Genomic DNA, 71027 nt, shown 5'->3' on the forward strand with positions numbered 1-71027 from the left:
TTTTTTTTATTTCAAAATATTATACCAATTAATTTAACAAAAAAATTTAATAATGTTACCAATTTGACTTAAATTTTGAAATGTAAAAATTACATTGATTATATTCTAAATTTGTGAGAGTACAACAAATTAAGATTTCGTGACTAACTATTTATTTATTTAAATTTTTTTACGATAAATAAATTAATTTGGATATTATCTTCTGTCTGCCCATTAAATTCCCAATGCTAACTATGATTATGAACCATATCATAAGAATGGTGGGTTTATAATAATTTTGGCACTGCAACAAACTCTTGAAATAATCAACGAATAGCCTCATAATGCCACTAATTCCCGTAAATCACGTAAAGACAAATGCAAAATGATGATATTCTGTCAGAAAAAGAAAATAAAAACTCAGAAAGCGCCCATTGTTAAAATTCCTTCCTTGATTTTTGTTCCCCCTGTTTCTCTTAGGTTGTTTTCAGAAAAAAATATTTTTATAGGTGTATTCGGATTCGGGATTAGAGTATAATGTATTTTAACATATTTAAATTTATATTTTTTTATACTGATAATAATATCAATGTTAATGGAATTAAGGTTCGATAGTAAATCATAATGAAATTTAAACCTTAAACACCATACATGATACACAGTTAACTTCATCATTATAATTTACATATTTTTTTTAATCTGTAGTATATAAAAATCTGTCTCTAGAATTAAGGGGGTATATTTGTTTGAAACCAATGAAAGTTCCCCACCCCTGGTTTTGTTGAATGCAAGAAACTGGCGATTGGGCAGTTTACATTTCCAACAAATTGAAATATAATAATAAAATAATTATTCTGAGTCAGTGAGTATCTTAGAAACCCAATCAGGAAAAACTCTTTTCTTTTTCCCTATTTGTTTCTTAAGAAAATGAAAGAAAATCATGATTCCCTTCACAAACACAGCAATATTGCATGTATTGATTGTAATTTAATTAAATTTACACTGACTCCCATGTTGTTTAATGAATTGAACTTGGACTTGATTAATCTTTCGCTTTTCAATCAACCCAAAATAGTATTTCTCGACTTAATTTCGGATTTGGATGATCTTAAATTGGGTAAGTTATATTAATATTTATTTAATTATGATTTTTTTCATATAAAAAAATTATAAAATAGTTATTTAATTATTTAGTTACTCAATTATCTTGAATTTTTTGGTATTTTTATTGTTATGCGAGCTAGCAAGTGATAAAAAAAAGAAAATTAAATAGTTGAATGGCTAAAATAAGTGATTTTTCTCATTATAAATTCGGATTTTAAAGCTATAATTTATTATTATAACGGGTTTTAATTTTGTGTTTGAATTCAATTTCAAAAAATTAAATATTTAAGTTGGAGTCAAAATTAACTAGTCTATCTAATGTCATTTTTACCTAGAATTAGTGGAAAAAAATTGAAAATTCTTTTAGAAAGGGAAAAAGAGTTGAAGATTATATAATCTAGGTCCACACAATCAATGTATTGATGGCCTATAAATAGTGTTCCGAGTTCACCATTTTTATTGCAATTGGGATTAGATATGGCAATTCCAGTGATAGATCTTGCTGAGCTCCATGGTGACAAAAGGAGCAAAACAATGACTTCTCTTCATGAAGCTTGTGAGAAATGGGGCTTCTTTCAGGTTAACAAATTATCTTTTTTTTTTCACTTTTTATACATTGTTAGTGAATCAGAAAGTAATTATATAACTTCATTTTCGATGATGGATTATCATCATCTTATTCACCGACAAGGTATTAAATATGAATTTCTATTTCTGATATTAAAACGGATTCGTTTTTTTCAGGTTGATAGCCATGGAGTTGATAAGAAGTTAATGGAGAAAGTGAAGGAGATGGTGAATGGTTACTATGATGAGAATTTGAAGGAAAAGTTTTATGAATCAGAGATGACTAAAAGTTTGAACAAGAATGAGAAAATCTCCGACATGGATTGGGAAAGTACTTTCTTCATTTGGCACCGTCCAAATTCTAACATCAATCAAATCCCAAACATAACTAAGCAACTATGGTGAGTCAATTCAATCCTTTAAGTATTTGTGTTTAAAACTTGTTTTTGAGATGGTAAAAATTTTAATTGAAAGTCAGGATAATGTTATAAATTTTTTAAGTTAAAAATAAAGTTTTATCAACAATATACTTAAAATAATGTCGTAACTGAATTTAAGTAATTTAATGTAAGTGTTGAATATTGTTTTAAACACATACTCGCATTTGACACTTACTTTAAATTTAAATAACTAAATTTAAGTAATGATAGCGTAGTTGGAATTAGTTTGAATTCAAAATATAACGAAGGAAATTTAAGTGTTGTGGTAATGAAAACATAATTTTGAAATATTAAATTGAGAGAAACGACCACAAAGCTTGAATTTAGACACTAAAACGAGCATAAAAAATAATAAAAAATAAATAACATGCACATTCTATAATATTTTAATCAATTTGGGTTGAAGTTGAATTATTGACCAAACTAAATTAAAGTTAGGGTTCGAATTGTTCTGATCGAGTTTTTGGGTTTTACAGTGAAACAATGGAGGAATACATAGCACAATTGATTAAACTAGCTGAAACCCTATCGGAGCTGATATGCGAAAATCTAGGACTAGACCACAACCACATAAAGCAAACATTCTGCGGCACCAAAGGCCCCTCCATCGGCACCAAAGTGGCTATATACCCACAATGTCCTAACCCAGACCTCGTCCGAGGTCTCCGAGAGCACACCGACGCCGGTGGCATAATCTTACTTCTCCAAGACGACCAAGTCCCGGGCGTCGAATTCCTCAAAGACGGTCAATGGTTTAGAATCCCACCGTCGAAAAACAACACCATATTCGTCAACACCGGCGACCAAATCGAAGTGATTAGCAATGGGAAGTACAAGAGTGTGTTGCATCGTGTAATGGCTGAGAAACAAGGGAATAGGCTTTCCATTGCTACGTTTTATAACCCTGGTAATGATGCTGTGATTTCGCCGGCACCGGAATTGTTGTACCCGGGCAATTACCAGTTTGGGGATTACTTGAAACTATATTCGACTACAAAGTTTTTGGAGAAAGGACCAAGGTTTGAATCGATGAAGACGACGATGGTTAATGGTCACCATGGTTGAAAAAAGCAGTGATTTGCATGGCCTCAAAGTGGGTTTTTTTTTTTAAATACAGTTTTATATATGTTTTTATGAGTTATGTTGCTTTGTTTCCTATCTAAAAATATTTGTATTTGTATTCTCTTTTTTTTTTAATGAAAACAGCTTTTTTTTAATATCTTAAAATTTTTGGATTCGAGAAATCCCTTTCAATAGAAAAAATATACACTTAAAATTAAGATAACATAAATTTTAATTTAATGCAATCATACATGTTAAATTTTAATTTTAATTCTAACGTTTATTCTATATTGATAATTATATTAATAATTTATAAAAATTAAATTAAATTGAATAAATAATTCCCACATAAAATTACACAAAAATATAAACATCGGGCTCTTAATAACACCCACTTAATTTTTTAATATTAATAAGTATGATATGTCAGCTAATGAAAACGTCCGCTAGTCATAATATAAGCAGAAAACCTTACCTTAGAAATGTGATTATTAACATATATTTTTAAAACAAATTTAGAAAATGATAGACGGTATAAATTAGATATTTACAAATATAAAAAATACATAAAATTTATATTTATATTGTCAATTGAGTCTTAGCTCGATTGGCATGAGTATGTTACCAATGTAGGACGATGTGAGTTTAAGTGCGCTAAAATACATTATCCTTCTATTTATAAGTTGGGGAGGGGCTATAGATAATTCTAAATATCGTGCAAAATAACCTATAATGAGCTCATATTTTCAAAAGAGATTCAACCTGGACAACTATATCATATATGATGTTAGTAGAATTTGAGTCTGGATTCTAACTATAAAAACCTCAAGTTGGCAGAATGCATGTGATGTATTTATCCGACATGAAACATGGGTGTTGGGCTCCGAGTTTGAACTTTTTTGCTTAATGCTAAGACAAGAGATTTGAAGTGTAAAGTTGAAGGATGGTCACAAACATTGGTTCATGCATATGCCCCAATTCTCTATTGCCATGCATAACTTGATATGATTAGTAAAGTTCAAGGATGTAATTAAGATTCAAAAAGTAAGGCATCAACTTTCTTAAAATAATAAAAAGAAAAAGAAATATTTTTTTATTAACTTAAAAGTTCTACCATTTTTGAAAGAGTAAATTATAAATTTTTTTTTTATTTTTTAGGAACTGATATTGAATTATATATTTTTTGAGATAATTAAAGTGTAATTTTATGAACTTATTTTTTAAAAAGAATGGTAAATATAAATTTTATATTAAGGGGAACGGTTGAAGGCCCTGCAGACTCCTAACTCGCCCTTGATCTGGGAAAATTAGCAGGAATCAGAAAAAAAAAATTGTCAATTGGACAAGTTGATTAGCTTTGAGTTAAGTCAAATTAGTTAGGGCCAATTCAAGTTTACAAGTTCAAGCCATTTCTAGGTTCATATGATTTAGGGTTCGGGTCATTTAAGGTTTTTTTTTATTCATGTTTAACATTTAAGTTTAAGTCATTTCAAGATTCCGTTTAGTTCAAGTTTGTATCATTCTAAATTGGGATAAATATCAAAAGTACACATGAACTTTGATTTTGTACAATTTTATACATGAAATTTTAATTTGATTTAACTTTCACAAACCAATAACAACATTATTGAATTAACACCATTTTATATTGACATATTACATACACAAATAATTATATCAATCCAATATGAAAATAAATATATGTATCCATTTATCTAAACGTATACAATTGAATCAAAATTAAAGTTTTACGTATACGTATGAACCACAATTCAAGTACCAAATCAAAGGTTATGTATTGAACTGCACATTAGACCAAATCTCATATATAACTTTGATATTTATTCCTTTTAAAGTCAGATATTTTTTTAATACAGTTTGGTGTATTCATATTATTGACTTTTTATGATCATTTAGATTTAAGGAGTAAAGTTAAAGGATTCACAAGATTATTCATGCATAACTTGATTTGAATAGTAAAGTTCAAGGACCAACTTTAATATTTTAAAATCTAAGCATCAACTTTCTAAATCATTTAATTTAGCATTAATTTTCATATAAATCACAAATTTTTAATTTCATCAAACTACATCACTAAACTTTTATTATTAATAAATTAGGTAACTTACACCAACTCCATTAAGTAATTCTATTGAAAAAGTTTTTATCCATGACTTGACATATCTCAAAGTTTCTTTATATTTTTTAAAACGCTTAATTGAATGATAAGCCTTCAAACTATACTCTTTTTTTGAGTTAAACTTTTTTTTTTGGTTGAATCAAGTACCTAAATTATAATTCTGTCATAACTATTATCTTCGTTATTTGATTGGATGAAGTGTTTTTTTTTTTTCAACGGAGATAACGGTTGGAACCCATAATAGTTACGGAATTATTATTTAGGTACTTAGTTCAACCAAAAAAAAAACTATTGAAATACTTAAAAAAAAGGTATAGTTTGAAGACTTATCATTCAATTAAGCCTTTTTAAAAAATAAGTCACATATGCATGACGAAGCAATTTTTACATTAAAATTATTCAATGAAATTAACATAAGAGACTTAACATGTGTTTTTTTTATACAAAGAGATTTAATTTGTCAATAATAAACTTCAATGATATAATTTGATCACATTAAATATCCGTGACTCGTATGAAAATTGATGCTAAGTTTGGTGACTTAAAATGTAAATTACCCCAACTTTCTTAAAAAATCGATTTAATCAGGAAAATAATTTATGCTTAATTTTCATTTAATACTATTTTTTTGTTTGATTTTTGTACAACCCATACCCATATAACAAAAAAAAAATCGTTCTTAGAGGAAAAATTTTGTATGAATAGAATCAAAATTGTTAAGACTTGCTAAAAATTTGCATCCAATGGGTCAAACTTCATTTGTAAAGGAAGTACAACAGGCCCATTAGAAACTGGAATTAGGGGGAATTCAAAAAAATTCTCTAGACCTGTTCACGGGTTAGGTGATTTATCTGATCCATGAAACTTGAATTGCGTTTGGATTTTTTTTTTAATTTTAGATTGTCCTAGCCTAGTTTGAATCAAATTTAAATTAAATAATTTTAAAATATATTTTTTAATAATTTTAAATAGTAATATAAGTTATTTTAGTTGTTCAGGCTGGGCTTGATCTCATCCTTAATTTTCTTTAAAAAGATTTAGTTACGATCCATTTTGACTTGATCCATGGATAAGTTTAAATATAATTATTTAAATAAAGTGAATTAATCTTTACATAGTACTGTAGCCTATATTAATTGAACAAGTACGATTAATTTTTCGGATCGAATCCATTTAAATTAGTTGAATTCAAATTTAAGAATTTTGGGTATTTTAGATTCAAATTTGTTTGTTGGGTTTCTTTTTATCACATCATTTTAGGTGTTGATTAGTATCATCTTTTTTAATTAAATTAACTTGAGTTTGAATTGAAATTAAAAAGAAGAGATTTTGAAGTTTGTGTGAGTCAATAGGGACAGAAGACACTGTTGTCTTTACCAAAACAGAATGGCCTGGCCTAGTCTGGTCTGAACCTCAAATTTAACTTCACTGAGCTGCTGGGAACATGATTCAATTTTGACATTTACCACCTTTTTACTGTTTTAAGAAACAGAAAAATCAAAGCAAACTGCAAAAGATGAAACATAACATAATTGCCGGCAAAAGATCATGTTGGTACCGTACTAACATCATACTTTGCTTCTTTTGTTCTTTCTTTTTGGGTGTTATCACATTATATTAATGTTAGTAATGATCAAGATTAAGCTCTTTTGATACAAGTGGCCCGACCCAATTCAAAGTTCATGAGGGAAATGGACTTAGTTTAGAATTTAGACTTAATCATGAGATTTTATCACAAAGAAATTTCGATAGGAAGAGTTGAAGTTTTAAGACGATAAATTTTAGAGTTTAATACGAAGTGAGGATGAATTAGAAGGGACTAATTTTGTTATTGGACTTAAAATCTCAATTCATGAAGATAAACCCATATCGAAAATATTAACAAGTTTAGGCGTTACACTTCAAGAACTCCAATTAAATCCATACATATAGCCATATTATAATCAGTCGGCATTCAAGTATTTTTGGATCAATATGTCTTCATACTTTGCTTCTTTTGTTCTTTCTTTTCGGGTATTATCATAATATTTTAATGTTAGTAGAGATCAAAGATTAAGCCCTTTGTATTACTTTTTCACATCCTTTATTTCTTCTTTCTAATAAAAAAAAAAAAGAGAGTGTGTGAGTACTGGGGTATCTTGAAATCAATTTTGTCAAACTTTTCCCATTTTTCTAATTATTCATGATAATATTTTCATATTAATTTTAAGATTTTGGACTTATAATAAAATGAGTTTTGGATATTAATCAATAAAGTTTCATATTATTTTTATAAATGTTATAAAAAAAAATTAAGTAAATAAAACTTAATCGATACTCTTATATAACAATCCTTTTTAAAAATAAATTTTATATAGATTTTTAAAATTATTTTAATTATTTATGTTTTACATCATAAAAAAATAACATTAATTATAAATAAAATAGAATTTAGTTCAATTTCAGTAATCTTTACTTTTTTAACTTGTATTTTATAAATAGTACAAATATTTCAATTTGGATTTTTTTACTCAACCCTAATGACGACATATTACCACTCTAATATAAGGTTAAAAATAGTACTTACGAATCATTCGTTAAGTAGATATGTTTGTCAATGTTAACAAATACTCAATCACCTGAACACTTCAACATCCTTTGAATGAGGGGTGAACCTACTTGGTTAATGGTACAAATTGTACTTTTAACCCTCTTAAACCTTAATAAAAACAGCATAAAAACCCAATCTTCAAACACCATTTCCATCGTATTCATCTCTTTCCTTTAACCACGAAAAAACACCATGGGAGTTTCCAATAACATAACAGCAGTTCTCAACATAGTTGCTCTCCTCTGTTCCATCCCCATCATCGCCGCCGGCATATGGTTAGACCAAAAGCCCGACAACGCCTGTGTCCACCTCATCCGGTGGCCGGTCATCCTCCTCGGCTTCCTCATCCTCCTTGTCTCCCTCGCCGGCTTCGTCGGCGCTTACCGTTACAAAGAAACCCTCCTTGCTTTCTACCTTTGTTGCATGGCCATCCTCATTGCCCTCCTCCTAATTTTGCTTGTCTTCGCTTTCGTCGTCACCAGGCCGGACGGCAGCTATGACGTGCCCGGAAAAGGTTATAAAGAGTACAGGCTTGATGGGTACTCCGCTTGGCTTCGAGACCATGTGGTTGATAACAAGAGTTGGAGAAAAATCAAGGCTTGTTTGGCTGATACCGGTGTTTGTCCTAAGCTGACTCAAAAATTTATTACCGCCGATCAGTTCTTTGCTGCTCATATCTCTCCTCTTCAGGCAAGTTCATGCTCTGTTTTCTTACATACATACACCTTTAATTTAACTTCATATTAAGATTTCATATTAAAATAAAAATTTTTATTGAAATGATGAACACTTATGTATTTCGGGTTAAAAGCTTATCTCTATATATCATAATAATTTAGTTATTTTATTAATTATATTAATTTTTAAAATAAAAATAGATAATTTTTTTATTAGAAAAGACTAATTTCTTTATTATTTTTAAATAAAGAAATAAAATAAAATATGATTGTTAACATATTTCCCGAATATATAATGAAATACTAGTAGCTTTGAGAGATATTAATGGGATATGGTATAGAAAAGACATTATCATGTTCATTTTCTATATTTGTCTGACAACTAGAGGAACTTTTTATTTTTGTTTTCAGACAAAGTAGCAAACCGGTCTTTTAGATGTTTACATTAATCAGTGTTAGAAAATTGGATTAAAAAGAATATGGCATTTTCTTACTGGTTTAGTTCTAAGAAACATCTGGATAAATATCCAATTTATTTGTCCCACTATAGATTGAAAATGATATCATGTTTCAACATTAAACATCCAACATCTTTCGTTAAAATTCAGAAATTTTAAGAATTTATATTTAATGCATTCTACCATCTTTTTACGTGATTCAATGATCCATTAATTTTTCATAAGAGATTTGTGTTTTCTTTTTCCCCTTCTTTTACTTGTGTTTTTTTTTTAAAAAAGAAAAATATAATGAATTATTTTGTCCTTTAATTTTTTACTTCATTTTTCATTTTTTAAACATTTATATTATTTATCAAATCATCTTAAAATAAATAAAAAAGGTAACTTTTATTATCTTTACTGATCTACGTGTATGTTACGTTAACAATTAATTAATTTTAAAAAAATTTAAAACATTTTTTATAACTTTTTAATGTCGATAAAGTTAATAAATATTATTTTTTCTTATGTTTTTTGGTGATTTGATAAACGATACAATTTTAGTAGTTAAAAATGATGAAAAATTAAATGAAGTGTTAAAAATTTTTTTTTTATAAAATTGAAGGACGAAATAGATAATATGTATTTTTATATTGATGGGTTATATTAGATGATAATTGAATATTAATTTTAAGGGGAAGTTGCTAGTATTATAAGGATATATTAGGACAAGACTTTGATGCCTTAAAGTTGGGCCAAATTTCACATTAAATAATATAAACTTTAGGACCCACAATTATGGTGTTTTGATGTTTAATTTAGGGTAGATAACAATACCACGATTCATTGGGACCCCATGGATTGATCAAATTGATCCACTCAAGATTTGTTAGCACTAACTTTTTTGCATATCTATTTTCCAAAGAGAGGGAATTGTCTACATTTAAACTCTAAATTTGAGGTTAGTCATTTATTAGCAATGAAGTGAAAAAATTATTTTAGAGAAGGGTCAATCAAAAATTTTTTTAGAGTTAAAATATAATTTTACTATTTAGAGATTAAGATTATTGTCTATTCATTTACCTCCACCCTTGTATGTAATACCTATTATTCGAACTTAAGACGTAAATTTTGAAGTACTCAAGTAAACACTCATGGCCAATACATCAAATACTAACTAATTGACAACTTTTTGTTATGTTAATCATAGCTTAAATCATGGCCCTTTTTTTTCATAATGCATCTAGAAAGGATTAGGATTAAAGAAGAAAACATGGTGTGTGGTGTGTGGGGTGTGGGGCTTCAAATTCCAATTTGTGGGTTGGAAAAGTTAGGGCCAATGGAAGTAGTACCTAAGGGATGAATTATTAGCCTGAAATCATGGAATTTTTGACTTAATAAAAAGGTGTCCATTTTTAAATAAGGTAATCCACTTTGTCTGCTAATAACTTTTGTCTCTTTAATCAACAAAATTTTAGATTTAAATTCATTTTTAACGACGTATCATGCTGTGTAAAATTAATATCCTCAGTTCATCAAATATTAATTTTCTTTTTTTACTGTTTGACAGTCAGGATGTTGTAAGCCACCAACGATCTGTGGCTATACTTTTGTGAACCCAATACAGTGGACGAACCCAACGAACCCAACCGGCGACCCTGACTGTTACCTATGGAGTAATGACCAGACCCAGCTCTGCTACAACTGTAACTCATGCAGGGCTGGTTTGTTAGGGAACCTAAGGACCGAATGGAGGAAAGCCAACATTATTCTAATTGTGGCGGTGGTGCTGTTGATTTTGGTCTATGTTATTGCTTGCAGTGCCTTTAGAAATGTCCAATCGGAGGAACTCTTTAGCCGCCGGAAACATTGACAATGGTTTCTTCATCGGAAGTTATCTCTTTTTCTGCTAGCTTTTGAGGTTTCTTTTATGTGTTTTTTGTTGGATGCGTTTGTGTTGGGGTTGTAGATGTAATGAACATTATCGTAATTATTAGTACGTGGATTTGTTATTTTCTGTTTGGATTTCAATATTTTACGTCATTAATTCGGATTTGAATTTGGACAAGTGGAATTTTTCTGACTTGACTTCAAAAATAATTCGAATAAGTAATTAAAAAAAAAGACCTAAACTCGATGGTCAAACCCAAATAGCAAAATTTGAAGTAGTTCAAACTTGAAATCAGTGACGGATCTTGATATTAAGATTTGAGATGACCTAATAATTTTTTTTAAATTAAGAGTTTAATGAGAATTTTAAAAAAAAATAAGACTGCTTAAAATTTTCTAAAAACTTCGAAGGAAAAATGAAATATTTCAAAATTTTTGGGGACTTAAAAAAATTCTAAAAAGTTTCAAGGGAGAAATCAAAACTTCTCAAAATTTTAGGTCACTATAATTGTCTGATTCTACCTGAAATGATCGACTTGAAACCTTGATTGGAAAAATTAAATTGACTTGAACTAAAATGACTTGAACCTTAAATTATCAATACTTCTCGTAGTTTTTAAAACCTAAATTAAATCGTGACCCACAATCAACTTGCACTGAGAATAACCCGAACAATTAATTACACAAACTCAAAATGATTGAACTTAGAATGACTTGAACAAGTAATCTACAATAACTCTAACTCAAGTTTAAATCCTAAATGACTTAAACATGAAATGATTGTAACTAAAGATAACATAAAAAATAACTCAAACTTAAAAGAATCTCACTCAATTAACTAAATAAAATTATCTAAAAACACAAATAATTTAAACTCGAAGTCGAAATCAAGAAAATGTTAAAATCCAAATTCATCAGTCCCAAATAAACTCCAACAGGACAGATCTGTGTTTTTTTGTTTTGTTTTTGTTTTTTATCTAGAAAAATGAATGAAAGGGCCACCTTGTGTAATGAAAACGAGAATAGAATCTTGAGCTTTATTTTATTTTCATTCACGAGTACAAGATTCTCTCTTTATTATAAAAACAAAAAAAAACCCATAAAATAAAGGTTCTTTATATCCGAAAAGTGTGTAGAAATAAACAAAAGGGGTCGTTGAAATGTTTGACTATGTTTTGGGAGAATGGAGCAACCCTACTAGCATTGGCATGCACAACCTCCCACTCACGTAATGCTTTTATTAATTTACTTAATAAAGTAAATATTTAAAAATTGCACCGACTAAGAGAATAAATGCCTTAAACTCCGTTAACACATCAATTTTATGCATTATCGATAAAGAATAACACAATTTAAAAAATAAAATTTAGAGATTATGATCTAAGATTTAAGATTAATATGGAATTTTAGGTTTAGTATTTATATTTAGGGTTTCATTTTTAAATTTTATATTGAATTTTAAGTTTTCGGATTTTTATTTAAATAAAGATTAATTAATATTATCTATAAGTTTTTCGCTATTTTTTTAATTTCACAGATGATTAAGTATTATATTGTTATATTAATAAGTGATTGGAAAAAGTGAAAGTGAACTTCCTATTTCACAAATATTTGAATCAAGTTTGAATTCTGAAGTTGATATTGTTAAGATGGTTTTACTAAATACTACCACTAGCCTCGAATAGGACAAAGCTCTTATCGTCAAAATGGATGAGTACACCTGTTGTTTTACAAAAATAAAAATTGTATTGTTATTCACTAAGAGTGCTCACAACCTTGATATGCACATTAAGCTTTTAATTACATATGTGTATGTATATTAGAATATTCGTTGTTAGTGAATCTCATTGAATTGAATGTAATTAAAGTGCCTGAAACATTCTCCTATCAAGGGCGAAGGTAAGGGTAAATAAGGGCTATGGCCCCTAAAATGAAAATTTTTAACTCTAGCTTTTCTAAATTTATAAAATTTAAGGTTAGTAAATGATAAAATTATGGTTTGATCCCCCAAATGATAATTTTTTTATTTAATCCTAAAACTATAAAGATATATACCAGCACAAATTTTATTTTAATTCTCATAAAAATATATAAATTAATCTTAACCCCCTAGAAAAAAATTATGACTTTGCCCTTGTCCAATTCATGTTGTTCTAATAAATTTTGACTTATTAAATAATTACATTAAATAGTATTTATTATAAATTATTCATACTAATTAACAAAGGGCTAAATTTATTATTGTCTTCATAAAATTATTGTTCCTTTATCACAGTGAGGGGATCTATAGGTGAATTGGTAGATAAATTCAATTGTCTACATTCACACAAATGCTTTAAGGTTCCAAATTTGAGTACCTTCGTAACAAATAACACATTGACATCACCATGCAAAAATAATAATTTAAGGAAAAAAAAAACCTCCATATTCCATGCATGAATTCCTATGAGCTTTGCATTAGCTGTTGATTCATTTGTTACCAGCAAGGAGCCAAAAAGACACTATTCTTTTCAAGAGCCATTGGAGGGGAGAGTGCTCTGTATATTTGAAGGCATTAAGATGTTGAAACCATCCGCGGCAGTTGACACAATCATTCCAGGAATCTGAGCATGCCAATGAAGTTCTTTCAAGTCCTTTTGTCCCTGTTTATGGTGGGAATTGTGTTAAAAAGGAATCCTGAAAACGTATTCAATTTTCAATACTCTGATTTTTAAGTACCTGATGAACAAAAAGAAGTTGCGGAGGTAAATCTTGCGGGGCATTTACAAGCTCCTTTGTTTGAGCTTTGAATTCCGCTTCTTCTTCCTCGTCTTTTTCGAGAGAAAGATCCCATATTCTAGAAACCGAAGCAAAACAAAAGTAAGTGAATATGTACAAATGTCCAAGATCCTAATCTGGGAATCATGTACGTTAACTTTGTTAGCCTTGATATTAGGGATGATATTGGTTCGATTCGGTTCTCAGTTTTTCTTGCTCATCCCTATTTTGATATTCTAGTGCTTTACATATACTTACGTTAACTGATTATCGGATGATGAAACTGCCAATGTGGAGGCTTCGTGTGGACTCCACTCGATGGATGTTACTGGGTATTTATGGTACTTAAAATGAGCTACCACTGTATTTCCATCCTGCAAACACAAATTATAAATCAGTACCATTCTGGCCTCAACATAGAATGGAATCGGATGCCAAATGCCAATGAATGTGGAATCCGAAACAAGATGTATCACATTTAAGATGAACATAAATTAAGTCAACGACTGGATTTCCTATTTCAAGGATTTAAGTATCATCGTGTCATAGGTAATAATAGGCATACCTTGAGCAACCTAAAGTCATGGATTGAAAACGTGCCATCATCACTTCCCGATGCTAACATACAACTAGCTTGCCTAAATAAAGATCCAAGTATGCAAAGATGTCAGAAATTTGTCGATAGAAGGGTAAAAGTATAACAGAGGCCCCTGTATTATGAGTCAAATTACATTTTGCCCCCTCTACTAAAAAATTGAGAAAATTAATCCTTGTACGTTCAATCAAAGATCAAATTGGTCCTTTTGATAAAAAAACCCATTTGTATGGTTAAAAACTGGTGTGACTGACAGAATAACCAGACAATGCTACATGGTGTACCACGTATATCTTACGCTAACTTACATAGACCAATTTTTAATAGTAGAAATTGATGAAAATTTTAACAAAAAGACCAAATTGCTCTTTGGTCAAATGTACAGAGACTAATTTGTCCCATTTTTTGAGTCAAAGGGGCGAAATGTAATCCAACTCTCAATACAAGAGCCTCCATGGTACTTTTATCTAGAAAGAAGACTGTTGAAATATCATGACCAAAGAGGATTGACTCATGCACAAACATCAAAAGTTTGAACATCAAAGAGATGTGTTGAAATAAAGAGCAAGTATATATATTAAGACTGAAATACCTATTCCATGAGATGACATTCACGTCTGCGTCATGTGCCTTAAAAGAAGCTGCCGGTGACTTCCCTATACGGATATCCCAAATTGCGATAGTCCCATCCACGGAACACGACACAAACGCATGAGGTTCCGTTGGACTCCACTGCAAAAGTAACATAAAAATGGTGTTATTAAATTATGTTTTAACGATAAAGTATAGATTTAATTACATCACAACATGATTACTTACTTGGAGATCTTCGACACTAGCAGAATGTCCAATAAACGGAGTAGGATCAACATTCCAAGTTGAATCAGATGTAGGCTCCCACAAATGAATACAATTCTTGCAGTCCCCTGAAAATATGAAAAACAGCACCTTCACAATGAAAGCTTGATAATACCGAAAAGTAAAAAAGAGATTTTTCACAATTATTTCTCGATAATTACCGGTTGCAAGCCTTCCAACAACAACAGGACTCCAATCGATTGCGTAGCCTTCATCTTTATGGCCACGGAAGTTAACTAACGGAGCCTGGTTAAAAACCGAACTTCCCTGGATGCCTTCAGTTTCCGATTCCGCTAAAGCATTCAGATGAGAAGTGAAGTCCCATACCTGCAACAAGAAGTATCGAAACGTATTCCCAATCATTAAAGTGCAAACAAGGAACAATATGATATATTGTTGGATTATAAGTCCGACCTGAACATGACCACTATCAGCCCATGATGCACATATGTGAGGATTTTGTCCCATGGCACGTATACGGTTAACACATCCATGATGAGCAACCTTTCGCAACTGTTCCAAGGAAAAAAAGGGCACAATGTATAATAAGTCTAATAATAAACCCCGGAGATGATATATAACTAGAAATCAAAAGAAACTAGAATTTGCCTGCAAAACCGGTGCACCAGAACCACCTTCTTCTTCATCCTCACTATCATCACTATCACTACTTTCACCATCCATATCAGGATCATCCTCGGAAGATTTCTTAGGAACCAGCTCACGCCTTTTTCCCGAAATGTTGCTTACTTTAAACACTCCAATAGAGTTCCAAGAAGCCTTCTCTGCCTGTGAAATCAAACAATTACATCAATATACACAAAAGAAGTCAAAAAGATTGACCATCTCTTCCTAATGGTTCAAATAAGACAAATGTTGTTCCTTATTGGTCCCATCTATTAGTTAGCACTTAGTAAGTAATGAAGCAAACCTGAGTCCCTGCAACAAAATACACCGTATGTGGAAAATCTTTCCGGTCTGAACCCAACGAATCACGTACGATATCAAAGCTGTCAAAAATGACCCAATTTCTAAATTAAAACAAATAGAAATACAAAGTAAACATTTTTTTCAAATACCCTTTGTACATTAAACATTATTTTTCAAATACCCTTTGTACATTTTTTTATAAACCTTATTAATTTTTTCAACTTTACCCAGTACTTTCTCAGGAAACAAACACCAAGTAATGGTGGGTAATTAAAGAGTACCTCAAAGATGCCAAAAAATGACCCAATTTCTAAATTAAAACACATAGAAAATACAAAGCAAGCACTTCTTCAAATACCGTTTGCAGAATATTTTACAAACCTTACTAATTTGTACAACTTCCCCTCTACTTTCTCAGCAAACAAACACCAGGTAATGGTGGGTAATTAAAGAGTACCACAAAACTGCCAAAAAAACGACCCAATTTCTAATTTAAAACACATAAAAAATGCAAACTAAACATTTTTTTCAAATACCTTTGTATAATTTTTATTAAACCTTATTAATTTCAACAAATTCTCCGACTACTTTCTCAGCAAACAAACACCAAGTAATGGTGAGTAATTAAAAAGTACCTCAAAGCTGCCAACAAAATGACCCAATTTCTAAATTCAAACACATAGAAAATACTTTTTCAAATACCCTTTGCTCATTTTTTTTATAAACCTTATTAAATTGTTAACTTTTCCCACTACTTTCTCAGCAAACAAACACCAAGTAATGATGGGTAACTAAAGAGTACCTCAAACAAGGCCATCCAATATGAAAAGCGTGAAGTGAATTATAAGCTGAAGGATCACATTGAAGCTCTTCTCCTTCCTCCAATTCATCAACTCCTGGTTGCCAAACCCTTGGCTGAATTGTCGGCACTGAAGAAGACGTTGATGCTCCATCGCCTTTTTTTGAGCCCTATTTAAGAAACCAATTACATAGCAATTTTAGTGAAAAAAGGAACAAACTTTAAAGATAAAAAAAAGAAGAAGAAAAGATTAAGAGTGAGTTTTTTTGCAATTGAACCTTATTCTTTCTCTTAGCTTTTTTAGGGTTTTTGATAGTGCGAGCCATTCTTTTGGAGGATAAATCAGAGTAGAAGAACAGATGCTCTATGAGAAAACAAAGAGGGTTTTTAGGTTGCCGCTAGGGTTTAAGATTTTATATGCTTCAAATGGTTAGAATTTTTTTTGGGTTATTTTCTAAATATTTTTTAAGGTTAACAAGTTTTGTTAGTCCCTGTAATTCGACAAAATTAGAGATTTACTCCATCTACTTTAAAAAGTTAAAAATTCAATCCTCTTACTTTTTTAATTGAGAATAATATTTTTTTCTCTAGAACTTAGCAATTAGATTCATTTTAATCCTTAAATTTGGAAATTTTAAAAGTTTGATGATGTGGCACTATATCATCACTTGAAAATTAAAAAAATTATATTAATTTTCAACTGATAATGTGATACAATCTTAAAATGTCATTTACAGTGTTCTAATAATTGGACCGGTGATTGAACCAATCAGATCAATGGTTCCTGATTTATCTATTTGATCGGTTTAATTGTTAGACCAACAATAATTAATTAAAAATTTATAATAAAAAATTATTAGATCGATTCAACATTTTTGTTTGGACCAATACATCAATCGATTCTCAATCCAACTGGTCCAGTCGACCAATCCAGTCATGTTCCAATAACAGTAGCCACATCATCAAATTTGGACCGAATCCAAATTCAGGCACAAAAATGGATTTGATTGCCAAATTTAAGCACCAAAGTTGACCTAGTTACTAAGGTCTCTAAATTATTTAATCCCTTTTTAATTTAAAAATCCTAGTTCAATCATTATCATGAAATATTTAATTTTTTTAGGTAATTTTTTTAGGTCTCTAAAAGCATTTTAAACACTAGAAATATTTAATTTTTAGGTAATTTTTTTTTATATTTTTTTATCATAATCACATGAAATTTTATATGTAAATTAAATATTTAATGTAATGACAAATGGCTTTCATAGAAATAAAGTTTTGATTTAATTTTAAGTTTTCTAATTCCATTTCTATATAAATTTGAATAAAATTTACACATATTTAGATGAAGAAATAATTAATACTAGGAGTTGGATCGTTAAAACATTAATCGTATAAAAATAAACGAAAATGTGTAAAATTACTTTAGTTTTATACTGGTGTAAGTGATTCCCTCCCTTAAATAATAATGTTGTTTACATAAATGTATTTGATCTAATTGCAAAAATGTGGACACATTTGTGAGTATGAACACAGATGTAAATTTGCACAAATTTCAGCATTTACAATAAAATTGCAAAGGTTAAAATATGCTTTGAGACTATTTACTTTCGTATATTTGAAATTTAATCTTTCTATTCTTTTTCAATAAATTTAATCACTTTACTTTTTGAATTTAAAAATACAAGTTCAATTATTAACACCATTAATTTTTTTTTGTCAAATTCAAGTTTATTACAAGGCTATTTTTATTACATAACTACGAAGTAAGTATTCTTTTTATGTCAAAATGGCACACTAACAAATTTAGCAGAAAAATTTAGCCAGAGTTAACAATTAGACCTAAATTTTGAAATTTGACAAGTAGAGGGACTAAATTCCGACTCGGAACATATTTTAACAAAGTGCAAATTACATATGAGCTCCTGAAGAATTGAATATTAACAGAAAATTTTACATGAATCTTTATACAGATATTTTGAGTATAAAACCCACTTTGATTTGCTAGTAGAGGAGTAAATCAACTAAAAGAAGAAGCAAAGAGTCTGCATAAAAGGATCCAAATGATTCTAAATTGTAGCATAATAACATACATTTCTCAGCAGCTAACTTTATCTGCAAGATCATAAAACAGACAAATACATGTTAGCTGATAAATGCATAACAGATATCTTTTTCATGTTTGTTTAGGATTTATAGGTTTTGCAATTCCCCCCTCAAAGAAATGCATGTAAATGAAGTATTCGATAATTTACACGATATTTCGATAAAAAAAAAAACTGCAGAGATTGTAGAGTTTAGGGTAAATAGTATGAGATTCAACAACAAATACATGTATATATATTGGTACCTGTAAGTCCTTTTTCTTGTTAGGAGAACTAGTGTTGCAAAGCCTACCATGATTATGACTTTAATTACCTGATGTAAAGAAAAAGAAATTAGCAGAAATAATATCATTCGCTTGTTCTTATTGACAAGGTATTGAGAACAAAGAGATTACAGTAGGAGGATGTACATATATAAACATTCAGGATTCAAGTTTCAATGGGATTCTAGATACTAAGTGGATTTAGAATTGTTGAGGGGGGTCGGCTCCTTCAGGAGAAGTTTTCAAAGTGTCATTTGCCAGGCAGCCAACCTGATCCCCCAACAACCGAAGGTATTGTCCCCCGGGGGAGGGTTTTGTTTCCCATGCTCTGCCGAGAGCCAGTATGCTCTGAGATGCTGCCCCGAGGGCCTAGTTCACATAGCCAAGAATGCCTCGACCGTACATGGACGTACAGCCACCCACCAAGGGCAAGCAGTGCTCACGGCATACTGGTTCTCAGCAGAGCACAGGAGACAACCCTCCTCGAGGGACAATACCTTTGGTTGTTAGGGGATCGGATCGGCTGCCTGACAGACAACACTTCGAAGACTTCTCCCAAAGAAGCCGATCCCCCTTATCTTTCATTTCAGTTGATATCAATGGTGCAATGAAAACATAGTCATTTGAGCATGATTCACTTGCAAGGTTCCGGTTTCAATTCATATTAAACTCAAGGGGAAAATAAAATGGTTTTGCATTATGACAACTTTAATAAGATTTCAAGGAATATATAACACCTTCTAGCAAAGGGTAAATGCTTGATACTTAATAGTAAAGGAAAAAGTATAACCTGTCCAAAAGGTCCTATAGAGTCTTGAGGATCCTCTGAATTCTCAGACCGTGGTCTTAACTTTTCAGACTTGTTGCCATCTTCATTTATCTCAGTAGCAGTGGCAGCATCAACATCAACCTGTACGTAACAGGCAAATAAAACAGTTTGGTTAGGATATTACAATCATCTACAGAAAAAGATCCAGTGTTACCAAATTTGAACATATTTACATATGAATACATGTACTTTCCGCCTTTGCATTATGTCCACTAAAGACAGATGACAATCTACAATATATATATAGGGGGTATCTTGCATTATGTCCACTCAAGAGAGATGACAATCTACAACAATATGTATACATGGGGTATCTAGCAAACCTACCCTGTAACTATATGATCACAAGAGCTCAGCTTCTTTGTTTCATCCCAGCACACTCCCATTAGGTCCACTATTTCTTTGGCCCCTGTTGTTATGCTTAGGCAAGATTTAGCTTCACCTAGAAATATCCAGAGACCAGAGCTACCAATGGAACAGTGGCCATCACTTTAAATAGCCACTGATTTCAGTTTATCATTTGAAGTAGAAAAAATTCTTCTGCACCATCCTCTTTTTACTAATTTTCGGCTTGAATGTTGCTTTTTTATTTTATAAAATAGGGTTCCAAGATTGGTTGCCTTTTGAATGCTTGTCAAGCATTCTCCATAGCTGATGCTCTCTTGACATCTTTGGAATAATTCTTCTCCTCATTCACATCACTTTCTTTCTGTTTAACTTCAATCTGTTGAGGGGGGTCGACTCCTTCGGGAAAAGTCTTCGAAGTATGTCTGCTGGGCACCCGATCGGACCCCCAACAACTGAAAGTATTGCCTCTCGGGGAGGGTTTTGTCTCCCCAACAAGTGACCTATATGCCATAGGTCAGGGGTTCGAACCCCACCAAAGGCAAGATGCTCACGTTGCTTTGGTGCGTGGCCGTACATCCACATACAATAGAGGCACTCCCAACTCTGTGAACCAAGCCCTCAGGGCAGCCGCTCATGGCACGCTGGCTCTTGACAGAGCACAGGAGACAAAACCCTCCCTGAGGGACAATACATTCAATTGTTGGGGGTCCAGTCGGCTACCCAACGGATGACACATCGAAGACTTCGACCTCCTCAACAGAATTTATTCTTCATATCTAAAATTTTGCTTCTATTTCTCAATACGCGGTGTAGTTGACTCCATCAACTGCTCAGTTTCTTTAGATGATGCAGACCGATATAGAGGTTTGAAAGAACCAATATAGTCTTTGACTTTTTCCTTAATACATTTTTTGTTTGTTCATATTCATTGTAGTGACCATTCCTAAAGTTACCTTTGGTGGTACCATTTTTTCTGTCTCAACATCATTAAGATGTGAATTTGCTATTCCAATCTTCCTTGTCCGAGATATTGTTGGCGGTGGTTTAGCAGAAGGTTTCACATCCTGCCACAGATCAAGTTCAAGAAATTTTAATCATATGCTAAGTTACAATAACAAATGGATAAATTTAAGAAACATGCTTAATATACCTGGTTTAGACTACCCTCAAATGCACTTATCATTTTCTTTATATTGCTATGGGCTTTCACAGCTGGTCCCTGCTTCTTGGAGGTATTAACATTCTCTAGTTCTAGAGGAACTGTATCCTGGTAACATAATTCAGTTAGATGGACATTAAATGATTCGTCACATGGACTTGGCCGAAATATTTCCTTTGTTTTCGCCTCTGTTATTCTAAATATGCATACAAAATGAACATTAAGAAAACACAAGATTTGTTAGCCGAGAGAAAAAGAGTTTTACTGCAGTGATAAACAATCCTTAACTGTGTTCTTTTGCTTCTGAATAGGATAACTTCTGTCGAATTTGGTATCTTCATCGGCTAGCAATCCACTTCGGGATAAACTTTCTAGTGGACCTTGAGAAAATGGAGTACTCAATATGTTAAGTAAAAGCTTTTGTACATGCAAGTTTCATGCACTGCTTGATTTATATTCTTTTCAATGTTCCCTTGCTTTTCTGGTAAATGGAAAATGAAAGTTGACTGCGAAAAAATCGAACCTGAAACTTCACTGTAACCGATGGAAGCACGTTCGGGACTTCCATGACCACTTTTGCAAAGCTCTTCGTGTTTCTTCTTTAGTGCAGCTTCTCTCTGAAAATGAAATTAAACATAATTAAGTTGTGCTAGTGAAAGGAATACGTTTACCAGGGTTCCAACATTCAAAGGGGATACCAAGGGCTTGCATTTATCATACATCATAATGCGGTTCATTGTTTGGGGTATAACCACATCTTATTGAAGTAATGGGAGAGTACTTAAATGGCTCCATTAATTTATTGATAAAAGAAAGCCAACTGATTGGCTTTGATAAATAAGAGATGACTCCACTGAAATTGTTGGGGCCATATGATTATGAAGGTCCACAGATATACTTGTTTGAACGAAGGTGTAAGAAAATGTGTATAGGCCAATATTGAGAACCATGTTCTTATTTGAGAGTGATAGGTGAGCTATAGGATCGAACTCACAAGAGTGTTAGATTAAATCTGATACCATATTTAAGTAATGGGAGGCTACTAAAAAAACTCCATCGATCTATTGATGAAAACCTCTATTTATAGAGGTAAAGGTAGATGGTTACAGTTAAAATAGAAATTCAAACAGTTAATTTAAAATAAGATATAATAATTTAAAATTATGATAAGGATAATAATAAATTTATTTGAATGCAAATAAAGTATAAGTAACCATCCATTGCATCAAAAGAAGAACGGCTAAAATAAAGGAACAATACCATTACTCGGATTCTCTGGTGCTCTTCTTCACTGAGGACAAACTGCAACTTCATATGTACGTGCCAACCTCCTTCGAGAGAAAATATGTTGTCCCAAACACCTTTCTCAACCACCAATTTGGTCTCAACTACTGCTCCATACCATCAATATTTCAATAAGCCTTACCGCTAAATTGAAATCCAATTTTCCAACGCATTTTAAAACGAATAGGGACTAACCTGCATGTGTAATCTCATTCCCGTCGGCACCTTGAAGTGTTATAATCAAATTGTCATGAAGGGTTGTCAAGGGACTGTGCCACAGCAAGCATGTTGGATTTTAAGAAAAAATCAGAAGTTAAAGAACATAGCTAAATCAAAACCGGAATTACAGAAGTCAAAACAGTGTTCAGAATCTCTACAACAAGAATTCTCCCTTGTCGCAAGTCTGGTACTCTGTTTTTCCCATGGAAACTGCATTATAAAGGATGAATTAACACAATTTTTTTCTTCTCACATTGTGTATATTTATAGTCATTCAAGATAAGAAAGTAGTACAACAGGTAATGGTTGACTACCTTTTACTGATTGTGAAGATGGTGATGTTGATTGGAGACCCTTGAAATCCAGAACTGACATGAATCAAATGAGGAAGTCTCAAAAGAAAAGCATAAGAACTTTAACTGCCATTTTACGAATTAAAGTTAGCATAGCATTTGGTACCTGAAACTTGGATGGTTCCCGGCATTTGCAAGAAAGCTATGCAGTACGACTAGAAAAGTAGAGATGATGATAAGAGATTAACTAGCGACTAAAAGTCTAAAACTAAACAATATCATTTCAATATGATAATTTGGATGTAAAACTTCTAAGAACAGCTCAGTTGCATTTCCACCTGGTAGCGTTTATAAGCATGATAGATGAAAAAACGTGTGGCTAGTCTTGTAGGAAAAGGTTATATAATGGACCCCACTAAGGCTGGGGATTGAGGGAACCAATCTCTTATCTTTTTGTCTCACCTAAGAGCCAATAGGTACAATTGCCTATGGGCCCAAACCTCTGTTTACTTTTGTTGCCTTCCGTTATTGATAGGTGTGTGAATTTGTTACTAATCAAAGCAAAAACACACATTTCACTGCCAAATACATTGAGCATACTCAATTCTTTAGCTGTCAAGCCAATCAAGAAGACTCAATTAGTTCCGATGAATCAGATGTGAAGAATGTCTTAGTCTAGCTGCTGTCAAAATGTAATACAAGTTCTTATAATTCAATTTCACAAGAGATGGGTACCAAAAACCAGAATCCCATCTTTGACATGTGATATTTCAATTCATCCTCACTAGTAATTTGTTCTTTGATAAAGCAAGAACTTGTCGAGTATGACGAGATGTGATAATCAAATTCTGGGAAGAGATTCTGTGCGAATAAACTGTTTGAGAACAGCCTTCTCTTTATTAATTCTTTTCTTTTCTTCAGGGTCACTAGGCTTGGCTTTTCTTTTCTCTTCCAACATCCACTTGAAAAGTTCACGCTGCTGATCTTCGGGAATGGGATCCAAAACCTTTGGGGGTTTTGCAACAATTGGAAGGATCGGCGGTTCCTCGTGAACTAAAGCATCCGTCACTGCATCAGAAGAAACATCTGCTTCAGTTTCACTCTTGCTGTGCTCCTCCTCTTTTTTAGCAGGTTTGTTATCAGCAATGCTTGAGTTCTTCCTTCTTGCCTGTGCAAATATATACGCTGCAACGGGAAGCAATAATGTCAGCTAACCCCGAAAGGTAACTTTGAAACGAAACAAATTGTATGTCCCATCATAGAATTCAAATGCATAAATAGAGGATTGAGCTAATTATAACCAAATGCAAGGCAAATTCATCTCAGAATTCTAATCCTCATGAATGACAACACAACTAAGAAATAATTATCTAAAATAATAACTTAACAACAACACTAATGTTAGAACCAATGACTCGATGCTACTATGAACCAATCACCAATGCTAAAAGCTAATGCTCATCGATGTGATACTTGAACAATACGATCAATGACCGGAAAGTCTTGGTAATTTTTAAACCTCCCATAGGAAGTAAAAACTATATTATGCACATATACTCATTTCAATGTGTTTAGCAACAAATCTTTCAGCTTCTAACTTATATCATAACAACAGTCTCGGAGCAAGTTTTCTCAACCCATTAGCGTAAACCTTCCAAAAAAACATATATGAAACACAGTATATTTCAGCTAAACATTATATCAAACACATCCTAAACATGATTATATCAAAGGTAAAAACGAAAAAATTTACTAAAAAGAACATCAACCCATTGTTAAGAAACTAACATCAGATTAAAAGAAAAATACAAAAGCAAATTACCTCCAAGAGCGAGATTGGAAATCAAGAAAAATCGCCAAATGGGCTTGAAGCGGTTAACGCGGGATTCCTTAGAAGAGATAGGAAGGGTTTCATTTTGAGATTGAGATGGTTCCATTCTCCTTGAAGTAAATTAAAGGGTTTTTCTTGTTTGTTTTATTTAACCCCCTTTGAATCTAATTTTTCAAACTTTGATTTGCACTTTCAAGTTTCAACAATCCAAGCTCTTTGTTTTTGGCTCCTAAACCTGGGGAATTGAACGTTAATCTATGATTATCAAAATAGTTGTTTTCTATGAGTTAATATATCATTTGGTACCTGAATTTAGGTATATTGTTCAATTTAGTACCCGGCGTCATGTGACCCAATAAATGTTTAACACGTGCACTGGCCCAGTGAATGTTTGACACATGTAATATAGTGAAAAAGACATTGGTACTTAATCAAGACGCAAAAAACTTCAAGTATCAAATTGAATATAGAAACTAATTTCATATACTAAATAGTATATTAATCGCTTTCTTTTATCAATTTATCATTTGAAAAAGAATTCTAGTTTGATTTTTCTTAAACCCAACTAATAGAATTTCTCGATTGTGTTAGTGATTTGGATCAAGGTATAATATTAATAATAGTATGAAGATTCAATTAATGGATTCATATAATTAAAATATACAATATTAGAGTTTGTTATCCACAAAAGTAAAACGAATTTGGATGAGGGATATTTGATGATTAATAGCTAGAGTATCCAGAACCAAATATTATTTGAATCTCTAATATTCGAATATATAAAATTACTTTATTCTTAGTCAAGGACGAAGCTAGAAATTATTTCTTTTTTGGGGACAAAATTGAGTTATATACGTTTATGAGAGATACTTACAATTTCACCATTGTATTAGCTTGTATCTTTATCAATTTTGAAAGATTAAATCAAAATTTTTATCATTTTGGAGGTTAAACTGCAATTTAACCATTTACTAAATTACAATAAAATAAAATTTAAAGTAGCAAAGTGACATTTTCCCATTTTAGAGGGCCTTAGCCCTACTGACCCCCTTGACTTCACCTCTATCCATTTTCATCCCTAAATACAATATTGTGGTCACTAATTTAATTCTTAACCTATGATGCGAAGGCCATTTAATTATTACTACTTCGTTTTACTCTTCCAACGTTTAAAATTTAGTCTATTTTAATTTAATTTTAAGATTTTAGTTTATCTAATTTTTATTTAAAACTTAAAGGCCAAATGATACAATTGTTAATGAATTTTTGTTAATTTTGAAAATATAACATTTTAATATTCAAATACCTTATTTATAAAATTAAAATCCAACTGATAACACATTCAAATTAAGTGGAAATTAGATAGCAGTGTTATTGATTAAACTTTAATTTTTAAATCGAGCAAGTAAAGGACTAAATTCAAAAAATTAAAGATAAAAGAATTAAATTTCAAAAGATAAAAAATTATAGGGACTAAGGACGAATTAGACCTTGACAGAACTTAGTCTTAAATTGGGCCATTCTCACTCTAAACGACCATTTATTCTTAAATGATCTTCTAATTTTTTGTTGGACTTAGGTCCAATGGCAAATGTGTCCTGTAACCAAAAAATTTGACCCTTGTCCACTTGCATTATGAGCCTCAACAACACTCCGCAGTTTCCCACCCTAGTTTTTATAATCCCCAAACACATTGAATTTCTTATCACTCGATTAAATATACCGGCTTCTATTAAGTCAAGTAATAAGAAAGTCTATATCCCTTAAGCAGGATCTCAAGTTCAAATCTTGTATGTGGTAAAAACAACACTAACATGTTTTGCCTCCCGTTTTGATATCGATTTTACTTGACTCCAGATTTAATCGTGACGTCAACATAAAATATCTAACAATCACTATAATTGGACCTTTTAATTGAACGGGTTAAATTGAGTTTAGGTTTAACTAATTAAGGCAGGTCATATTAGGTTCGGGTTACATTTTAGTCAGATTTTATAAGTTGTTTGTTTAAGGTTATTCCAAGTTTTGAGTTATTCGGAATTTAGATCATTTCATATTTACATTTATAAAATTTAGATTCTTATTAACTTTTTAATGATAAAATCAGATTTAATTGAATCGATTCGGAATCAAATTTTAGAATTGGTAAGTGATTGGAGGGCAAACTTTTATATGATGTACAAGTCCCCATGGAGATTATCAAACGTGTCAAACTCATAAAATGATGATAACAAATAAAAGATAAGGAAGCTCTTATATGCATGACTTGGAATGATAAAGCAATGATAAAGCATGTCTTCTTCTTTTTCTTTTAATTCTTATCCTTCAGACAAAAACATCATAAGTTGTCATTAAAAAACTAAGATTTTCTCATGAAATGTGGACCCAATTGCATTAATTATATACATATAACAGATACTATGCCTAGGCCAATTCTTTTAGGGGTTAGATTTAAATTATAAAATTTTGAGAGAGTTAGAATGCAATTTTATTATTGTATTAATGTAAAATTTTATAATTTTTTGAAGGATTAGATTATGAAATTTTCATTCTAGAGAGGCTAGAATTGGATTTTAATTTTAAGGGGGAGCAATTTAACATTTCACCATTATATTAATCCTTTTGTTTTTTGTTTTTTTTTTATCTCTGCCACTCTGGACTACAATAATGGACCCATGCCACGAAGGTTGTTCATGGTGAGATATAGATGGATGCAAGTTTCAACTTAGACCCCTATTTTTGGGGTTAAATGATGGTGTTCATCCCTATATTATATTCAACTTGAAAAATTAATCCTTTTATTTTAATTTTACATAGTTTGGTCTTCCTATTATTATCAATGTTATGCCTTAATCAAATGTGTATATATGTATATTTAAAAAAATCCTAATTATGAGGTTGAGTTGGTATTTTTTTCCCCCTAAAATGACACATTAGTGGAAAACAAGTACTTGGGGCTCCATAATTTCACATTTTACATAAAGAATTTCAAATTTCAAGTTTTGAGATTTTTTTTTTTATAATCCACTTCAATCAACTAATAAGATTTTGCAACGGTGTTGATGGTTTGGACTAACGAATAACATTGGGTCAAATTATGTCAAATTAAAAATTAGGGATTAAATCCTAAATTGAGTATAGTTCAAGGATGAAAACCAAAATTCAACCTATTTTAAAACTTCCCCATTAGGTAGCCTACTCTAAAGCTGATTTAATTAAATTGCTGTGTGTACATGTTGACTGGATGAAGTGGCTTCTGTCTTCTTCTTTTTTTTTTTCTCAATTATTATTAATTTTACTGGTAAAACATGGGGATGGTCTTTGCCTAAAAGTTTGAAAACCCTAAAAGCACTTTAGTAATCGGAATAGACACGTAGATTGGATTAATTGGATCGAAAATTAGTTATAATATAGGTTTAGAGGAAGGAAAAGAACTTGTTAACTTATAAATTAATACAAACTGCGATAAAAACCGATTGAAAATATATTTTTTAAAATTTTTATGAAATTTTAATAATTTATTTAATTGAAACTAAATTGATGGTTTGATCGGAAATCAGTTCGATCGTCAATCCGATTTCAAAAACAATAAAAATTGTGTATTTATATTTCTCAAAAGAATCCGATAGAAATTTGATTAAGAAGAACACCAAAATTATTAGTATATTATTATCATATTTAAAGTCAATCAAAGATCTTCCAGAGATTTGAGTTGAACCCAACTAGCTGTAATAATTTTAAATTTGCTTGTCTAGGAAATGCTTGTCCATTTTTCTAATTATTACTTTAATTAATAGTTGAAATCAAGTGTTAGAAATATCTCATTTTTTAAATTCAAAATCAATTAAGTTTCAAATATGAATATTGAATACAAGATTTATTTTATTTTATTTAGTTTTTATATATTTAAAAGATTATCTGAGGTAAATTTGAGAGGACAAACAGAGGTTTTGGCTCTCAAAAAAAAATTAATTTAATACTATTATAATTATAAATAAATATATAGTAAAAATATATTTTGTCCTCTAAAAATGAAAAAAGAAATAATCTTTAATTCATTCAAAAATAATAAAATTATAATCTCTGGAAAATTTATAATTAAATTTGTTGAATTCGCCCCTCACCCAAATTTCAATTTATTTTTTGTTATGGTCATTAATCATGAATGATGCTTTGAAGTTGGTTAAACTTTGAAACAATTACAAAGAATTTCCCTTACAAACAAACACTTTCACCCATTTACGCAACATGTCTTTAACATATGGAGAAGACATGGCTAACTAATGTTCCATGTGGCACAATCCACAACTTAAAGGTAGATGATACGCTTTGGTCCCAATTGTATTCCGGCTCGATCGATTTGTCCATAACATAAAGTTAGCTCTTTAAGATTTTGTCATTTATAAGTATGGTTATCTGAATAGGATTGAGAAAGTTGGATTGATTGAACTAGGAATTAGTCAAGGTATCGATCCAAAAAAAAAAAAATTTCAAACTGATTGAGTCACGAATTAGTACAGATTAGTTGAATTGGCTTTTAATATTTTTTGATATTTTTCTTAGTGATTTTTTAATCGAACCTTTTAGACTGATCAGACTAATGAATCAATATTTTAACTAATTTAACCACAGATCCAATAGAAGACACAAACTAACCAAGTACTTGGAACAAAATTGGTTACAAAATGCAACAAAATCGTCAAATAGAAGGCAAAAACTAGCTTTAGACTGTTTGATTTTTCGTTTTTGGGGGAAGTCAACAACTAGCGGTAGTTGAACAAATAAAATCGCAAAGTAGTTTCAATGTCAAGTAAAGCTGTACCCATTATAACCATAACCAACCATGTTGTAAGAACAACATCTTCTGCTTTTATTTTTGCCACCATAAACTAATTAAGACCAGTCTATGGACCAGACAGCTGGTCTGGTTGGGATGTTAGACAAGATTTTTTTTTTAGTTTGGGACAGTCTAACACTGTTGGAACTCAAATTAAATAATTAAAAATTTTAAGTTAAATATGCAATTAGTCTCTATACTTTAATTTGATCAGTTTTAGTCTTTATACATTTCAATTTTAAGATTTCAGTCATCATCAAACGATAATTGTTAAATTCATTAAGTTCTGTTATTTCTAAAATCTAACATGGCAAACGTATTATTATATATATAATGTCATGTTAATTTGTTATTTCTACATATTACTCCCTAAAAAGCCGGTTAATGGATTAATGAATGTCATTTAGGTCAAGACTAAAATTTCAAAATACGAAAAGCATAAGGACTTAAAATGATTCAATTAAAGAATATAGATTAAATCTACAACTATATGCATAGTACATGACTAGTAATTGAATTTAACCAAATAAATTTAATTGCTACTATTTGGATTAGGGATAAAATTGAACGATTCAAAAAATATACCAACTAAAATTGATTAAATCAAAAGATAAAGACTAAATCTATAACTTTCATAAAATTTAGAGACTAAACCAAAGAAATAAACATTTGAACAACGTAAATTAAGTGTTAGTTAAACCTTCATTACCAAACACAAACTATAATGGATTTGATGTCAAAAATCATGTCTTTGGTTAAGAGAATATAATCTTAATCTTGTCTATAAATTATTGCATAAGTATTGGTTGTTTTTTGCACTCAAAAACTCTTCTCCATTTTGGCTTACTCCAATATCCCATCAACATTTCAACCTCAAAATTAGTTGGATAACCGAAACCAATGACATACTTTTCAACCGGCTTCCTGTAAGAAAACGACAAGTCATCAGCTTGCCATTGGATTTTTTTGGATAAGTTCTAAAAAAAAATCACTAGTAAATTGAAAAAAAAGGTTAATATAACTTTAAGCCCTTAAAGTTTGTAATTAGGTCCTTTTTGGTACCTATATTTTTTTTATCTACTTTCGGTACCTGAACTTGGCAACTAAGCTCATTTAGTCATTTTGGTCCATGGACTTGACAAATGGAAAAGTTTAATGATGTGGCATTGTGCCACACCTTCAAATTTTGATGGAATTCAAGTTTAATGACTAAAATGGATCTAGTTGTTAAGTTTATGTACCAAAATGAATAAAAAAAATATAGGTACAAAAGTGGACCTAATTGCGAAATTCATGAGCTAAAAGTTATATTAACAAATAAAAAATAATGAATGAATAACCATTTATCTCCATCTTTTGCTTCTTTATCTTTAATTTTAGTATAAGATAATAATGAATTAGGGTTTAAATTACTATTATAGAATTGTGTCGATTGGATTATAGGCGAAGTAACAAATGATTTATGCTCAAATATTGATACCAATTTCGAGTTTAATCCTAAAATAATCTCCATCCCTGGCCCCTTATTAAAAAAGAAAAAAAACTTAAGATTAAATACACTAGGGGTTCTTAAACTACGATCAAAATTTTAAATTAGTTTCCAAGCTTCAAAATATTGTAATTGAATCTTTAAAGTATTATCACATCAATCAGATCTTTTTGCTAATCCAACCATCAACTTGGATATTAAATGTTAGTTCGAATTTGATATAAAGTATATTTAAAATACATGAATCAAAATTTTTAAACACGCCTAACGTAATTGCATGGCAAGAGTTTGACATGTTAAATAAATTAAATAACCCTCCTAAATTTTAGGGTAAACTACAAATTTAGTCACTTATGTATTGTTTAAATTACATATTGGTCATCAAATTTTAAAAAATTACTAGATGATCACTAACGTTATCGATTTGTTACGTTATAGTCATTAAGCCATTACCTGTCGTTAATGGTGTGACGACAATCTAACATGACTATTAATAATATTATTATTATTATTTTTCCTTTCATTCCTTTTTTATTTTTTTCTCTCTTCTTATTCTTCCAACTCTAAAAGGCATCATCTTAATCTCCCTACTCCATGTTATATCAAACTTCCCCACCACCATTGTTTTATCTTGCATCAATTGAGGAGAACCGAGTTCTAATTGGTGAAAATTCAAAAGAGTCAAGTAGAATTAAAAAAGTCTTTTGCTTTCATCTATTATAATTTGCACCATCAAAGCGAAAAGAAAAGTTCAGTGTTATAATAAACGTCGATAATGGTGGTAGAACAATCGCAAAGCAAAAAAAAAGAAAAAAGAACACACAGATTTCACATGTAAACCCTTTCGGGAAAAAACCACGGGCAGAGGAGGAAAAATTCACCAATGTTGAAAAACGAATAATACAATAAGAGTTTCGACTACAGGGTTGAAAAACCCTTTTCTAATCAAAGTCAAATAGAAAAATAATAGTTCTATATGGATTCAACTTGTATTGTATGGTCCGTTCGGCCCGAGGCCGTAGCCCACCACAAATCCCCTTATTTTGCCTACAAGATACGGGTCACACAATCTCTAACATTCAGATTGTTGAAATCTTGGTTCATAAACAAATTAAAGAGAATGAACCAAGAAGAAGAAGAGATGAAATAGAGAAGTTAATAAAAAAACTAAGAGAAAATAAAAGTGAACTATGACTTCTCTTTTAACCATAAATGGCTAAAGGAATACACAAGCTTACAAAGACTATCTATAATAGTGAGAGACTCTTTGACCACTCATACCAAATTAAAGCAACTACAATCACTCAACTAACAAACCACTATTATAACAACTATTTAACCGCATGCTTAATCTCTTAACACACATAACCAGCTTAAACAAATTTCTAAGTGACCTAAAACTGTAAAACTTAAGCCTAAAGAATAACAATTGGTGACTAAAGAGACTTCCAAAACCTTCAACTCAAAAACACTCATATTCAAGGTAAAAAAAAAAAAACTTTATATCGAAGTTGTCCAAAATTTTTTGCTTGTGTAGTCTTCGCTAAAATAGTTATAACTTGAACTCTTAAACTTAAATTAAACGTTTCAAAGTGCATTCCGAAGCTAAGAGACAACTTTCAATACATAATAAGACAACTCAATTAAGAAATGCCCAAATCTCATAAAAAATATGTTGTGTTTGATGTTATTGACTTGAAAAGCAACAACTTTAGTGAATTTAATTTAATAAAATTTACCATCCTTGTTTGTATTAGTCTTGAAATCGAAAGAGTTTACCCCTCGGGTTCGCATCAAGAATAGGTTGAAGAAGACTTTGAGAAGAAGAGGAATGACAACTATTAGAAGGACAAGGAGGAGAATAAGAGAGAGAGAAGAGGAGAAGAAAAAGAAGGGGAAAAAGTTCACGTGAAAAGGAAGAAAAGGGAAAATAAATAAAAATTATTGTTTACGTCAATGCCAGATTACCCTCACATTGTTATCAGTAGGTAATGGCTCAGTGATCATCATGTAACAAATCAATGATATTAGTGACCATATAGTAATGTTTTAAATTTCAGTAACCAAAACGTAATTTAAACTATACATAAGTGACTAAAAATGTTGTTTATCCAAAATCTTACTAATACTTTTGTGGCATAATGTCAATTTTAGCCTTCACTGTTTACAACTTTCATCAATTTAGCCCTTATTCTTTTTTTTTTAGCTAAAATTGGCTCTCAACTTTTTAAAAAGAGTGGAATTTGACCATCAACCTTTCTAAAAGAGTTAAATTATTTTTTTAACAAAAATATTGACTAAAACATTAAATTTTTAAACATTACAACTCATGTGACAACCCACATTCAGTACATACTATTTTTTTTAAATCTTTATGAACTTTTCATAAATTTTTTAAAAATTTTGAATTATTTGTTGACATTACATATAAGACCAATAGTTTGAAATTAAGGATCAATTTAGAAATTTGACTATAGTTTGAAGGCACCTAATGAAATTAGCCCATTGTTATTAGGGTAATAGTAAACTCATCACGAGTCTTGAGCATTGAAAATATGACCCTTTAAACTCCCAAGATCAAATATTTTATATTATTTAACTTTGAATTAAGTCCTTTTTTTTTTGAAAAATTTTATATTGCAAGATGATGTGCATAGTCTTAAAACATGTTAAAATTATATAAAGAATGCATGATTGGTTTTACATTATACAAAATGGACTAAAATCATTGAACCCTATTTTTTTTTATATGCACCAAATGTGAATAGGTGAAAAATGATTATTTTAGTCCCTCCAAAAATAAAATATTAAATATAAGTATTTTTAAGCTTTTAGTTAAACGTAAAAATAAAATAAAAAATTGGCTCTTTTAGAAAACAAATAATTTAATTTAATTTTTTTAACACAATATTTTTAATTTTGACCCTTTAAATTTGTATTTTTTTTTGGCTTCACCGCTAATTATTTGTTCACTAAATTTATTGATAATTCCAGATATTATTAAATTAGAATTTTATTAAAAAAGTTTGGACCTTCCTCCACTCTCTCTTAATCTTTTTGATTTTATTTAGCCGTCCACATCTAGAATGAATAATAATATTTCATGTGAAAATGAAAGCAAAACAAATGTTAGACTCATTCGTCTTAAAAACATTAACACAATCAAAAGTTTGAGATTTGAAATTATATTCTATTTTATGCTCCCAAAACTTACTTTTCAATGCATGGAATTAAGACAAACCCATGAAAATGATTTTTATGATAAAAAAATTGGGTTTTTTTAAATAAATAATTGAAGGTTTTTTATTATAAAAATAAAAAATGAATAGTTGAATTTGGATAAGATGTTAAAATTTTTTATATTTAAATTTAAATAAAATTTTAAAATAATAAATAATTATTCGAATTATGAGTTATTTTATTAAACTCGAGTTGAATCATATAAATAATTTCTCTATCGAATCAATATTTTCATGCACACAAGAAGGCAGAGCTAAAGGTCAAGTAGGAGTCTTGGCCTTCCTTTCATTAAATGATATAATAATCTAATGGGAAATTTTATTTTTGCCCCCTCCAAAATATTAATCATTCAATTCATTTTAACATCGATATCTTTAGCAACCTTTAAATTTTCTTAATTTTACAACTTAACCCATAGGAAGATGAATGAAATTTGGTACACCATTCCACTCTTTGCTTTAAGGAAACAACTTGTCTTTGCTTTTCCATCGAAGAAAAAATAAAAAGCAACTTTGATTTTTTTTTTAATTTTAATTTTAATTTTAATTTCAATCAAGTCCACGTTAAAAGGACCCACACGATTCTTCACGAACAAAATGGTCCCCCCCAATGAATTGAGGATATTGGCAATGTTATTTTTTCTTTTCTTTTCTTATGAACAAAGGAAATTGGCAACCTAATGATTTGGAAGCTGGTCCAATTAGACTTGTTCACGGAATGGGTGATTTGTTCGGTTCTAAAATTTTGACTTGATATTATTCGAATTTAAATAGAAATATTTATAAATTAGGTTTATATATGATATTAGTATATTTTATGTTTGTCTAGGTCTTATTAGATCTAAAATATAAACATTAAAATTTGCTCAAGTCTACTCATATTTATAGATGATTAGTTTAAGCTCATCTTGGACCCAACTGTATTATTTAAAAAATAACATATTATCTTTAATTTAATATTTGTATATATTTTTATTAAAAATTTACACATAAACAACTTAATATATATTTTTTAATGTTTTACATTATAGTATTATATATAATCATATATTTAATTTTATATTATATAAATTAAATAATATATAAATATAAAATAAATCACATATTATAAAAGTAGAAATAGGACCGGGTCGGGCAAGGCTCAAACTTGAAAGTTGGAGCTTGAGTCTTGTTCATATTTTTAAACAAGCTTAAATTTTTTTTTGCTCAAATCCATTTTTTCGAATCCTATATTTTTATTCGAACTCTCTTATATTTTAAGTGAGTTTTTAGGCTCGAGCTAGTAACCTAACCTTAAACAATTCTAAATTTAATTAAAAATAAATAAATTGAAATTGGAGTAAACACCGATACATGAAATCAACACCTCCATATCAAATTGGGTGAGCTAACCAAAAACTTTAACAATGATTACTATCCATAAAAGGCTGCCTAAGCGTTGGATCATTCACATATCAAGAACGTTATCACATATGATTAAAACAGATAAGAAACAGGGTCCCACAAACATGATGACGTGTCCAATTTTCATCCTTTAAGTCATTATATAACGATTAACCACGTAATTAGCCATCTTTGAGTCTCGGCCGCTTGATTCGGATAAAACGTATGGGGTTTAATCTTCGGAGGGACCCAAACAGGTCCAACCCGACCCGTTTTATGGGATATATGCGGACCCCATTTTTCCTAATTTTGCACGTAAGATATCACTTAAAATTATATTTAAAAGTGGGACCCTATTAATTTTGGTTAAATTAGTCATATATGTAAAAAAAAAAATTTAATTGACTAAATAGATCGATTTTTTGAAAATATAGAAAAATACGTCATTTTTAGAGAAAGAGTATGAAAATCCGTCCAGTTGGGTGAGCTTTCTACTAACATGTCAAGAAAAGCGCGTTCAGCTAAAGGTGTTTTTTGAAAATTTCAAAAAAAATGCATTCAACTGGGCATGCTTTCCCTGCCAACTGTGCAAAAAGCTCACCCAATTGGATGCGCCTTCACACTTTCTCTCAAAAAATGACCTATTTCTTTAAATTATCAAAAAAAACCAACCTATCTAACCAAATAACTTTTTTTTCTACATATACAATTAATTTAATTAGCTTTTAAAAAGTATGGGCATGAATGGAAATGGATATTTCTTTTATATTTACATGTAAAAAAATTAATACCTAAAAGCCTACAAGTCTATAACATATAAAATATTAATGGCTAATTTTCCTTTTATTCCTATCCTTTATGTTTTGTTAAGTATGATTTTTTTATAGTTTCGTTGTGTATTTATAACAAAGAACCGTACCAATACAAAGTGAGGCGAATTTAGAATTTTTATTAAGAATAAAATTGAATTATAAAAAATTGAAATGTTAAAATATAAATTTATCATGTATTAATTTATAATTTTATTGGTTTTAAAAAGACAGTAAAATTTTTATTTAAAGGGTCATAGTACAATTTCATCAAATATCGATTTATAATTTAATCTTTTATTAAGGGCTTGAATAACAATTTTTTTATGCAAGCCCCTTGCATGCCCCTTTGAATTCACCTCTGTACAAAACAAAACAGATGAATAACCAAATCGAACCTACATATGACATATACACATGGTAAGACAGAGATCCACACATCACAATAATACATATGGGTAAGCAATGGGCATAGCTCCTTTGATTAATGGAATAATTTTAGTTTTAGCTTCACTTAATAATTAATTGTTCAATTTAAGTTTTTTTAGCTTTTTCGATTAATAAGAAATTTTATTTTTGACCCTTTAAAATATTAATAATTCAATTTACGCTTTTTTAATAAAAAATTAAATTTTAAATTTTTATAATTTTTTCTCGATGCCTCTAAAAATATTCTCGACTTTGCCCTAGACTAAAGAGAGAACTAAATAATGAAATAAGGCAAACGTAAATATTTAAAGTTTCAACCAAAATATACTCCTATTTAAAGAACTAAAACGTGACATAACACTTTAACTAAACTTGCACACACATATATATATATATATATATTTCTTAAGTCGATTGAATATTAGCTCGATTAGTATGAATATTATTGTCAATACATAACGATGTGGGTTTGAGTGTGTTAAAGCATATTATCCTCCTAATTATGGGTTGAGGAGGGGCTATGAATAATTCCAGGTATTGTGTAAAAGAAAATAGATATGATCAGAACCTATACTTAGATTGTTCAAATATATATATATACTCTTTAAGGTTTAGGTATCAATTTTTAATCTTGAATTTCCTTATTTCAGTTCAAATCAAATTAAATAAATTTTAAAATATTTTATTTAAATCTAATTATAAAAACTGTTTTTAAACATTAAAACAAGACAATTGAGCAAGTATAAGGTCGGAAAATTTTTTAGAATCAATTCACAATTCAATTCTACTCAACATATAAACATTTTAGATAAAAATATTCATTTTTATCTTTTTCTTAAAAAAATAATAATTTAATTTAATTCCTTTTAACCCAAATTTTAATTTTAACATTCAAAATTTTATAATTTTGTCTTTACCCAAACATAAAATTCTAAGCTTCACCAATGGTTTTCTTCTTTACTTTCTTTTAATAAAATACTATTATTAATAGGAATTATGAACAATAAGAATGTAAAAATATAATACACAATATAAACGATAAATAACACAGTATAAAATGATGCACAAATGCCATTTGCAGAATAATCCCAAAAGAAGAGGAATACAAAATGGTAGTACGCAACACTGAAAGAATTTAAAGATAAATTAGAGATGCACCACTTTAATCAAACTGCTTAAAAGTGTATCCTCACCTTCCATCATCAGACCAACCTAATAACAAACTCCGATCAATCAAGAAACTATTGCTAAAAAGCCAAAAAACACCCATCACATCAGTAATACGTAAACATTGATAATATAATAAATTCGATTCAATTTAGTGAATTATTATTTAATCATTAAAACAATATTATTTTATTTTTAATAAAATAGTATAAATAAAGATATAAAAATATTATATTTATAAATTTAAAATTTTAAAAATGAAAGTTTCAACCAATTGAGTCAAAAGGACAATAAATTTTTGATATCCAAACCTACTTCATGTCTTGTAATTTGACAAGGTTGCATGAACCACTTTTTAGACTTATGTCCTAACGACTTACGAAACTAATTTAATTCACACATTAAATGGGCTGCTATTAGTTGGTAAAATTAGAAAATTAAAAAAAAAAGAACTTTCTTTAAAAAAAACATGTTTTATATGTTAAAATGATTCTTGAGTTTACAAAAAGAAAATTTAAATTAAAAAAAAAAGCCAAATTTCACTATTAGTCCATATATCATGTGTAAATTATGGATTTAATCTATATATTTTATTTTTAAAATTTAAAATCAGTCATTTTTAGTCATTGTACATTTTAAAATTTAAATTTTAATAATGATTCAAACAATAACTGTTAAATATGTTTGGTTAAATTTTGTTATTTATCTCATGTTATGCTACAGTCAGATTTAGTCTATATTTGGGGGCGTAGCTAAGGGCATGCACGTAAATATGCCTTTTAGTCACTTTGAAGTTTATGAAATTATAAATTTGTATAACTGTAAAATTACACTTTGGCCATCACAAAAGATTTAGTATTCATCTCTGCCCCCCAAAGTAATTTTCCGACTTCATTCCTATCCATGTTCTTCAAATTGACCATTCTCAATCCCTATACTTTACACGAATTTTGATATGTCAATCGCTATGCAAACGATAGCCATTAAATTCATTAATTGACTTTTTTGCGAGTAATGCCAGAAAACAGCAAGCAAACATGGTATTACACATGTGATAATGTGTTTGCTGCATAAGATTTTGAAAATAATAAAAAGAAAAAATTAACAACCACCGTTTAGTCAAAAATTAAAATTTCAAAAATCGAAAAATATAATAATTAAAAAAAACAAAATTAGAAGGACTAATAGCATAATATAATTAATTAGAAGTTGATAAGGATTGGATAGCTAGATAAGAACATTTATATCTTTAATTTTTCAATTAAAAAAATAAAGAAGCCCATATTTTAAAAATGGTTCAAAAACTATCTACATGATTTAAATGAATCAAATAGTGGATTTTGTCAAAAGATAAAGGTAAGCGATAAGTTTTTGAAGGGAATCACTTTTACCAATCACAAAATTAGGCAAAGTATCTAAGCATAGTTTAAAGTAACCCATCTTTAATTAATAACTTCAATTTTTATTTTATTTTATATAAAAAAAGTAGGTTCTTTTTCCATTGATAAGTTATGTATCAAGTGTAAAACTATTCATAGATCGGGTGGTCTAATTGGTTCATTATGTCGGTAATTTTTTAGTTGAGTTTGGGTGAAATATTTTTCATCTCGGATCAAAATAAATTCAAACTAAATAATTGCAAATTTTTTAAAAAATTTAATTATAAACATTATATATTATTAAATTTTAATTTTTTTTATAGTGGGTCACAAAAGAAAATTTCCCAAATCAACTTCCTTGCACGATGATTAATATAAAAAAAATTAAATTCTCGAAATGATTGGATTTAATTATTCGACATCTAATAATTTCTTTTAAATAAATTTAAATTAATATTCTTCACTCTATCGTAGTCATCATCATGAGTATGTTTGTGTGGATAAAATTTATGTATACTATAATTTAAAAATTTAATTGAATCAATATCACTCATTAATCGAGTTTTAATTCAATTATAAAATTATCAAAAATTATTATTTTTAAAAGGCAACAAATATTATTTTGAGTATATTTTTTTATTTTTCTATATATTATATAAAATTTAAAATCATACATACGTATAATATAAAATTACATATTAACTCCTAAAAATAATAACTTTTTTGTTTTAATTTTTATAAAATATACAATTTAATTCCAACATTAGCCCTTAAAAGCGAAGCAAAGAAATCAATTGTTGATCACCTATTTATTTATTTATGCATCCACCATAACAACTGTATATTGATTTTTTTTTATTTCTAATTAAAGGGAAAAAAATAAGATGTTCGATTAATGAAGCACCAATTATAAACGTAAACCCATTATTAATTATTTAAATAAACAATGATTTTTTATTCTCTACTGTCTTCATTTCCAAGCATGATACAGCTGTTTTATATTTTAATGATCTCATCCCAATTCCACTATCTTTATATAAATATGGTTGGTGTTAGATCTAAGTTTACCGTTTTCAGAAATCGGGTCGGATCAGTTGGGGCAAGGTATTAGTTCGAAAAAAGGGGTTGAATCAGATTAAACAAATCGGTTAAACTGATTTTCTTTATTTATTATTATTATTTATTTGAAATTTTTAATACTTTATTTGTTCGAATCGAAAAAATTGAGAACCAGTGGCTTGACCAATTCAACTACAGGTATAGTTCTGAAAAAACCTTGCCTAAGTTAGATTTTAATGCGGACTAAGTTAATAGAAGGATTTGATTGATTCGATAGTAATACTTCAATAACTAAATTAAAACGTTCTGAAATTTGAGGACCAATTTTAAACCATTATTTAGGATGTATAGTGCAATTAGCCCTTTTATCCAATTTGATATGGGGTCAAAGAAAATCAAGGAGCTATACGTCATTTGGAGAAAAACATTTAGGGATGCGGCAGCTTGACTTTATTTAAAGTAGTAGTTAGTCCTAATCCTACAATCTTTGTAATGGTAAAAATAAAAATAATATTTTATTCATTTACGTGGAATTATATTTTCAATACCAAATTAGTTTAATTATTTCTAGAGTTATATTTCTCTTTTTAGTTCATATGTCTCATTCATCCATTTAAAAGGAATCATTGCTTCTTGTTGTGTAATATACCTAATTAAAAAATATTTTAAGTGATAATAACAAAAAAATAATTATAAAATATATAAAAATAAATTAAAAGAAGAAAAAAAAAGAACAAGAACCTTGTCACAAGATGATCCTCGACATTTCATTTACATAAAAACAATAGGTTTTAATAGTTGTTGTTTTATATATTTTTATGAAAATAAAAATGCAATTTCACATTTGTATTAATTTATATTTTTATGGTTTTTAAAAGGATTAAATAAAAATTTTAGTATTTTTAGAGGGCGAACTATAATTTTATTATATAATAATTTAAGATATTATGAATTTTGAGGTTTAAAGTAGCAATCTTCCATTTTAAAGGGTGAGAGGGTTGGGGTCCTGCTTGCCCTTCCCTTCGCCCTGTCTATTCTGTACTTAAAAAATAATTTATTGAATTGATGTTAGGTATTAACTCAATTGAAAAATATTTAAAAAAATATTTGTTTACAAAATAAATTATAATATTATGAGATTATTTCTTTTATTTTATATTTTTAATATATAACTAATAAAAAGCCACACATATTATTATTTTTAAAACTTCAATTTTACCGTCCAAATTTTCATTTTCATATAAGTTTTTCAACTCATATTTAGGGTATAGTTCATCGTATAATTTCTAAATTTGATTGAATTTTCTTTTGAAGTTACCAACGTAGTTATGTGTATAATCATAGTTACAAATATAAGATATGGATAAATATAGAATAGTTTTACATCATTTCGTATATTTTTATATAAAAATTTTCACTCATAGTTAGGGTAAGGTAAGAGTTTAATTCATCACATAATTTCTAAATTTTATTGATTTGTTTTGAAGTCACGAATATAGTTATATGTTTAATCATAGTTACAAATATATATGGGTAAAGATCCAACTGTCATATTTCACATTCCATTCATATAAATCATGCATATCAAATTTGATGTATATTAATATTTTTTAATTATTTATTTTATGAAAAAAAAACATTCAATTGTTCAATAAATATTAATATATATATATAGTACTTTAGATCGGTTAAAAAATTTACATGCATGACATGGACAATTATATCGATAAATTTAATGATTAAATCGTTAAAATATTAATCGTACAAAGTGACATAAAAGGCATATTACACTCTCAAGGGAGAATATAAATTTAAACATCGGAAATAATATTATTGATAAGAGTAGCCATGAATTCCACACATAATCGTAAAAATATATAAAAAAATGAATTAAATCGATACTCGAAATACATACTAATTGAGTTAAAACTATTAAAAAGAAGTGTTTATTTCCTTATAAACGACTTAACAATAATCATAAAACTGTAGATAAATATAGAATTCTAGGTAAAAGAAAATGAATTAAAAATTGAGAGGTGGACAAAACAGGACAATATCTATTGATTGAAGAAAAGAGAAAAAAAAAAGCATCCAGTTGCTCTTTTAAGCAAAACAATTGATACCCTTTACTCAAATAAATAAAAAGAACAAAAAATAATAGTTTATGAATGGAATATACACACGTATATATATGGATAAATGAAGAAAAAATATTTAAATAAATAAAGTATACTTCTTTATTGGTACTGGTAGAATCTTTCTTCAAGTCACAACAATTTCAAAAGATACTACAACAAAGCATTATTGTTTGCCCCTATTTTCACACGTACAAAGGTTAGGCACAAACTCGATCCAATCTAATTTGATCGTAAAAATTTCAATCACGAGAAGTTGAATTTAAGTGACTTAAATTCGGAATGACGCTAACAAATAACATTTGAATTTGATATGATTTGAATTCTCCAATCATTAAAATCGTAAATATTTTCAATAAAAGATTTAAAATTGATATATTGATTAAGTTGTTCTTACCTGATGTGATATATGATGAACGGAAAATAAACATGTTAAATTGATAAATTTTAGTCAAAACTACTAATGACAATAATGATTGGATCAGGATTCTTAAATTGAAAAAGGACTAAATGTCAAACTTATAGAAGTACAGGGACTAAGAACATAGTTCAACCAGAAATGGATGTTAAGTTTTCGTATGAGCGAGAGGGTGAAAGAGTTTCCTTCCCCCCACAAAAGGCAAAAATGTGGGCTCACTTTCTTTTCTATAATCCTTCAAACTCACTTATAAAAAGCAGTTGCAGAGGCACAGCTTCGCTTTGTCATTCATTCATAAACCAAAAACTCTTTTTTAACACTCTGCCTCCTTTCCCCATTTATGTAAAATTCATAAAAGCAAAGAAGCAAAAAAAAAAGCTCATTGATTTCTTCAAAGTGATTTGTTTGTTTAATAATGTGGGCCAAACACAACATGTTATCATCAACAACAACAAGAGCCAACATGTTGTTCATGTTATGGCTATTGTTTTCCTCTTGGGTTTTTTCCTTGGTTTCAGCCACTGTTTCTTACGATAGCAAAGCTATCATCATTAATGGCAGAAGAAGGATTCTCCTTTCTGGTTCTATTCATTACCCCAGAAGCACGCCTGAGGTATATATATGCTCACTTTTAAAAAAAAAAAAATTTTTCGATGTCCATTTACGGTCGGTGATCGGGGTATATACACTTTAACACCCCTTCACATTGGGTTTTCATTAAACCTTTAGTTGAGCCGGACCAAACTCCTATAACGGACTGTTTTCATGTCTGGTATAGATATACACCCCAGAAAAACCCTGAGGTATATATATACACTTTTTCTTTTTTATATTTTTCATATATATTTTACAATTCATGTTTGGATATATACATTTTAACAGCTTCTCTACATTGGGTTTTCATTAAGTCTCGAGTTGAGTCGGACCAGACCCCTTAAACGGACTGTTTAATTTGCCATTTTTTGTTGCATATGCAGATGTGGCCTGATCTTATAGCAAAGGCTAAAGAAGGAGGGTTAGATGTTATACAAACATATGTTTTCTGGAATGGACATGAGCCTTCCCCTGGAAAAGTAATGCACTTTCATTCAGATTCATAAAGTTCATAACTTCTTTTTTTTTCTTTCTATATTAAAATTTTTAATTTTTTCTTTTACTTTTTTTGCAGTATTATTTTGAGGATAGATATGATCTGGTTAGATTTGTTAAGCTGGTCCAACAAGCTGGTCTTTATGTTAATCTCAGAATTGGTCCCTATGTTTGTGCTGAATGGAACTTTGGGTAATTATTACTATTTTTACCAATCATAATGGTTCGAGTTTTTGTTTGATACTTAAATGGCACGGTTTCAAATCCTGTTATTGACACTGATACACTCTTTTTTTTAAATGATTCAGGGGATTCCCTGTTTGGCTCAAATATGTTCCTGGTATTGCTTTCAGGACAGATAATGGACCTTTCAAGGTTGAAAATTTTTAAAATCTTGATTTTATTTAAATACCCTTTTGTTCTTTTTATTTAATGATTTTATTAATCAAACTTGATGTTGACTATAATGTATAGGCTGCAATGCAAAAATTCACAGCGAAGATAGTCAACATGATGAAAGCAGAGAAGCTGTTTCAGACTCAGGGAGGTCCAATAATTATGGCTCAGGTTTTAAAAAAGAAAACCCATTTTATTTTTATCTTGATACTCAATCTAAACCTTTATTTTCATTTTTTTAATGAATTTTATCATATTATAGATTGAGAATGAGTTTGGTCCAGTCGAATGGGAAATCGGTGCTCCCGGCAAATCTTACACCAAATGGGCTGCACAAATGGCAGTCGGACTCCGGACCGGTGTCCCGTGGATTATGTGTAAGCAAGACGATGCACCTGACCCTGTGGTAAGTTTTTCAATGCCATAAGTTTCTTAATGCTTTTGCTTTTGTTAGTATACCCTTTTGAATTATTGTATCCTCTTTTCTTGGTGGGGTTTTGAACAATGTTGTTTTGAGTCCCACATCTATTTCTTAGTGCTTTTGTCTTTTCTAATAATATATTTATATATATCTTTGTACTGTCACAGATAAACACCTGCAATGGATTCTACTGTGAGAACTTTACACCCAATGCAAAATATAAACCGAAGATGTGGACTGAAAACTGGACAGGCTGGTATGTCAAACACAATTTTTACTTATACTGCCAATATGATTTTTTGTTATGCTAATCCGGTTTCGGTTCTAGGTTTACGGAGTTTGGTGGTGCGGTTCCGACAAGACCGGCAGAAGACATAGCATTTTCAGTTGCAAGGTTCATACAGAATGGTGGTTCATTTGTTAATTATTACATGGTATATTAAGCTCTGGTCTCTTTTGTGTTTTTACTTGAGGTCACTGGGTTTTGTTTTTAACATTTTTTCAACCCTTTTTTTGGTTCAGTACCACGGTGGAACCAACTTTGGCCGGACAGCCGGTGGTCCCTTCATTGCAACTAGCTATGATTATGATGCTCCTATTGATGAATATGGTATGTCGATATATGCATTAAAGATTCAAACTTACTTAATCAGAGAGCACTGTGCTGTACCGTTCCATACCGTGCAGTTTCATGAATGGTTGTTTCCATCTTAAACCAGGGCTTACAAGGGAACCAAAATGGGGACATCTAAGAGATTTGCATAAAGCAATCAAATCAAGTGAAGCAGCTTTAGTTTCTGCGTATCCTACAGTGACATCTCTTGGAAGTAAACAAGAGGTTAGTTTTTTCCCTGAGAACTCACCTCCCCGTTGTTTCGGTTCTGGCATTAGAAATTTCTCCTAATTGATGACTGTTTTTCTTCCTAGGCTCATGTATTCAAGTCTAAGTCCGGTGCATGTGCTGCATTCCTAGCAAACTATGACACGAGATATTCCGTAAAAGTAAAGTTCGGAAATGGTCAATATGACTTACCTCGTTGGTCCATCAGCATCCTCCCGGACTGTAAAACTGCTGTTTTTAACACAGCCAAGGTAAGGAAAAGATATTTTTGCATGAAATTCAATAGCTCTTTAATGTAAAATTTAACATTTGAATGCAATTGTTGCACAGATTGGTGCTCACAGCTCAAAGAAGGCAATGGTGCCTGTAAACAGTGCATTTTCTTGGCAATCATACACTGAACAAAGCCCCACTGCTGATGATCGAGAAGCAACTGTACATAATGGTCTCTGGGAACAAATATATCTCACCAGAGATGCTTCAGATTATTTGTGGTACATGACAGAGTGAGTAAGCCTACCCAAATGCGTATTACAATACCTTTGAAATCGTATTCGATTTCCTTAACACCATTTCCTTTCATTTTCTTGTCCAACCAGTGTAAAAATCGACCCTAATGAAGGGTTCTTGAAGGGTGGGCAAGGTCCTATTCTCACTGTTTGGTCAGCAGGCCATGCTTTGCATGTTTTCACCAATGGTCAACTATCGGGTAAACCTGAAACTCGGGCACTCTTCATTCATTACCCTCAACCCTAAACTTTAAACCCTAAATATAAGCAAAAACTTGGAACTGATATTCTTGTTTTCAGGTACCGTATATGGCGGATTAGACAATCCAAAACTAACATTCAGCAACAATGTCAAGCTAAGAGCTGGGATTAACAGGATTTCTTTATTAAGTGTTGCAGTTGGGCTCCCGGTTAGTTCAGTCAGTTTTCTAATGTTGACTTTGATTTTTTTTCATTTTCAATGATATATTGTTGAATTTCATATGTTTCAGAATGTTGGCACTCATTTTGAGACATGGAATGCCGGCGTTCTAGGTCCGGTTACATTGAAGGGTCTCAATGAAGGGACAAGAGACATATCCAAGCAAAACTGGTCTTACAAGGTTTGTTCTGATTACTGCTCTACCAGACTGGAACTTTTTGAATGCTTGTTAAAGCATTTCAAAAGGAGTTTTGAGTTGTTGCAGTTACAAGCATGTCGATATACTAATAGACAATGTCGGCATGATGTTTTCAGATTGGTCTAAAAGGGGAAGCCTTAAACCTTCACACTGTTACTGGAAGCTCTTCAGTTGAATGGGTTCAAGGATCACAATTGGTGAAGAAACAACCTATGACTTGGTACAAGGTTAGGAAGTTTCCACTTTCCATGTTTGATTCAATAGATACCATGTTTGACAGAAAAGATCAAATCAGATATAAATATTTAACATCTGTTGTTTTACAGACAACTTTTAACGCACCGAGAGGCAATGAACCGTTAGCTTTAGATATGAGTAGCATGGGAAAAGGGCAAGTATGGATAAATGGCCAGAGCATAGGACGCCACTGGCCTGGATATATAGCTCGAGGTAGTTGCGGTGCTTGTGATTATGCCGGAACTTATACTGACAAGAAATGTAGAACTAACTGTGGAGAGCCTTCTCAAAGATGGTGAGAAACTATATTCAGTTTATGTTAGATTCATTTAGCCGATTCAAAAGTATTCATGGTAGAGTTTATACTTACAGGTACCATGTTCCACGTTCATGGGTGAAGCCAAGTGGAAACCTTTTGGTTGTGTTTGAAGAATGGGGTGGTGATCCATCTAGGATTGCTTTGGTTAAAAGAACTGCAACCGCATGAAGAAGCTCTCAGTTGAAGCTGCCTGCAATTGATGTCTAAAGAGATAGATTTGTGATAATGAAGTTCAGTTAGTTCATATTCAGTACATATATACTCAGTCTCCTTGTGAGTTTCAAAGGTAATTCAAGCTTTACACATTCCGTTACTGCAAAGAAGATATTGATTTGAATATGATAGAAGGCAATAAAGTGTGAATCAAGTGAAGTACAGCATACTCTGTTCGGCCAATAACAAATATTGGTTGTGAAATGGTCGGAAAAGAAAGCTTTATGTACATAGAGAAGCTATTATTTGTCTGACACAGCTTTATAAAGCATACTTAGGATCACTTTCTAATACCCAGGATTCCTCTAGCTTTTGCTGGAATCAAGTTATGCTTGTAAAGTCTTTAGCGGCAAGCAATTTCATTGCTTCTCCTTGTAATAGTAAATGGAAAAGTAATAAATCCAAGCATTTCAATAGCATTTTGCATGATGAATCCTTTGACAGAAGATGTTAGTGTCTCTTTGATCTATTTACTTGACTTGACGATTTTCTGATTCAAGTAATTGATGATATCATCTACATCTTTCTGAACTAGTAATATTTCCCGCCCTTGATGCCTCCATCGCTCCAATCTATTATGTACGTCCCTTAACGTCGAAACTCCTTTTTCATTGTTAAGCTGGCATAGTCTATTGATGCACTTCATTAAATACTTCCCAGCCTTTACTTTCACCTGGTAAATAAAATCTATCCCACTCTCTTCAGTCTCGAAAAATGAAGCAGATATACTATCAAGAGCATCTGTCAAGCCAAAAACAAGACAGGCACCTGCTAAAACATCTTTTTCACTACATTTGTCAATCCAGGTAGTTAAGTCCTCCCTTTCAGACTTATGTTTTATATGTCTTAGTCCGGCGTGCATAGTTTCCCTTGGCTGAAGTATTTTCCCTGTTGCAGCATAGTGCAGCAGAAGTCCACATCCATTCTCAGTGATACAACTGGGGCAACCAATCAATACGCCTAATAGGATTCTCCTTAAAAGAACATTTTGCTGCAGGTTAAGAACACAGAATGCATTTGAATCAGCAGATGCAGAACCATTGATGGTTGTATTACTACCATACTCAAGGTACATTTTTTCAGTTTCATTGAGCCAGATCCCAATCATTTGACAATCATACTCTTTTGCCTGAGCATAATCCTCCATCTTGTTATGAACTTTTGGTTTCTTAAGTTTCTTCTTGCTTGTAGCTCCTTCTTTGTTGTGCATAGTTAAGTCGAATTGTTTCAGACCCCAAGACAGAGATATTTTAGTCAAAAAATCAACTAAAAAATCCTGATTAGTTTTACTAGTGGGACTCAGAATCCAGGCAATATACCTTGCAGCAAACGTAGACAATGATTCCTTATCATGTACTTCTCCAACTTTGGGTGATAATGAGCATTTAGCTTGAAAATTCTTCTGGGGAGTTTTCTCAGAGAAGAGTAAAACAGAAGCAAAATAGAACCAATCAGGAAAGTCTATTGCCAAAGCCCTGCAAGGAAAAGATTTCATCTTAAATTTTTCGAGTAAAGAATACGGTGGGGGTGAGGGCTAACCACTTTGTACTGGAGTTTACCAGAGAGATCTGTGATCTATGCTCTGAACTGCCACTGCTGTCGACTTGATAGCTGGACACAGTTGTTCCCCACCAAGAGATACTAGTTCACTTGTGGCATGCACTAGATGTATAAAGTTTTCAACAGAGAAGGCTCCAACTAAAATCCTCAATAAATGGTTCTTATTTGGGAAATATGCATTAGAAAATGGTAGCTTAGATCCCATTTCCACAGATAAGCCCCACCATGTTGGTCTGGAAATTACATCCAAAATTGCTACCACTAGTCCAGCCAGAAGATCTAGTACAAAAGCCAGACCCCTGTGTTAAAACTAAATTAATAATGAGGAAATGCTTGTTAATTAAGTTACACTAGATGAAAACAAATACAATTAATGATATAACACATCTTACATGCATCTATTAGTCAAAATATATTGTCAATAGAATCAGCAAACTGTAAACAACTTTAAGTCCCTTGGAGTTTGCCATAACATGCTTCCATTACAATATCTCAACATATTATGAATCAATCACAATGACCATCACAGTGGTGAAAAGAAAAAGTGCATAACATATACATGAAAGAAGAGACAATTCAAAGCTGCTTCTATACACCTAAGAGACAAATAAGTACTTGCAGAAAATGAGAGAAATCAGGTTGTTGGAAATTATTTATGCTATAAGTAATGTGGAACCAATTGGAAAACACATTCTGAAAATAATTAGTGCATCCAACAAAGATATTAAAACAATAGTCACAAGAAACTGAAATATATGTGAGACGGGAACTTACGTTCTAAGAAACCAGTTATGCAATAGAGCTCTGGTCTCGATAAACATAACAGGAGAAAGTGCCAAGCATATTATGATGGCACGCCAATCCATTCTCTGGTGAAATTCCTCACTCAAACAAAGGAAAGGCCTTTCTCTGGTATCTTGTAATATCTTTGAAACAGCTTGCTTTAGAGTTAGGGGGTCCAGATACCAGAAGAACAACCTGCTCAAAGAATAAAACATAAATCTTAAGAAAAATAACTTACATAACTCGACTAAAACAAAACATTTGAGCACTTATGTGTAAAGTGGTAAATAGTAGTAAAAAGTCTATTAAAATATGTAAATCAAGCTTCAATATACTTCTCACTCTTCCCGTTTTCCCCTTATGCTAAGTTTATCAACAGTTAACCAAGAACTAAAGTTGGTTAACTTCTGTATAGTGTAGTAGCAATTTTTGTTCACAACGAACCTCAATGGTAGTTCCTCGTTTTCGAGGGACAGTTCAGCAGGTAAATGACAATGCAACTTGGAAACAGCAGCACTTCTTCCTTCAATTGATTCTACAAGAATAGGTTTATGCGGGGATGAAGACAGATAGCAAGATGCCAAAACCGCGACCCTTAAAACAGCTCGTAACAGCAAATGAGAAAATAACCCTGCAAAACAAAGATCATATTATGTGACAGGTAATGAGATCCACCAAAATCATAGAATAAACAAGGCAAAATATTTCAATCCCAAATCTAAAGAACAAATAACCAAAAGCATATTATTTCAAAAAATAAAAAAGGAGGTTCCGCTCTCCAAGATCAATCTTCTTAATCCTCCACTACTTTATTTAGTATAATTCAAATAAATTTCAAACTAGTACTAACAATGAAGCATAAAAAAATTGACCTTTTCCTTGTATCTTTGCGTGAATGTTGTTAAACATTTCAACCAATTCCACGCAATGTAGACCCAAATTTGAGCTATCCATAAGCAAAAACTCTTCATTTTGAAGCCGCGAAACCTTGAAAGTAACCGAAGATGACAAAACGCTGATGATCGTCTTCACTAAATACTCGATCAGCGAATCAATAACCTAAGCGAAATCATAAAATTTAGGCAATTGGGTAACCTCCTATTAGAAACCCTAAAAATTACAAATTTGTATATGAATTCACCTGGGGCGACTTGAAACACATAAGAGATAGAGCGGTATCCAAAACCCTAAGCTCAGAATTAGGGTTTTCATCGAGGTTGAGAGATTGGTTTAGCTTCGAAATCGAGAGATTGAGAGTTTCCTCTTCGTTTTCGCGTGCGTTGATCGGTAATTGGAGGTGAAGAGCGAGTTGAGCGAAGAGTTCGGTGATTGATGGCGTCGTCGCCATGGTTTTCCGACAATCAGACGGCTGATACAGTGGCGGGCGATTGATGATGATGAATATAACGGCGGAGGATGATGGGATTTCCCGCCATAATTGAATTGATTCTGGGCCTTTGGTAGTTATCAATGGGCTACGCAAGGGTTGTAAAGAGGTATGTATGGTAAAATTGTGGTTTAGTTAAATTTAATTGTCCTTATCGATTTATGCGGATTTAATCTTCTACTTTTATTTGATTAAATCAAAAGTTTATGATCTATTTGAAAGTTGAGGTTAAGTTCATTGATTATTTAACATACATTATACTTATTATCGCTAAATGTGAATTACAAGTTAGAATCTATGATAGTAGTGATTAATAGTAATTTTTTTTCTATCTTTACTTTGTTGGAACGTTTGGGAAAATTTTATAATTTTTCTATATATTTTTTTATAATTTTTAATAATTAAAGAAAAATAAAAAAGAGTAGGGGTCAATTGAGAAAAGTTGTAATGGTTGAGGGGCTAAATTTGTGAAAGGCCATTTGAGGGATCAAACTTCACTAGCTATCAACGGAAGGAACACCAGAAGCTTTACCTTCGGTCTTAACCAACTAAACAAGTGGGAGGTAGTTATTCAAAGAGATCGACCATCCGTTCCTTTAGGCTCCTAGCCTTTTGATAAGAACATAATCTTTTTGGTCACCAAAACTCATGTGAGTTCAATTGCTCCGTACCACCAAATCAAAATGAATGACCGGATTTATCCAGTCATAGACATCACTATCCCATTAAAGATATTTACCTCACGCATCCTGCAATGATTGCTTAATGGCAAGTCGAACACATTAACATCACCCTACGTGAGACCCTTCCTATAAATGCCCCCAAAAGACGATGAAGAAAGGATCGACTCTCAAGCATACAAAGCTTACACTCTATCAACTTACTCCCAATACTTAGCCTTCATACTTTCTTTACCTCCACTCTTTGTAATCTCCGACTCTCCGCCCCAATTGGATGAACCGGCCTCCGTAATTACCACCATATCCTCCTTGCCCCTCTCATGCTGTATCACTATCTCTACAATATCCTTTTAATGACTTTTATTTTAAAATTTTGATCATTTGGTAATTTTTTTAATTGAACTAATATTAGACTTATAACACCAACTCAATTATAAGTTTAAATAATACTATAGATAGATGATAATTGAATTAATAAGGTTAAAATATGTCATAGGCTTTTCTACTCTTTATAAATTTGGAATTTAACCCATATCCTTTTATTTCTAGGAATTTAGTCTATCTACTTTTCAGATTTCAAAATTCATGTCTAACAATTAATATTGTTAATATTATTTTTTAAAATTTATGTTCTTTAAAATATCATTTTTTAGTTACATAACAACTGAGTATTTTTTATTTCAAAATGTCACACCAACAAATTTATCAATGTTAACAATTAGACCTGGATTTTGAAATATGAAAGGTAGAGGAACTAAATTTCTAAAAATAAAAGTATAGTAACTAAATTCCAAATTTGTGAATAGTAGAAGGATCTATGATATATTTTAACCATTAAAATGAAGAGCTTATTGGTTGAAACTTGGTCTTTATTAAGTATTGCTTTAGGTTGTTAAATTAGAGGTCTGCTACCTCTTTCGAAGGCCACCTAGATTTTTGACCAAGTCAGAAATAGATGGACGGTCCATGGATCATTGAAACTTTCCTCAGTAAACCTACTATTAGTCATGCCCCCGGTGAAGACTGTACAGGCCAATTTTGGGCCATCCCCAAAACCCAATAACTAACCTACCCTAATCCAAAAACCCCTAACCCAATAAGCCCATTAAACAAAACAAGCCCAAACCAATACCAAAACCCTAGCCCAACTATTTCAAAATTTTTCAGCAATCAACCTTCAGCCGCAACTCAGCCCCCCAGGTGTGCTGCCGAACCTCTAGGCCAACCCTTGGCCACCTTGCGCACTACCACCGTCGCACGCCCCACGCATGCCCCTCTCCTCCATGCGTCTGACACCCCTCAAAGCCTGCAAACAAGCAAGAAAAGAGGACACAAAAAGACAAAAACCATGTGTAAACAGCAAAGGAGATAGCAGAAACAATAGCGAAATCGGCTATAAAGCCTTGGGGAGGAACCCATCGCAAGGGGGGATTATTTTTCTTGTAAAAACGAACACACAGATATTGGAATAAAAAAAAACAGAAAACAAGTTTTAAAAAGGTTGATTTGAATTGCTTTCTCTTCATTTTTTTTTCTTATATTTTGCGTATTTATTTATTTATTTATTTTTATTTCTGCAAATCTATCTTAAAAATAATCAATAGCAAAAAAGAAAGGAAAAGAAGCTACCTGAATCGGCCCTGAAAACCACCGTCGTTATCGGCCCTCCGCCGTCGTCGGTTGCGGGTTTAGGGAGGGGCTCAAAGTCTTCTTCTTCTCTCCTTGTTTCCCCTTTCCATGGTTATGGTCTCTGAACGCGCTTTAACGCGCCGATCGGAGACGACCTCATGCGACGCCGATGTCGGCCATGACTGCACGGACAGCGGCTCAAGTAGCCGGATATGGGGAATGGAGTTGAGAGAATGAGGGTTTAGTTTTTAGGTTAAAAAAAATGGGTTGTGTATGACAGATTTTTTGGGGTTTAAATGGCAAGACGAAAACGGCGCCGTTTAAGGGGGCGACCTGCGCCTCTTTGCCCTAATGGGTAATTTGTGCAATAGGTCCCTTGCCCTTGGCGGTTTACCTCAATACGGTCTTTTGCTATATTCTGATTTGGACTGCAAACATTGCTTCTGCTTCAATTTGGTCCATAGACCATGCGCAGATGTACCCTGAAACGATGCTGTTTCAGATGATATGGGAATATTTCCCTTTTGACCCTGTATCTCTGCGCGCGTTTAGATCGGGCCCCGACTGTCCTTTTTTATTTTTAAATTATGTCATTTAATCTCGTTTTAATTTCAATTTGGTCCTAGGTCCATTCAATTTATTTGTTCATTATTATTATTTAAAAAAAACAAAAACTCTTTTATCTTTGTTTGTTTAAGTTTTATTTATTATTTATTGTAAACCATTATATATTTTTCTTTTCTTTTCTTTTAAATTTTCGTATGCATGTACATTTTCTTTAAAGTTGTTTATACTTTTTTCATATATATATAATATTATTTATTTTAAAATTTTTTTATATTCATTCATTTTAAGTTTTCTTGTATATTGTTCATTCGAACCTTTCATTATATATCGTTCTTATAAATCACTCATCTTGGATTACTATTTACTTTAGATTGTTGTATATACATTTATATTTATATATATATTATATTTTGTTGTATTTTCCTTTGATTAGTAATGTTGGTATTTAAATTAGATATATTGTGTGTTCATTGTCGTTGTGCGTACTATAATTTGCTTATTTGTATCCGTGTATATTTGTCATGCATTGATGTATCATTTCATTCATAAATTGTTATGTCATGTTCCGTTATCATTCAATTTCATTTCATCACTTCAAAGCTACGCTCGATTTTGTACTCTCCAATAATAAATCATTGTATTTTGTCCTAAATAAAACAAATGCATCTCGTTCGAGTATTGTACTTGCAATCATTCAAAAAGGGTAAAGTTTTAAAATAAGGCAATATTTCGCGTTTGGAAAGTTCGAGAAAACGTGCCCTAACGTGCTGGGTTTCGATTTCTCGTTCGACTAAATAGCCAAATATCCTCTTAAATCTTCAAAGTATGGTTTCATTAAACTATAAGGTGATCTTGGTTTCGATGGTTTAGAGTATCGTGTCCTAACGTGCTGGATGTGATATTCCTTCGGAACAAGAGAATCTTATGTTTCAATTCACGATATCAGATTTTCTTTTAAGGATCGTATTTTTTAAAACTCTTCAAATTTTCAATTTTCGACACTAAGACACTAATTAATCAACTAGGTACCAATTTTGGGCGTATCGAGGGTGCTAATCCTTCCTCGTGCGTAACCGGCTCCCGAACTCATTTTTCTGAATTTCGTAGACCAAAATCGTTGTTTTAATAAAATTAAATCATTTATTAAAAACAACCACTTTTTGAGGTGACCCGATCACACCTCGTCAAAAAAGGATTGGTGGCGACTCCCGTTTTCATTCTTTTTTTAAATCCAAGTCGACCCCGTTTTCATAAAAAAAATGATGTCAACAGCTTGGCGACTCCACTGGGGACTTTAAATAAGAGAGTCAAGCCACGAGTTGATTGCTTTTTGTCTTTGTGTCAAAATTGAAAACTTGCTTTTTGCCTTTATTTTGGCTTTTATTATTTGTTTATAATTACTGCTTTGTTTAGAGTTTAGGTGTATATTTCTGCACATTCCATTGCATGACCGTTGGTCACACCTTTTAAGTGGGAGTGAGACACTACGCCTTCGTGAGGTTTTCACCTCCGCATGGGATAGTGAATCGCTTCCGGGATACATCCGTACCTATGTCTTCGTGAGATTTTCATCTCCGCATGGCCATAGGGAAATGTATTCCCCTGAACTGAACTCGGTCCATATGAGCCTATAATGGGTGAGGATCGAGGAATCTGCTGGTTCAGGTACCCTTACTTTAGAACCAAACCACACATAGCGAGCCATAAGAACCCACCGAGATAGAGCTATTCCAGACCCTAGTGCTTACCGAATAGATACTTTATTTATTACTGTTTACTTTAAATCCTAGCTCTAATTTGCTTTGTTTGTGATTGCATGGCATTTTCATTTCAAAAGAGGTGTCGATTCACGTTCAGTATGGATAGAAAGCTTATCATGGAAAAGAGGTTTCTTGATAAAGTAGAAGACAATGCAGCTGTACGATTATGGGCTGAGACGATGTGGAGAGAGAAAGGCGATAGCCTTGCAGAAGGGTACGTATCAGAGTTATGGGACTTCACCCGTATCAGCGTAATCCAAAATGATCTTCGAGAAATGAAGGAAATATGGGATCAATGGGACGACGGGACCAAGCAGATGTTTTACTGTGACTACGGGGACTTGCCTTACCTACTTGGTATCAAAGTGGACAAGCATTTATTCCGAGCCCTAGCCCAGTTTTGGAATCCTACTTACAGTTGTTTCACTTTTGGAAAAGTGGACTTGGTTCCCACCATGGAAGAATATACGACCCTGCTTCGGTGTCCAAAGATTCAAATTGACAAAGCCTATTCTAGAGCTGCTAGTGTCCCGACATTATTAAAAAAATTGATGAGCATTACAGGGATGAGCGAACAGTGGGTCGCTGCCCGGATCTAACAGAAAGGAGACAGTAAATGCGTTCCTTGGAAAAGCTTGCGAGATTTAGTATTAGCACACCCTGATGTGAAGAAAAGAGTGGATGTCTTCGCTCTAGGTATCTATGGATTGGTAATTTTCCCTAGAGCTTTAGGGCACGTAGATGAGGCCGTCTCTGATTTGTTCGATCGGTTTAGTAAAGGAGTCACACCCATCCCGGCAATATTAGCAGAAACCTTCAGATCTCTAAGCGCATGTCGAAGAGCAGGGGAGGGAAGGTTCATCGGATGCGCGCAGCTACTATTGGTATGGTTCCATAGTCACTTTTGGAAGGTGGAAAATGTCTCCTATCGAGTCTTCTCAGAAGACTATTCTCCATTGAAGGAACAAGTTGCTACACCAAGACGAGACGACATCACGGAAGAAAAGTGGATGACGATTCTCCAAAATCTTCAGGAGGATGACGTTGAATGGAAAGCTCCTTGGATGGTACCCGACGAGATCCTGTATCGATGTGGGGATTTCGACTGGGTCCCTTTACTCGGAATTTGGGAAGCTGTCGGTTATGCCCCTTTACTCGTATTAAGACAATATAGATCGAGACAGTTCATACCAGCAACACAAGGGCTGGCTCAATGTGAGTTTTCTTATAAGGATGAAAACTACAAGAGAAAAACTCGAGAAATATCTAACGCTTGGAAACAGGTTCACCGAATGAAAAGATTTATCGTAAGAGCGATGGCAACTTCAGAATATTATGGGTGGTGGAGTAAAAGAGTCAATGACAACATCCCTAAGCCGAGGGAAGATTGCGTTCAGTCTATAGAGGAACATCTACAAGTAGTTCCGTCAGAATTAGAGATCATCAAACGAGACTTTGAGAAAAGAAATTCTGAGTTGGGAAAGAGGATAGAACAGTTAGAAGAAGAAAGAGTGCATTTGGGATTAGACATCGATATCCACAAGCTAGAAGCCGAGAAATTAAGGAAGGGAAAGAATAAAGCTGAAGAGGATTTGGATAGTCTAAAAACAGATTACAAGAAGCTGCGATTGTCGATGAGAACTGTCGGTCTGGGTAAAACGTCAGAGCAGTGGCGACAAGAGATCAATGAGGAAAAGAATAGGGCCGATCAGTGGGAAAAGAAATTTCAAGATGCTCGAGCTCGAGAAAACGCTTTGGAAAGGAGTTTGTTAGAGTGCTGAAATGAGAAGGCAGGATTAAAGGCCAAGGTGGCAGAGCTAGAAAAGTCACTTCACTCGTACCGTAGTCGCAACTCCATGATCGAATTAAGAGCAAGCTTAAATAAGATCGAAGAACTGAAAGGAAAGGTAGAGGAGCTTGAGGACGCATTACACAATTCTGAGCTACGAATGGAGCTTCTTGAGAGGAGTAATGATCAATGGCAAGAGCAATTCCATCATTCTCAAAGGCAGATTAGAGATAGAGATTACGTTATGGGCGAAGCTGTGACTCAAGTGCGGGAAGTGGCTGATCATTTGCAAACATTAGCAGTTCAGGCCGATGTATTGAGTTTAAAATATGAGTCAGAATCAAGCCGAGGTCGAGATTTAGCTTGGCTTATTAGGAAGGTTAAGGCTTTGGGTATAAAGGCGAAGCCGTATATGTAATTTATTTTATGTAAAGAAATTTACTTTCTAGTTGAGTTTTCTAATGAAATTGAATTCGAATCAATGCCTCTTTTTTGCATTCATCTCATACATTTGCATTACATCTCATAAAATGACCCTAATAAAATTAAATTATGACAGTTACCCTGGAAACCAACAAAAATCTAATCAAATATCACTACGGTACTCGTCGCCAAACAAAAGCAATGGATCAAAGGTTGGAAAGATTGGAACAGTTGCAACGAGAGATGCAAGATCAGATGCATGAACGACTGGAAAAAATCCAGCAGGACATGTTAGAATCCCAGAACACTGTGATGAACCAATTAAAGCAGTTATTGGCTGGAGGAAATAACAAAGGAAAAGACCCGTAGTTGATGCTGGGGAAGATCACGATGACCCTGTTTATCCTCCAGGTTTCACCCCAACTAACATCCAAGCACAACCAGAGGTGTACCCACAGAGGGTACCGGTTACCATTAGACCTCAATATCTGGCTGGTGCCTCGGTACCATTGCATTTTCAAATGGGCTCGGGTTCTAATCCCGGGGATAATCCCACTAATCCTGTGGTCCAAGACCTCGATGACGTGGCAGAAACATAAAAAACAAGAATGAACCTGCCAAAACAACTAGAGGACCGATGTAGATGGTTAGAGGAAAAATTTAGAGTTATGGAGAACATCGACTATCATCGCGGGGTTGACGCCAAGGATCTGAGTTTGGTCCTTGATTTAGTACTCCCACCTAAGTTCAAAATGCCGGAATTCGAAAAATATAATGGGACTAGTTGTCCTGAAGCTCATATAACTATGTTCTGTCGAAGAATGACAGGATACGTCAACAATGATCAGCTGTTAATCCACTGCTTCCAGGACAGTTTGATCGGATCTGCAGCCAAATGGTACAACCAACTGAGTTGTGCTAAAGTTAGTTCATGGAGAGACTTGGCGCAAGCTTTTATGAAGCAATACAGTCATGTAACGGATATAACACCCGATCGAATTACGTTACAAAACATGGAAAAAAAGCCTAGTGAGAATTTCAGGCAATACGCCCAACGATGGAGAGAAGTGGCAACACAAGTCCAGCCACCCCTTTTGGAAAAAGAGGTCACCATGTTGTTTATCAACACTTTGAAAGCCCCATTCATCAACCACATGTTGGGGAGTGCTACCAAGAGCTTCTCGGATATGGTAATGTCCGGTGAAATGATTGAGAACGCGGTAAGGAGCGGTAAAATTGACACGGGGGAAAACTTTAAAAGACCAGCCCCAAAGAAAAAAGAGGGCGAAGTAAACAACGTAAGCACATATAGTAAGAGCCATTCAAAACCGATTACTGTTGGCCCTCCAAAAATGATAACCACTAGTCACCAAGCCCCCTCAAGGCAGGAACCCAACATAAGGCCCAACACAAGGACTAACACAGAGAGACTTCAATTCACGCCCATTCCAATAACATACGGGGAACTGTATCAGAAGTTATTTGATGCACACATAGTATCTCCATTTTATCTAGAGCCCATGCAACCTCCATATCCCAAATGGTATGACACGAATGCCCAATGTGAATACCATGCAGGGATACCAGGGCACTCAATTGAGAACTGCACTGGGTTTAAAAAGGCGGTGGAAAGGTTCATTAAGATGGGGATTGTGAAGTTTGACAACCCATTAGGACCAAACGTAGCAGCGAATCCGTTACCCAATCATACTGATAAAGGGGTAAACGCAATAATCAAAGGTGGGAGAAGGAGAATCAAAGCTGACATTGCAGAGATAAAAACCCCATTGAGTTGGGTTTGGAGACAAATGATAGAAGGAGGTCTCATCAAACAAGATTCAAAGGAAAGGCCCGAAGGAACAAAGACGTACTGCGAATTTCATGCTGAAGAAAACCATGACATTCAAAACTGCACTGAATTCAAGGCCATGGTACAAAATCTGATGAACAACAAAGAGCTAGAATTTTATGATGAGATCAAAGGACTTGAAAAAGGAGAAGTTTATGCCTCGGAGGAGGGGCCTACGAGAAATGCCCAAAATCACCCGGTGGTGATTATTTCAAGGCCAACAAGCACAGGATCTGGAATACAACTGGCGCCAAGGGTCATAATCCAAAAACCTGTAGCCTTTCCTTACAAGGATAGCAAAAAGGTTCCTTGGAATTATGACTGTAATGTGATGATCACGGGAGAGGAGAACCCGGTAAATGCTTCAGAAGAGGGTAATGACGCAGGCTTCTATACGCGTAGTGGAAAACGTTACGACCTGGGAAATACAAAAAGGGAGCCTATAAAAGGAAAAGCCTTGGCGGTTGAACAAGATAAAACGAAGACGACCGGAATTGAACCGCATATTAACACACCGGTGACTGAAAATGAGGCTAGAGAATTCCTAAAATTCTTGAAGCATAGCGAGTATAGCGTGGTGGAACAATTGCATAAGCAACCCGCTCGTATCTCAGTGCTCGAGTTACTTCTAAGTTCAGAGATACATCGTAATGCGTTGGTAAAAGTGGTAAATGAGACTTATGTCGCTAAAGATATCTCAGTGAACAAATTGGATCGCCTGGTTAACAATATAAATGCCGATAACTTCATCTTCTTCAACGATGATGAGATCCCGCCAGGTGGTATGGGATCTACCAAGGCCTTGCACATCACTGCCCGTTGCAGGGGGTGTATACTACCGGCGGTACTTGTGGACAATGGATCGGCCCTGAATGTTTTACCCCTGTCCATATTAAACAGGCTACCTGTAGATAGTTCTCACATGAAATCATGCCAAAATATAGTGAGAGCATTTGATGGCACTGAGAGAAAAGTGATGGGGAGAATCGAGATACCTCTATTGATTGGTCCAAATACATACGAGGTGGACTTTTTAGTAATGGATATTAAACCATCTTACAATTGCCTATTGGGGAGGCCTTGGATCCATTCTGCAGGAGCTGTACCATCGTCACTTCACCAAAAGTTAAAATTGGTGATAGAGGGTCGATTGGTGACTATAGGTGCAGAAGAAGACATCATTGCATCAGTCACCGATGATATGCCATACATAGAGTCTGATAGTGAAGCGATAGAATGTTCATTCCGATCATTGGAATTTGTAAATGCCACATTTATCATCGAGATGAGCAAAATCCCAGAGCCTAAGATATCCAAAGCTACGTCAATGAGCTTACAGCTAACGATGGGAAAGGGAGCATTGCCTGAAAGAGGATTGGGAAAATACCTCCAGGGAAAGGTTGGAGTACCGATCCTAGTTAACAAACAGGACCGTTATGGTTTGAGATATAAGCCTAATGCGAGGGAAAGGAGGAAAGAGATGGAGAAAAAGCAAGAAAAGAGAAGAGCACATTTGGGCGGGATAGAAGTTAAGTGGGGACCGATAACCTTTCCCCATATATCTAAGACTTTTGTTTCAGGGGGAATTGTCCACCCTGAAGAGAATGATGAGGTTACAGAAGGAAGGATTGAGATGTTGGACATCAATGCCATATCCGCGGAAGAAAGGGTGGAAAGGAATTTATCGGGCATTCGTCCTTACGAACCTGGAAGTGTTCTGAATAACTGGACTGCAGAAGAGATCCCTGTAATATTTAGAACTAATTCAGAGTAATATTCAGAACACTTGTTGCCCTAAGCCTGGGGTGATAAGAATCTTTTGTAAAAGGCACATGTCCAAAATCTAATTTCAGTGAAAACTTATCATTCAGTTTCATCTTGAGGAAATATTCTTTCATTCTTTTCATCCCCTTTATAATCATACTATGCATACAAGTATTCTTAGATTCTTTTATTTGGGCTTCCATTTGTTCCAATAACAGGTCTTCAGATATCAACGAGATGAGCGACGCTGTTACTAATTCAGAGTCTCTATTTGAGCAAGACATGAGTATAGATGATCCTCAAGATTTTGAGGGTGACCAAGACAGCTTTTTATCTCCGGATTTGTTAAGAATGATGGAAGAAGAAGAAAAACAAATTCTACCCTATAAGGAATCAGTAGAAGTTGTGATCTTAGAAGAGGGCGGAGAGGTAAAAGTTGGCGCTTGCATTGCCAAGGAAACAAGGCGAGACCTTGTTGAGTTGCTTCAAGAGTTTAAAGATGTCTTCGCATGGTCCTACCAAGATATGCCAGGTTTAAGTACTGATATCGTGGTGCACCGATTGCCTATAAAGGAAGAATGCAAACCAGTCCAACAAAAGCTCCGAAGGATGAGGCCTGATGTCTTGCTAAAAATAAAGGAAGAAGTTAGGAAGCAATTTGATGCTGGTTTCTTACAGGTGGTCAAGTACTCAGAATGGGTAGCCAATATAGTCCCTGTTCCTAAGAAAGATGGGAAGGTGCGAATGTGTGTGGACTACAGAGACTTGAACAAAGCCAGCCCAAAAGATAATTTCCCACTGCCTCATATCGATACCTTGGTAGACAACACGGCCGGATACTCACTGTTCTCTTTCATGGATGGTTTCTCCGGGTACAACCAAATTAAGATGCTTTCTGAAGACAGGGAGAAAACCACATTCATAACGATGTGGGGGACGTTTTGTTATAAAGTGATGCCTTTTGGATTGAAAAATGCGGGAGCAACGTATCAGAGAGCCATGGTAGCATTATTCCATGATATGATGCATAAAGAGATAGAAGTTTATGTTGATGACATGATCGCAAAATCCAGAACAGAAAGGGAACACGTGCAAGTTCTGAGAAAACTGTTTCTGAGGTTAAGGAAGTTCCAGCTAAAACTTAACCCAGCCAAGTGTACTTTCGGGGCTAGATCAGGAAAATTGCTAGGATTCTTAGTCAGCGAAAAGGGAATTGAAATTGACCCAGACAAAGTTAAGGCCATACAAGAATTACCTCCGCCAAGTACTCAAAAAGAAGTTCGGGGTTTCCTAGGAAGACTAAATTACATCGCTCGATTCATTTCACAATTAACTGAGAAATGTGACCCCATATTCCGTCTTCTTAGGAAACACAATCCAGGTGTATGGGATGAGGAGTGCCAGAAAACTTTCGAAAGAGTTAAACATTACTTGTCCAACGCCCCAGTACTGATGCCACCTTGCCCTGACAAACCACTGATACTATACTTGGCAGTATTTGAGAATTCCATGGGGTGCGTGCTCGGCCAACATGATGAGTCAGGACGAAAAGAAAGAGCGATCTATTATCTCAGTAAGAAGTTCACTGAATGCGAAACGAGATATTCGCCAATTGAAAAATTATGTTGCGCATTGGTTTGGACTACTCGGGGATTGAGACAATACATGTTGTACCATACAACTTGGTTAATCTCAAAGTTAGATCCTCTGAAATACATGATGGAGTCAACTGCTCTACACGGAAAGATGGCCCGATGGCAAATTCTACTATCTGAATTTGACATAACCTATGTGAATCAAAAGGCTGTAAAAGGGAGCGCGATAGTAGATTTTCTAGCAAGTAGAGCCCTGGACGATTATGAGCCTTTGAACTTTGATTTCCCAAATGAGGATCTGATGTATGTGGCAACTACTGAAGCGAGCACACAAGAAGGCAATACTTGGAAATTAAATTTTGACGGAGCCTCAAATGCCATGGGCAACGGGATTGGGGCAGTCTTGGTATCTCCAAACGGTGATCATTATCCTTTCACCAGTAAACTAGATTTTGATTGCACAAATAACATGGCGGAATATGAAGCATGTGTCATGGGAATCCGCGCGGCTATAGAACGCAAAATCAAGGTACTTGAGGTATATGGGGATTCGGCATTGGTAATTTATCAGCTCAAAGGCGAATGGAAAACAAGAGACCCTAAGTTGATTAGTTACCGAAGGATAGTCCTAGAATTGATTGAGGAGTTTGACGACATCACTTTTTGTTATCTCCCACGAGACGAGAACCAGATGGCCGACGCTTTAGCTACATTGGCTTCCATGATCAAAGTAAATAGACCAGAGGATGTAAAGCCTATCCAAATGAGCATTTATGATGCTCCAGCCCACTGTTGTAACATTGACGAGGAAGAAGAAAAGGACGACAACCCTTGGTATCAGGACATATTGCGATACGTGAAAAATTGTGAATACCCAAACCAAGTAACTGAGAATGACAAGAGAGTGTTGAGGAGGATGGCCAGTGGTTATGTCTTAGATGGAGAGATCCTGTACAAAAGAGGAAAAGATCAAGTGTTGTTAAGATGTGTGGACGCTGTGGAAGCCAAGCAGATCTTGGAAGAAGTCCATGATGATATTTGTGGAACACACGCTAACGGGTTCACAATGGCCAGACAGATCATGAGATTTGGATATTATTGGTCTACCATGGAAGGAGACTGCATCAAATATGCTAAGAAGTGCCATAAATGCCAGATTTACGGAGACAAAATTCATGTGCCTCCATCACCTCTTCACGTCATGACTTCCCCATGGCCTTTCTCCATGTGGGGCATGGACGTCATTGGGCCGATATCGCCAAAGGCTTCAAACGGACATCGTTTCATTTTTGTAGTGATTGACTACTTTACTAAATGGGTAGAGGCTACTTCTTACGCCAACGTCACAAAGACAGCTGTCAGCAAATTTTTAAAGAAGGAAATCATATGTCAGTATGGAATGCCTGAAAGGATCATATCAGACAACGCATTAAATTTGAATAATAGCACGATAGCAGAGGTTTGTAATCAATTCAAGATCAAGCACCACAACTCATCGCCATATCGTCCGAAGATGAATGGTGCGGTGGAGGCAGCCAATAAAAATATCAAGAAGATTGTGGGGAAAATGACTGAGACCTATAGAGATTGGCACGAGAAGTTGCCATTCGCCCTCTATGCTTATCGAACATCCGTCAGGACTTCTACCGGGGCAACACCATTCTCTTTGGTTTATGGAATGGAGGCAGTGCTACCGATTGAGGTTGAAATTCCCTCTCTCCGAGTTTTTTCAGAACTAAAGTTAGACGAAGCAGAATGGGTCCAAGCCCGATATGATCAGCTGAACTTGATTGAAGAAAGGAGGTTAAGAGCTATCCGTCATGGTCAAATGTACCAGAAACGAATGATGCGAGCTTACAATAAGAAAGTTCGTCCTAGAAACTTCCATGAAGGGGACTTGGTACTGAAGAAGATCCTTCCCATACAAAAAGACTTCAGAGGAAAGTGGATGCCAAACTGGGAGGGACCTTATGTAGTAAAAAAGGCCTTTTCAAAGGGCACCTTGAGACCAAAGGGGTTTTGGATTGAAAACCCAGGAATGGGCAATTCAAATTTTCGATCAAAGATGAGGCATAGAGTAGTTTTGTCTTCTCTGAATTAACAAGAAGGAGAGATGCTACATCCTGGGGTATCAACAAAGTCTTTTAGGACTTCTAAACACAGAGTTTGTGCAGAGAAGCTCATGCTGCGATATCTGGGGAACCTTTTTTTTATCTTATTTACATCTTAGCAAAATTTGCTATTTGTTCATTTAGAGCTCTGCTCTCAATAAAGTTCCATCTTATTCATTGTGATAATCTTTTTCATCTTATTCATCTCATATCTCAGCAAAATTTGCTATCTTGATTTGTTTGTTTAGATATTTGCTCTCAACAAAATTTCATTTTGTCTATTTTGATAATCTTTCTCAAGCATTTTTCATTGAAATAACGATTAATGGACTGACAATACACATGCAGAAGGAGTTCTGCATATTACTCTGAAAGTTTCTAAATAATACGAGGACCTGAAACAGGACTATTGTTTAGAACTAACCAAACCTAAGGGTTGGAAACATTTGAGAAATGATAGTCTAAATAGCGTCTATTTCTTTAGGTTTTCTGTCAAAGGTACTGGCTGAACAAGAAGGCATCAGTGATGGAACCTTGATGAACAATGAGGAATGACAACCTAAGCATTAAAAATGGATCATTCTCATGACATTCTACAAATATCATTCATACACATCTAGTTAGGAGCATTTGATCCACTCTGATCATGTCATCCTAAACACTAGACGTAAATAGGTCCATAAAATTGATTTTATAGGTCAAATGAACATATCCTATCTTCCTATATTGGTAGGAAGTGGATCAAAGACGCAGATCTTGTCTTCCCATATTGGTGGCGAAGTAGATCACAGAAAGCAGATCTTGTCTTCATGTATTGGCGTGAAGTAGATCAAAGATAGTAGGTCTTGTCTTCCTATATTGGTAGGAAGTGGATCGACGATGCAGATCTTGTCTTCCCATATTGGTGGCGAAGTAGATCACAGAAAGTAGATCTTGTCTTCATGTATTGGCGTGAAGTAGATCGAAGATAGCAGGTCCTATCTTCCTATATGGGTAGGAAGTGGATCGACGACGCAGATCTTGTCTTCATGTATTGGCGCGAAGTAGATCGAAGATAGCAGGTCCTATCTTCCTACATTGATAGGAAGTGGATCCAAGATGCAGATCTTGTCTTCCCATATTGATGGCGAATTAAATCGAAGAAAGCAGATCTTATTTTTATATATTGATGTGAAATAGATCGAAGATAGCAGATCCTGCCTTCCTATATTGGTAGGAAGTGGATTGAAAAACAGACTCTATCTCCCTGCATTCAATAGTGGAATAGAGTAAAGATTACAGATCTTATTCCCCTAAGCAGTAGCGGAGTAGATCATATCCAGTCTTATCTCCCTAAGCAATAGTGGAGCAGACTAAAAACACAAACCTCATCCCCATGGAGTCGTAACAAAGTAGATTGAAGCTACAAGGCGTATCTGAAGTTGCCGTGAATTGAATCTAAAGCTACAAGACGCAATGGACTGGAAGAAGATTATCTGAACTAGAAGAGCACCAATGAAGTCAAGACCCAGCAAGACCAGGCAAAATTGGCCTTTCATTATGTCTTTGCTCCATTCCCGTTACACGACAATGAGCAAAGAGAGGCAGCTGTACAGGCCAATTTTGGGCCATCCCCAAAACCCAATAACTAACCTACCCTAATCCAAAAACCCCTAACCCAATAAGCCCATTAAACAAAACAAGCCCAAACCAATACCAAAACCCTAGCCCAACTATTTCAAAATTTTTCAGCAATCAACCTTCAGCCGCAACTCAGCCCCCCAGGTGTGCTGCCGAACCTCTAGGCCAACCCTTGGCCACCTTGCGCACTACCACCGTCGCACGCCCCACGCATGCCCCTCTCCTCCATGCGTCTGACACCCCTCAAACCTGCAAACAAGCAAGAAAAGAGGACACAAAAAGACAAAAACCATGTGCAAACAGCAAAGGAGATAGCAGAAACAATAGCGAAATCGGCTATAAAGCCTTGGGGAGGAACCCGATCGCAAGGGGGGGATTATTTTTCTTGTAAAAACGAACACACAGATATTGGAATAAAAAAAACAGAAAACAAGTTTTAAAAAGGTTGATTTGAATTGCTTTGTCTTCATTTTTTTTCTTATATTTTGCGTATTTATTTATTTATTTTTATTTCTGCAAATCTATCTTAAAAATAATCAATAGCAAAAAAGAAAGGAAAAGAAGCTACCTGAATCGGCCCTGAAAACCACCGTCGTTATCGGCCCTCCGCCGTCGTCGGTTGCGGGTTTAGGGAGGGGCCCAAAGTCTTCTTCTTCTCTCCTTGTTTCCCCTTTCCATGGTTATGGTCTCTGAACGCGCTTTAACGCGCCGATCGGAGACGACCTCATGCGACGCCGATGTCGGCCATGACTGCACGGACAGCGGCTCAAGTAGCCGGATATGGGGAATGGAGTTGAGAGAATGAGGGTTTAGTTTTTAGGTTAAAAAAAATGGGCTGTGTATGACAGATTTTTTGGGGTTTAAATGGCAAGACGAAAACGGCGCCGTTTAAGGGGGCAACCTGCGCCTCTTTGCCCTAATGGGTAATTTGTGCAATAGGTCCCTTGCCCTTGGCGGTTTACCTCAATACGGTCTTTTGCTATATTCTGATTTGGACTGCCAACATTGCTTCTGCTTCAATTTGGTCCATAGACCATGCGCAGATGTACCCTGAAACGATGCTGTTTCAGATGAGATGGGAATATTTCCCTTTTGACCCTGTATCTCTGCGCGCGTTTAGATCGGGCCCCGACTGTCCTTTTTTATTTTTAAATTATGTCATTTAATCTCGTTTTAATTTCAATTTGGTCCTAGGTCCATTCAATTTATTTGTTCATTATTATTATTTAAAAAAAAAACAAAAACTCTTTTATCTTTGTTTGTTTAAGTTTTTATTTATTATTTATTGTAAACCATTATATATTTTTCTTTTCTTTTCTTTTAAAATTTTCGTATGCATGTACATTTTCTTTAAAGTTGTTTATACTTTTTTTCATATATATATAATATTATTTATTTTAAAATTTTTTTTATATTCATTCATTTTAAGTTTTCTTGTATATTGTTCATTCGAACCTTTCATTATATATCGTTCTTATAAATCACTCATCTTGGATTACTATTTACTTTAGATTGTTGTATATACATTTATATTTATATATATATTATATTTTGTTGTATTTTCCTTTGATTAGTAATGTTGGTATTTAAATTAGATATATTGTGTGTTCATTGTCGTTGTGCGTACTATAATTTGCTTATTTGTATCCGTGTATATTTGTCATGCATTGATGTATCATTTCATTCATAAATTGTTATGTCATGTTCCGTTATCATTCAATTTCATTTCATCACTTCAAAGCTACGCTCGATTTTGTACTCTCCAATAATAAATCATTGTATTTTGTCCTAAATAAAACAAATGCATCTCGTTCGAGTATTGTACTTGCAATCATTCAAAAAGGGTAAAGTTTTAAAATAAGGCAATATTTCGCGTTTGGAAAGTTCGAGAAAACGTGCCCTAACGTGCTGGGTTTCGATTTCTCGTTCGACTAAATAGCCAAATATCCTCTTAAATCTTCAAAGTATGGTTTCATTAAACTATAAGGTGATCTTGGTTTCGATGGTTTAGAGTATCGTGTCCTAACGTGCTGGATGTGATATTCCTTCGGAACAAGAGAATCTTATGTTTCAATTCACGATATCAGATTTTCTTTTAAGGATCGTATTTTTTAAAACTCTTCAAATTTTCAATTTTCGACACTAAGACACTAATTAATCAACTAGGTACCAATTTTGGGCGTATCGAGGGTGCTAATCCTTCCTCGTGCGTAACCGGCTCCCGAACTCATTTTTCTGAATTTCGTAGACCAAAATCGTTGTTTTAATAAAATTAAATCATTTATTAAAAACAACCACTTTTTGAGGTGACCCGATCACACCTCGTCAAAAAAGGATTGGTGGCGACTCCCGTTTTCATTCTTTTTTTAAATCCAAGTCGTCCCCGTTTTCATCAAAAAAATGATGTCAACAAAGACTTTATAGGATGGGGACCTTCTAGTTCTGGCTCGTTTACTCTAGCTAGTGACCTAGTGTGTACTCTCTAACCTTGAAAAGGATTCAATACCTCCCTTACCCTAATAGTGAAATATGGATTGTGATCTGGAAAGCCAAACTACCACCTAAGCTGAAGTTCTTCCTCTGTGTGGCCTCAAAGCTCTTCCTATGGAACTCTTTCTGGTTTGTCGTGGTTGGGGTATTGCCGACCAGTGCTCTTTTTGCTCTTTGGGCCAAAAAAGTATCCAACACTTACTTCGGGATTGCACCTATGTGGTTTCCTTGATGGGATTCTACCTTTAGACATTTTCAATATACCTTTCCTCATCTCGATAACTGGGAGGATTAGCTTCAGATCAATGTATCATCTAAGATGTGGGTTCATAATCCCCAAACCCCTTGGTATACCATGTTTTGTTTTGCCATTTGGGAAATTTAAATTTGTTAAAAAAGTTTAGGTACCTAATTAGATAAAAAATAAACTTTAGGTATCAAATTGAACCTTAAAACTAAATTTAAGTATTTAATTGAATAAAAAAACACTTTAAATACCAATTTAAGCTTTAAAGTAAGATTCAAGTACCAATTTTTTTTAAAAATAAATTAAGTTTTTTTAAGACATATGACCGCATTTAAATCTTAATTATAAAGTTAAAATTTTCATTAACGATATTAACTCGAAAAAAGAATAAATATTGAACAACCTTGCACATCATTAAAGAAGCTTGCAAATAAAAGAAGAAGACAGCAAATCAAACATTGAGGCAAAGCCTCTGAGGAGAGCAGTTTTGCAGTATACTCCACAATTGTACCAAAATTTTTAATTATATCTATAATTCTATATCAAAATTTCTAATAAAAATGTTAAAATTTTTAATATTTAATTAAAATTTTTGGTATATGCTAATACCCAAATTTTTAATAAAAAC

The 71027-nt window shown here is 32.9% G+C and overlaps 7 protein-coding genes across 9 annotated transcripts; 3 read left to right on the forward strand and 4 right to left on the reverse strand.

The window, feature by feature from the left end:
* Nucleotides 1–1492: 1492 nt before the first annotated feature.
* On the forward strand, nucleotides 1493–3305 carry LOC107932273 (1-aminocyclopropane-1-carboxylate oxidase 1). The gene is made up of 3 exons (XM_016864242.2): nucleotides 1493–1662; nucleotides 1828–2051; nucleotides 2567–3305. Exons 1-3 carry the CDS (start codon nucleotides 1561–1563, stop codon nucleotides 3153–3155), a joined length of 915 nt encoding a protein of 304 aa, XP_016719731.1. The 5' UTR covers nucleotides 1493–1560; the 3' UTR covers nucleotides 3156–3305.
* Nucleotides 3306–7880: 4575 nt separating this feature from the next.
* On the forward strand, nucleotides 7881–11008 carry LOC121219217 (tetraspanin-2). The gene is made up of 2 exons (XM_041096973.1): nucleotides 7881–8572; nucleotides 10567–11008. The coding sequence occupies exons 1-2, from the start codon at nucleotides 8075–8077 to the stop codon at nucleotides 10867–10869; spliced, it is 801 nt and encodes a 266-aa protein (XP_040952907.1). The 5' UTR covers nucleotides 7881–8074; the 3' UTR covers nucleotides 10870–11008.
* A 2096-nt stretch (nucleotides 11009–13104) lies between these two features.
* On the reverse strand, nucleotides 13105–17257 carry LOC107932269 (glutamate-rich WD repeat-containing protein 1). Its single transcript, XM_016864238.2, has 12 exons — nucleotides 17104–17257; nucleotides 16829–16995; nucleotides 16028–16106; nucleotides 15706–15885; nucleotides 15511–15609; nucleotides 15258–15423; nucleotides 15058–15164; nucleotides 14831–14970; nucleotides 14209–14281; nucleotides 13902–14017; nucleotides 13605–13722; nucleotides 13105–13528 (listed from the first exon to the last, which is right to left on the reverse strand). The coding sequence occupies exons 1-12, from the start codon at nucleotides 17149–17151 to the stop codon at nucleotides 13397–13399; spliced, it is 1425 nt and encodes a 474-aa protein (XP_016719727.2). The 5' UTR covers nucleotides 17152–17257; the 3' UTR covers nucleotides 13105–13396.
* A 1486-nt stretch (nucleotides 17258–18743) lies between these two features.
* LOC107932281 (uncharacterized) lies at nucleotides 18744–23781 on the reverse strand. 3 transcript variants are annotated; one of them, XM_016864251.2, is made up of 12 exons: nucleotides 23492–23781; nucleotides 23347–23386; nucleotides 23191–23242; nucleotides 23009–23082; nucleotides 22790–22920; nucleotides 22053–22146; nucleotides 21818–21909; nucleotides 21521–21637; nucleotides 21324–21434; nucleotides 19984–20103; nucleotides 19176–19243; nucleotides 18744–18940 (listed from the first exon to the last, which is right to left on the reverse strand). In XM_016864251.2, exons 3-12 carry the CDS (start codon nucleotides 23235–23237, stop codon nucleotides 18937–18939), a joined length of 858 nt encoding a protein of 285 aa, XP_016719740.1. In that variant the 5' UTR covers nucleotides 23238–23242; nucleotides 23347–23386; nucleotides 23492–23781; the 3' UTR covers nucleotides 18744–18936. The 3 variants fall into 3 exon arrangements, 2 of the variants coding, with proteins under 2 accessions (XP_016719740.1, XP_016719739.1); XM_016864250.2 differs by having other exon boundaries at nucleotides 23347–23400; XR_001693354.2 differs by lacking the exons at nucleotides 18744–18940; nucleotides 19176–19243 and having other exon boundaries at nucleotides 19979–20103; nucleotides 20350–21434; nucleotides 23347–23400.
* A 134-nt stretch (nucleotides 23782–23915) lies between these two features.
* Nucleotides 23916–25460, reverse strand: LOC107932283 (uncharacterized). Its single transcript, XM_016864252.2, has 2 exons — nucleotides 25148–25460; nucleotides 23916–24510 (listed from the first exon to the last, which is right to left on the reverse strand). The coding sequence occupies exons 1-2, from the start codon at nucleotides 25260–25262 to the stop codon at nucleotides 24167–24169; spliced, it is 459 nt and encodes a 152-aa protein (XP_016719741.1). The 5' UTR covers nucleotides 25263–25460; the 3' UTR covers nucleotides 23916–24166.
* Nucleotides 25461–43767: 18307 nt separating this feature from the next.
* On the forward strand, nucleotides 43768–48561 carry LOC121219218 (beta-galactosidase). The gene is made up of 18 exons (XM_041096974.1): nucleotides 43768–44113; nucleotides 44478–44573; nucleotides 44669–44781; nucleotides 44898–44964; nucleotides 45064–45156; nucleotides 45248–45391; nucleotides 45574–45662; nucleotides 45735–45840; nucleotides 45929–46016; nucleotides 46126–46244; nucleotides 46334–46498; nucleotides 46578–46753; nucleotides 46847–46956; nucleotides 47057–47166; nucleotides 47248–47358; nucleotides 47493–47603; nucleotides 47703–47908; nucleotides 47986–48561. Exons 1-18 carry the CDS (start codon nucleotides 43916–43918, stop codon nucleotides 48098–48100), a joined length of 2217 nt encoding a protein of 738 aa, XP_040952908.1. The 5' UTR covers nucleotides 43768–43915; the 3' UTR covers nucleotides 48101–48561.
* LOC107932239 (uncharacterized) lies at nucleotides 48137–52054 on the reverse strand. Its single transcript, XM_016864205.2, has 6 exons — nucleotides 51630–52054; nucleotides 51361–51547; nucleotides 50933–51119; nucleotides 50480–50683; nucleotides 49705–50004; nucleotides 48137–49620 (listed from the first exon to the last, which is right to left on the reverse strand). Exons 1-6 carry the CDS (start codon nucleotides 51834–51836, stop codon nucleotides 48612–48614), a joined length of 2094 nt encoding a protein of 697 aa, XP_016719694.2. The 5' UTR covers nucleotides 51837–52054; the 3' UTR covers nucleotides 48137–48611.
* Nucleotides 52055–71027: the final 18973 nt, after the last annotated feature.

The sequence above is a fragment of the Gossypium hirsutum genome, chromosome D07 (genome assembly GCF_007990345.1).
Source record: "Gossypium hirsutum isolate 1008001.06 chromosome D07, Gossypium_hirsutum_v2.1, whole genome shotgun sequence".
NCBI lineage: Eukaryota > Viridiplantae > Streptophyta > Magnoliopsida > Malvales > Malvaceae > Gossypium > Gossypium hirsutum.

Excerpts from the sequence above, each read along its gene's own strand:
- LOC107932281 (XM_016864250.2), bottom strand. The coding sequence starts at position 23,516 with ATGCCGGGAACCATCCAAGTTTCAG. Across the intron at positions 21,638-21,817 it reads TTCAGAAGCAAAAGAACACA|GATACAGTTCCTCTAGAACT; the intron begins GTTAAGGATTGT and ends TTATGTTACCAG. Across the intron at positions 21,435-21,520 it reads TTGAGGGTAGTCTAAACCAG|GATGTGAAACCTTCTGCTAA; the intron begins GTATATTAAGCA and ends GATCTGTGGCAG.
- LOC121219218 (XM_041096974.1), top strand. The coding sequence starts at position 43,916 with ATGTGGGCCAAACACAACATGTTATCATCAACAACAACAAGAGCCAAC. Across the intron at positions 47,359-47,492 it reads AGCAAAACTGGTCTTACAAG|ATTGGTCTAAAAGGGGAAGC; the intron begins GTTTGTTCTGAT and ends TGATGTTTTCAG. Across the intron at positions 47,909-47,985 it reads GGAGAGCCTTCTCAAAGATG|GTACCATGTTCCACGTTCAT; the intron begins GTGAGAAACTAT and ends TTATACTTACAG.
- LOC107932269 (XM_016864238.2), bottom strand. The coding sequence starts at position 17,151 with ATGGCTCGCACTATCAAAAACCCTAAAAAAGCTAAGAGAAAGAATAAG. Across the intron at positions 15,165-15,257 it reads TGTTGGAAGGCTTGCAACCG|GGGACTGCAAGAATTGTATT; the intron begins GTAATTATCGAG and ends TCATATTTTCAG. Across the intron at positions 14,018-14,208 it reads ATGACTTTAGGTTGCTCAAG|GATGGAAATACAGTGGTAGC; the intron begins GTATGCCTATTA and ends TTGTGTTTGCAG.
- LOC107932239 (XM_016864205.2), bottom strand. The coding sequence starts at position 51,836 with ATGGCGACGACGCCATCAATCACCGAACTCTTCGCTCAACTCGCTCTT. Across the intron at positions 50,005-50,479 it reads CATAACTGGTTTCTTAGAAC|GGGTCTGGCTTTTGTACTAG; the intron begins GTAAGTTCCCGT and ends GTTTTAACACAG. Across the intron at positions 49,621-49,704 it reads ATAGATCACAGATCTCTCTG|GGCTTTGGCAATAGACTTTC; the intron begins GTAAACTCCAGT and ends TTTTCCTTGCAG.
- LOC107932273 (XM_016864242.2), top strand. The coding sequence starts at position 1,561 with ATGGCAATTCCAGTGATAGATCTTGCTGAGCTCCATGGTGACAAAAGG. Across the intron at positions 1,663-1,827 it reads AGAAATGGGGCTTCTTTCAG|GTTGATAGCCATGGAGTTGA; the intron begins GTTAACAAATTA and ends CGTTTTTTTCAG. Across the intron at positions 2,052-2,566 it reads AACATAACTAAGCAACTATG|TGAAACAATGGAGGAATACA; the intron begins GTGAGTCAATTC and ends TGGGTTTTACAG.
- LOC121219217 (XM_041096973.1), top strand. The coding sequence starts at position 8,075 with ATGGGAGTTTCCAATAACATAACAGCAGTTCTCAACATAGTTGCTCTC. Across the intron at positions 8,573-10,566 it reads CTCATATCTCTCCTCTTCAG|TCAGGATGTTGTAAGCCACC; the intron begins GCAAGTTCATGC and ends ACTGTTTGACAG.
- LOC107932283 (XM_016864252.2), bottom strand. The coding sequence starts at position 25,262 with ATGGAACCATCTCAATCTCAAAATGAAACCCTTCCTATCTCTTCTAAG. Across the intron at positions 24,511-25,147 it reads TTCCAATCTCGCTCTTGGAG|CGTATATATTTGCACAGGCA; the intron begins GTAATTTGCTTT and ends TTCCCGTTGCAG.